General features: G+C 35.5%; 3 protein-coding genes across 3 annotated transcripts in view; 1 reads left to right on the top strand and 2 right to left on the bottom strand.

Annotated features, from left to right (window-relative positions):
• LOC125177752 (putative GPI-anchored protein pfl2) overlaps positions 1 to 9,822 on the bottom strand; it is an 18,853-nt gene extending 9,031 nt beyond the window's left edge. The window contains exons 1-2 of the mRNA XM_047880093.1: positions 9,605 to 9,822; positions 1,245 to 1,374 (exon numbers count right to left, since the gene is read on the bottom strand). Of these exons, the coding sequence (XP_047736049.1) occupies positions 1,245 to 1,374; positions 9,605 to 9,662 (188 nt within the window). The 5' untranslated portion in view covers positions 9,663 to 9,822. The remainder of the gene's footprint in view (positions 1 to 1,244; positions 1,375 to 9,604) is intronic.
• A 26,464-nt stretch (positions 9,823 to 36,286) lies between these two features.
• LOC125177750 lies at positions 36,287 to 39,154 on the bottom strand. The gene is made up of 2 exons (XM_047880091.1): positions 39,020 to 39,154; positions 36,287 to 36,957 (listed from the first exon to the last, which is right to left on the bottom strand). Exons 1-2 carry the CDS (start codon positions 39,084 to 39,086, stop codon positions 36,287 to 36,289), a joined length of 738 nt encoding a protein of 245 aa, XP_047736047.1. The 5' UTR covers positions 39,087 to 39,154.
• Positions 39,155 to 63,497: 24,343 nt separating this feature from the next.
• On the top strand, positions 63,498 to 67,060 carry LOC125177749. The gene is made up of 2 exons (XM_047880090.1): positions 63,498 to 63,616; positions 66,555 to 67,060. The coding sequence occupies exons 1-2, from the start codon at positions 63,550 to 63,552 to the stop codon at positions 67,058 to 67,060; spliced, it is 573 nt and encodes a 190-aa protein (XP_047736046.1). The 5' UTR covers positions 63,498 to 63,549.
• The last annotated feature ends 5,029 nt before the right edge of the window (positions 67,061 to 72,089 follow it).

Below are 72,089 nucleotides of genomic sequence, written 5' to 3'. Positions count from 1 at the left end.
AAATAATAATAAAAAAATTGAAATGTACATGAAAAGAGCTATAAAAATTCAATCCAAATCTATTAAAACTCAATTTACTAGTCAGTGTAGACTTGAAATAAGTAAAAGTAACATTCGTAATAATGTAATAGATATATATGAATGAAATTGTAAAAATTAACAGTAAAATGCACCGATAAAGCGTGCATATGACAAGGCCTTCCCTTAATTTCGAGGAGTGTCGAAAAAATGATTTAAAAATGACATGTATATGAAGGAGTTATAAAAATTCAATCCAAATTTATTATATGACAATTTACTATACTCAATGTACCTTGTAATCTTGAAATAAATCAAAGAAGTAGAAGAAAAAATAATTAATAATGTAATAGATAAATATGCGTGAAATTATAAAAAGTAACGGTTAATGCACCGATGAAGCGTGCGTGACATGGCCCGAGAATATACTGTACAGGGTGAACCAGAATTAACTGACCCTTTTTATTTGTTAATAAATAAAAAACTAAGAACGTTATGAAGTTTAAACTTGTTTTATTTAAAAGAAGAACATTTTTATGGAAATATTGTATCCTAGTTTTTAGGATACAATAACTAACTAGGATACAATATTACATACAATATTTTAACTAATACAATAATAAAATATTGTAATAGGATACAATATTTTAACTAGGATACAATATTACTATAAAAATGTTCTTCTTTTAAATGAAACAAGTTTCAATTTCATAACGTTCTTAGTTTTCTATTTATTAACAAATTAAAAGGGTCAGTTAATTCCCGTTCACCCTGTATAACCGATGCATATACTAATCGAGGTACTACGTAGGCTTGAAATAAGTAAAAGAAACGTTAGTAACAATGTAACAGATATATATGAATGAAATGGTAGTAATGGTAAAATGAATGAAAAGTAACGGTAAAATGCACCGATGAAGCGTGCGTGACATATAACCGAGCGTGCAATTTATAACCGACGCATATACTAATCGAGGTACTACGTAGGCTTGAAATAAGTAAAAGAAACGTTAGTAACAATGTAATGTATAATTAGTAACAATGCAATCAAGTCACGAAAAATTCAAGAATCGGCAACAGGCCATGGGCCTATTTCTTCAGTGCCGACATTTCTATTCTATTCTATTCTATTCTATTCTATAATATGAATGAAATTGTAGTAATGGTAAAATGAATGAGAAGTAACTGTAAAATGCACCGATAAAGCGTGCATGATGAAGCCTCACCCTCGTGTAAGTTTGTCGAAGCGTCGTGCGCGCATCGCACGGTAGCGCAGCGCGCAAATCACGATCAGAACCACGATCGGAAAGACGATGATGCACGACACGATCGGGATCACCACGATCTGTGGAGAGACTGAACAGCGAGACACGATCTTAGTCTGTATGAACTTTTTATTACAACATATCTCTTTAACTTCACTTCTTGTTGTTTGTTTGTCTGCTACAAACCTTATAATCGATATTTAACACACTTCTACCTGTTAAATCGATCTGAAATTCGCACTTGCGTAAATTTGGGGGACAATGCATGTATCAATTGACAGAATAATTAACTTTAAAAATGTATTTTTTTAATATTAAAAAATTAAAAAAAATTTGTCGGCTACAAATCTTATAATCGATATTTAACACACGTCTACCTGTCCCGATCGATATGAAATTTTGCACACTTGGGTAAATTCGGAGACAATGCATGTATCAATCGACAGAATAAATAATTTTGAAAAGTTTTTTTTTCGATATTAAAAAATTAAAAAAAAATTGTCTGCGGCAAATCTTGTAATCGATATTTAACATACTTCTACCTGTCAAATCGATCTGAAATTTTCCACACTTGCGTAAATTCGGAAACAATGCATCTATTAATTGACAGAATAAATAATTTTGAAAAATTTAATTTTTTTAATTTAGAATAAAATTTAAAAATTAATTTTTTCATATTTGATAATAAAACTAGAAATTCATTATACATGTGTGACATCGGAGACACTGGATTCTTTAGGCGTGTTGTCTTTAAAAGTAATTTTTAAACGCATTTTATTATTTCTGAAATCACCTAAAGTTAAGCAAAAGCTCTAATTGAGTAACGAGTGGGAAGAACTCAAAATAAACAAGTCAAGCACAACTAAATCAGAACAAAGTCGCTAAAGGCAGACACGCGTATATCGAACACGCTTGGAACACGCATATCATACACCACTAACACACCTATGAAGCCCATGTACCTAACACACGCATATCATACACCATTAACACACCTATGAAGCCCATGCTCCTGACACACGCATATCATACACCATTAACACACCTATGAAGCCCATGACACGCATATCATACACCATTAACACACCTATGAAGCCCATGCTCCTGACACACGCATATCATACACCATTAACACACCTATGAAGCCCGTGTACCTGACACACGCATATCATACATCATTAACACACCTATGAAGCCCGTGTACCTGACACACGCATATCATACACCATTAACACACCTATGAGGCCCATGTACCTAAGACACTCCTGAACTTCATGCTTCAAGATTACACAAGTTTAGCATAATAATATATAGTTGAAAATAACTGTATTTTGATATATAATGAAGACTGCATAATTTTTGGCATTGATGACCGTTGATAACCTCGTAGAAGATCGTGAAAGATTTCAGCATTTAGGTTGCGATAGAAAATAATTGAAATAACTTGTTGTAGCTGAGCTAGACCGATTGTTTTGATTAAAACATTGCTTCTAATTAAAACAGTGTTTGTTTTAAAATAAAATGTGTGTAATCATGATGTAGGTTTTAGGGTATATTATATTGGTCTACGAACATTGGTTAGGTGAAAAAAGCACATATTCTCCCAAAAATTAATGTATCAATTATAAATAATCCCAAAAATAATTATAATTAATTAATCATTGGTTGTCACACATAAGAGGAAAAAAGTTCCTCTTAATGTTCAGGAATCTCTATGATCGCTTATATATGTTACATAAAGTCTTATATTAATGTATAAATTAGGATATGTTTAGAATATTTATTGCTGTGATGTTGCAATATTGCTGACGTCAGACGCCATAGCTCGTCGGTCAGTGTCAGTTTTAGCGCCCGTTACTCTGTCGTTCCTCAGGGTGCAGGACGGCCGGAATGCTGATGAAAGACGCGACCTTTACACGACGGAGCGTAATAATTAACGATAGTTGATGATCAAGGAGACTTGCAGAGCAAACTTAGCGGGTAACAAAGACATTTTTTTATTTACTTTAATCTAGTTCAATAATAGGGAATTTCTAGCTGCAAAATTATTATTTTCTCATGCGATAATTGATATGAGAAATAACTGCCGAGTGCTAAGCGGGAAATTATGAATGAGAGCTTTGGTGCACAGAACAATGATACGCAGAACAATGATACGCTGAGCAGTGATACGCTGAGCAGTGATACGCTGAGCAATGATACGCTGAGCAGTGATACGCTGAGCAGTGATACGCCTGTCTCTTATACACATCTAGATGTGTATAAGAGACAGAATCATACCTCAGCAACGATTTTGTTTTAAGAAATCATTGCTCAGTAACGATTTTTAAGAAATCATACCTCAGGAACGATTTTGTTTCAAGAAATCATGCCTCAGGAACGATTTTGTTTTAAGAAATCATACCTCAGTAACGATTTTTAAGAAATGATACCTCAGTAACGATTTTGTTTCAAGAAATCATGCCTCAGTAACGATTTTGTTTCAAGAATTCATACCTCAGTAACGATTTTGTTTTAAGAAATCATGACTCAGTAACGATTTTGTTTTAAGAAATCATACCTCAGTGACGATTTCTTACGCTTGCAAAGCTCACGCCTTGAATGCGTGAGCTTCTTCACACTGACGGGGTGACCTGCCTATAGCGACGACTCGGAGACGGAGGACGACGAAGGCGGTGCATCAGCGTGACCGGGGACTAGAAAGTCCCGAACTCATCACAAGGTCACTGAATTCGCGCTCCACGTCCAAGTTAGCTAATGGGTTAATTATGGTACCTAATTTAAACGTACTTCAGAGACCAGCAGCCATGCGCATATGCGTGTGTTTTTTTACGCTGAATTTGCACCAATAACTCGCAAGTTAGCTATATTGGGTTAATTATGGTACATAATTTAAGCGTATTTCATGGACCAGTAGCCATGCATGCTGCATTTTCTACACGCTATATTTGCGCCAATAACACGCAAATAAATTATTGGGTTAATTATGGTACCTAATTGAAGCGTACTTCATGGACCAGTAGCCATGCATGCTGCATTTTCTACACGCTGTATTTGCGCCAATAGCACGCAAATAAATTGTTGGGCTAATTATAGTATCCAGATTACTTGATGATTACTTGATACTTGATTATGGTATCCAGATTACTTGATGATTACGTCTCCTTCGTTCGTTTGGACATCCACTTTGTGGGCGGAAATCCGAGCTGGTAAAGTATTTTTTCTGTTCTATTGATAACCTGTTATAGAATATTCTCATTCTATATAGGCTTCTTTTACACAATTACTGACAGAGTGTCAGTTCGAGGCTGCGGAAAATTTTTCTTGCTGATAAAAACCAAAATCTTGCTTGCGCAAAGTTTTAGTAATATCATTTTGCATACTCATTACGTTGTCAATTGACATGTTTTCTTTTCGCTTTTTGATTTTTAGCGCATTTTCTCATTTATGAGAAAAATGCACTATTGTGCTCGCCAAGTCCGTCTGTCCGTCCGTCCGTCTGTCTGTCCGTCCGTGACAAGTTCACTGTAACGGCAGTCTAACAGTTCGTTATTATCAGGTTCCAATAATACTAAAATAGTGGGTTCAATTAACGTATTAATCACACATAAAAGATAAACGAATTCACATTGCCAATAAAGTTATCGTCACACTTTGTGTTTTGATATACAAAGCGCAAAAAGCACTGAGAGAAGTTGTAGCGGGAGAAGACAGAATTTTGATTTCTTGTCAGATTTTTCTTCCACAAAATGTATAACACCATAAAGATAATAAACCACTGAGATTTCACAACAGAAAGAGTCTCCTCAAAATGTTACAAAATTGTGAATAGATGAAACTCATCATTTTCTGCCTTTTCATCCAAAAAACGCAACATTTTTCTTCTAAATTTACGGGAACAGGAATAATGTTTTGAAAATGATAAAATTTTTAGAAAATTTAAACTCTCCAATTTCATATGCTATAATCACATGACTCAAATTAAAATTTGAGATGTTAGTTCAGGGAAAACTTTTTGATGTAGATATAGGTCAATGCCAACTTTATTCGAAATTCTAATTTCATTTTCAATATGAGGGAACTGTTCAAACCTCCAAGATCGCAACATAATTTTCTAACATGCTGACTTTAGACATTCAGTGAGACCTTGAAAGGTTTTCGATCATAATCTAGATTAAACCGAAACTCAAATAAAAAGATGAAACTTTGACTCGAAAATCGACCTGGGACGAAATGTCTGGAATAAAGATGAAATATTGTTATCACAATTATATTCAATATCAATAATATGATAACAGTGAATACTGTGGACATATTCTTTATTATTTATATATTCATAAAATTTTGCAATGTTATCATGTCAAGATAATCTTCGTTGATTGCTTGAGGTCATCACGGGCCACATTGCAGATCATTTGCCAATATTGAAAGTTGGCGCAAGGATCATTTCGCGATCTCCTAGCTGATCGATCGAGCCATAAAGTTCCGGTTTACGGTTACGCCAGACGCATGCGGTTTACGGTTACGGTATATGGTTACGGTTTACGGTTACGGTTTACGGTTACGGTTTACGGTTACGGTTTACGGTTACGGTTTACGGTTACGGTTACGGTTACGGTTTACGGTTACGGTTACGTTTACGGTTTACGGTTACGGTTACGGGTTACGGTTACGGTTTACGGTTACGGTTTACGGTTACGATTTACGGTATACGGTATACGGTTTACGGTTACGGTTTGCGGTTACGGTTTACGGTTACGGTTTACGGTTACGGTTTACGGTCACGCCAGACGCATGCAATTCGCTCTCCGGAACGCCGCGTCTCTCGATTATTCGGCACACGGAAAACATGGAGCTGGATTATGCTGAATTTTTTTTGGAAAAATGTCAGACTATGTTTCACGATGAAGCGGATTTCCTAATACTATTGATATTACTTTGATACTATATAATATTTTGATATAATATCGATATTATTGATATTATATCCATTACCCATCGAGGTCTGACTAGCATTTTTTAAGGCACTCTTTTACTTATAGAAGATTAATATACTACATTTTATTGAACATTTATGAGATCCTTGCCTATTGTAAACAAATATTTTTTTACACTTGATGCGTTTCGATTGTGCGATCAATATAAGAGGAACAACATTAATATTATTTTGTATTTTAAAGGGAACATCAAAATGTCCTCTCGGTTCATTGCATCCTCTTAAAAATATTGCATTTCTAGAAACGGGCGCGCGTCTTCCGCCTTTTATTGCAAGCCCTCATTGCACGAAAGCTTCCCCGATGTCAGGGGATGTGTTGGGGAGGAGTAATTGTGCAGTGGATGTGTTGGGGAGGAGTAATTGTGCAGGGGATGTGCTGGGGCTGTCTCTTATACACATCTAGATGTGTATAAGAGACCAATGATACGCTGAGCAGTGATACGCTGAGCAGTGATACGCTGAACAATGATACGCTGAGCAATGGTATGCTGAACAATGATACGTAGAACAATGATAAACTGAACAATGATACGCTGAACAATGATACGCTGAGCAATGATACGCTGGAACAATGATACGCAGAAGAGCTGTGGTGCGCTTAGCAATGATACGCTGAACAATGATACGCTGGGCAATGATACGCTGAACGATGATACGCTGAACAATGATACGCTGGAACAATGATGCGCTGAACAATGATACGCTGGAACAATGATACGCTGAACAATGATACACTGAGCAATGATACGCTGAACAATGATACGCGGAGTATCATTGTCTCATGCTCCCACATTATCAACAAGCCATCAACGCTTCATCGACTTGAGCTCTCGCCGCCGGCCTTATGAGGCCACTTGAGCTTGGTACATTTTCGGGACGTTCTTATAGCGATTGAGATTAATTAAGTTTCCCCTCAACGAGTTTCTAACGATAATTACGGGAAATATTATTATTATTAAAATATTAAATATATTCTAACGATAATAACGATATAGCGATTGAGATTAATTAAGTTTCCCTTCAACGAGTTTCTAACGGTAATAACGGGAAATATTATTATTATTATTATTAAAATATTAAATATATTCTAACGATAATAACGATATAGCGATTGAGATTAATTAAGTTTCCCTTCAACGAGTTTCTAACGATAATTACGGAACTTCGGACATTCCTGAGACTTTTCTTCCTCCTGAGTGCGACAAAATTACTTCATGAGCTGCAGACAAATTAAAGACCTTACGGCAATGAAGTCTTGAGTATAATTTTTCTACATTAAAGCTAAATGAAACTAGTTGATATAAAGGGCATGATGATGATAATTCTTGATTGTGCTGTCTGCACTCGTATATGATTTCATGATTTTAGATAAGCCTTCAACCTTTTCTATTGAATGGGTGTAATGAAGTCTACGGGTTCATTTTCGTCATTGTTTCCAGAATCAACTAAGGGTCATTCTACATTTATTCTGCTCGTAGGTTATCAGAATACATATCAGACGTAGTTTTATTGAAGGAGTTCAGAAGCATGAACAGAGCGACAGAGGAGGGAAGTACTTCAGACTTCTTACACCTAAAAATTATCACATGCTTAAATTAGCAGCAATAGGAACAAGATAAAAATCGATAGACAATTATAACGCAACTATTAAAATTATTAACTTGAAGTATACAACTTTTCTATTATTCAATAGAAAACTAAGCTCTTACCCATAGACAAGGGGTCGACTGCCCAAGTTATGACGAATAAAGAAAACTTTAAAACCAATACCTTTCGATAGTTAAGGTGATTTTGCCACAACATCGGCTTCTAAATAATCTAAGCTAAATCATTACAATGGGTACGAGGAGGCACTAACAATTGTATACATGGAACACACTCGAACGGAGTTGAATTCAATTGTTTGTGTTCGAAATTTTCTAAGAATCAACGCAAATTCCAATACGAAAAAAACAAATTCTGCCTTTTTTGATAGGTTGAATATGATCGATTTTCTCGGAATTCAACTGTTACAGTCAACCTTGGTCGTCCTGATGCTAATCTTTATAAATTATTCATCTGTATTTCCAACATTTAGAATGTCTGATGTGATCACCTAGAGAAATATAGATCAAGCTCTCGATCTGCTTGATCGTATATAAATAAATTGAACTATGCACCGTTTTTATCATCTTATGTCGTTCAATTTATGTCATGAAGACTGTTGCGTATTTTTATAAATGTGCACCATTTATAGACTGTCGACTGTTGCTGTGTTGTTGCGAATACTGTTGTATATAAATATTCAAGGGACTAAAATAAAAAATTAGTATACATAACATATCATTATTAATGTATTAGGCTGTGCGTGGTCTCATTTTTTCACTTTTAATTTCAAATGTCTTTTGAAGCGACCTCGACTAGTCGTGCAATTTAATCATTGTTGTGTTCGGTGCTCATGCTATCAATAAATTTAGGAACATTAAAAATTTTTGCAAGGCATTTAACCCCGAACCTCGAATCGCAACTGCACTTGATTCTGATACTAAAAAGAATATTGAAATGCAAACGCAGGTAAACGCAAAATTTCTTGATCAATTTTCTCATGTATATTACTTTGAATTTCGTATTTACGCAAACCCTTCAATAACTCCGGTTAGAAGTGGGAATTGAAGAACGACCTCGATCTTCTAAACAATTAGTGGGACCATTAATTAACGGGGAAGTCTCTATCAAGATTAACTATTGATTAATATTTAGCGATATCACGATGGGTTTCCGATAACACTATAGTTATCATTATCAATAGTTTTCATCAGTACATGGTGATCAGAAATTACTGCAATGGAGGGGTGCGAGCGACTGTGGTGACGAATATATGCGAGTTATAAATGCAAGTATATATATCCCATCACCTTCATTGTGGTGATGCGAGTTAAGAGTGAAAACCAAAAAAGCTTTTTATAGTATATTTGCCATTAAAAGAAATATTAATATGACTAAAATAATCGTAATATGAACGTATGTAAGTACCCGAGATATGAATCAACATTCTTAAATCATAACAATCTATAAATCAAATAACATAAATGACTAAACTGGTTAACAAGCTATGTATCAACCAACCAACGTGTTAATAACCTATCCATCAAATAAGTGTCTGACACAACCTATTTAACTATAAGGTTTGTTATAACACTACTATTTTGAAAATTTCCAGCATCAAAGTAACTATGTTATGTATGTTATGTATGTTGTTATGTACAATACATAACTATTGTTATGATCTAACATACATAACATAACCAGCATCAAAGTAACTATGTGATGTAGTTACTGAACTTACTTGTAGGGAAGACGTAGATGACGTTAGAGGCGCCCAAAGCTCGAGCGCCATCAGACATGTTATAGGTTCGAGTGTCAGCCGACGTGTGGATGTGATGCTGACACCCTTATGGCTGATGGATGTGTGCTGACAGCAGCCATGACAGTCACGCGAGCGAGGCGGTCCGTGGCTGCAGTGCTGAATTTTTTAAGAATTCATACCTCATGTAACGATTTTGTTTTAATAAATCATACCTCAGTAACGATTTTGTTTTAATAAATCATGCCTCAGTAACGATTTTTAAGAAATCATGCCTCAGTAACGATTTTTAAGAAATCATACCTCAGTAACGATTTTTAAGAAATGATACCTCAGTAACGATTTTGTTTCAAGAAATCATACCTCAGGAACGATTTTGTTTTAAGAAATCATACCTCAGTAACGATTTTGTTTCAAGAAATCATACCTCAGTATCGATTTTATTTTAAGAAATCATGACTCAGGAACGATTTTGTTTCAAGAAATCATACCTCGGTAACGATTTTGTTTTGAGAAATCGTACCTCAGTAACGATTTTGTTTTAAGAAATCATACCTCAGTAACGATTTTGTTTCAAGAAATCATACCTCAGTATCGATTTTGTTTTAAGAAATCATGTAGCAATAAATGTGTGATCTTGAATAATGTGTGACTGGAATAATATTGAATGTGTGATGAACTGTAAAATTTTTTGAACGTTAAACGTCGTGTTGAATGGTTTGAATGCGAATGCCAACGCTGAATAGAATATCGGTGTCGATCTAGATAAAAAGTTGAAAGCATCCATTCAATGTTTGTTGATGATGGTTAATTATGATAATGTTGTAAATACTTCAAGTTTGCATAATATATTAATGCATTTAGGACAAATAATGTAAAAATCCGAATACTTTCCTCGATGTAGACCGCATATACTTGAATATTTTACTTTATATTTACTTGAATATTATTTTACTTGAATTTAAATGCATCAAATACTGATGGCATCTCATTTAGACCATAAGATTCCTTCAGGCAATTGGGATCAAAAACTCAAATTAGGGTAATTAGATATTAATTCAGGGTAAATTTGAGAGTTTCTCGATGGCGTCAAGTTCAACATTGGAATTTTTATGGCTACAACATTGGAATTTTTATGGCTACAACATTGTACTTAATTGGAATTTTTATGGCTTTTAGTACAACATAGGAATTTCTATGGCTTCATTGGAATTTTTATGGCTACAACATTGTGCTTCATCTGAATTTTTATGGCTTTTAGTACAACATTGAAATTTCTATAGCTTCCCACTATATAGATGCGCTTGATTAGCCTGTTAGTTGGTGCGGGCAACATCTTGTCATTGTCTGCACTTACTGCCGCTTTCCCCACACAAATGATGTTGAAAAACGTTGATTAAGAGTTGATTACGTTGAAATAACGTATAACTAACGTTATTTCAACGCCAAATGTCTGGTGTGTGGCTCAGCTGCCAACACTAATTAACGCAGCAACAAAAACGATGATCGATAAATGAGGAGCGAGAAGATACGAATAATTCGACACAAACAAGATAATTCGAAAAATTTTAACACAAACAAGTTAATACGAATAATTCAACACAAACAAGATAATACGAATAATTCAACACAAAAAAGATGATACGATTAATTCAACACAAATAATATAACACGAATAATTTAACACATACAAGATATACGAATAATATAACACAAACAAGATAATACGAATAATTCAACACAAAGAAGATGATACGAATAATTCAACACAAACAAGACAATACGAATTACTCAACATAAACAATATAATAGGAATAATTCAACACAGACAATACGAATAATTAAACACAAATATATTGAGAAGTGGCCTGTTTGCGAGTCGCCATAATACATATAATATAATATTGATATTATATAATAATTGCGAGTCGCCACACCTCATAATTTATCAATAAAAGCAAAGTCCACAGAGCTTTATATTATAAATAATTCCTTCTTTTTACGTGAAACAGACTCATACTAGAAAAATTTGCCTAGGATATTAACTCATCGATCTTTCTTCTGCATAGTTTCAATACATTGTAATTCTTTACAATTTTTTACGGAGCTGTAATTTTAGACTAAAAAATTTCAATTTTTTTTATTCATCACTAGTTTTTTCCAATATTACTTCATTATCGAGAGGCCAATGAAAGTAATTCTGATGGCCCAAGAATGCACCCTTGTGACTGACGACATTTCTTTACAATACTTCTTTGCGAAGCTGCAATTTTAAATTTTAGAATAAAAATTTTCAAATAGTTTTTATTCTTCACTAGTTTCTTCGAAGGTTACTTCATGATCGAAAGGCCAATGAAAGTAATTCTAAAGTCCCAAGTTTGCACCCCTGTGACTGGCGACATGACAGCTCAGGTCGACATGACACCACCATCACCTCACCAGCCGAGCGCTGGCGTCAGACTGGCCATTCACGACCCTGGGCTCTGTGTATCAATGGACCGGCCATTGTGATGCTCTTATATGAATGGAACGATAGTATCGAGAAAAAGAGATATCGTTTAACGTATATGAATGGAATTGTGACGCTCTTATATGAATGGAATGATAGTATCGAGAAAAAGAGATANGCATCCCAATGATGATATGCGACGCCTGCAGAGGCCACCCACGCATACCAATGATGTTATGCGAGGCCTGCAGAGGCCACCCAAGCATCCCAATGATATGAGAGGCCTACAGAGGCCACCCATGCATCCCAATGATGATAACGAGGCCTGCAGAGGCCACCCATGCATCCCAATGATGATATGCGACGCCTGCAGAGGCCACCCATGCATCCCAATGATGATATGCGAGGCCTGCAGAGGCCACCCATGCATCCCAATGATGATAACGAGGCCTGCAGAGGCCACCCATGCATCCCAATGATGATATGCGAGGCCTGCAGAGGCCACCCATGCATCCCAATGATGATATGCGAGGCCTGCAGAGGCCAACCATGCATCCCAATGATATGCGAGCTTGACCGGCAGGCACAGCAAGCACAGCATGACCAGCATGCACAGCTTGACCAGCAGGCACAGCATGACCAGCATGCAAAACTTGACCAGCAGTCACAGCAAGCACAGCATGCAAAACTTGACCAGAAGGCACAGCAAGCACAGCATGACCAGCATGCAAAACTTGACCAGCAGGCACAGCAAGCACAGCATGACCAGCAGGCACAGTATGCACAGCATGACCAGCATGCCCAGCATAACCGTTAGGCACAGCAAGCACAGTATGCACAAAATGCAAAGCATGCACAGCATGACGAGCAGGCACAGTATGACCAGCAGGCACAGCATGAGCAGCATGCAAAGCATGACCAGCAGGCACAGCATGCACGGCAAGCACAGCATGACCAGCATGCAACGTTGTACAGCATGCAAAGCAAGCTCGATACGCAAAAAATAATATTTATTTAACTGAAGTTTTACAAGCTTATTCAAAGACAAAACTCGATTGTTTCGAGAGGACAAATAAAGTATATTAAAATCCATCAATTTCTATTCCAATTTATCTTTTGGTCAGATAATAAATAAGAGATGATAATAATATAATAAACAATAATAATAATATCGGTCTGTAATAATCAATATATCAAATTCCTATCACATTTCAGTTAGGTTTATGATGAAGTTCTGTACGATTTACGTCACATTTATACCAGATATTTTCAGATTCATGTCAGAAATCGCTATATATTTTTAAATGTTAACCATGTCGTAGTAAATCTCATAGTTCTTATTCGCTTGGAACTGTTAACCGACATAATACGTAGCACTACGCACGGATACGGAGAGTTACGTGTAGAATACGTAGCGCTACGTGCGGATAGGGAACGTTACGTATATAATACGGAGCGCTACGTACGGATACGGAACCTTACGTTTATAATACGGGGCGCTACGTACGGATATGGAGCGTTAAGTTTATAATACGGGGCGCTACGTACGGATATGGAGTGTTATGTGTATAATACGGAGCGCTACGTACGGATACGGAGCCTTACGTTTATAATACGGGGCGCTACGTTCCTTGACTTCATGGTCGTGAAATTTTCTTTCATAAATTATCTCGTGCCATATCAAAGCCATATATTTGTCTTATAAATTATCACGTGCCATGTTGGTATTTGTCAATACCCAAAGAATTGTATTAACAGAGACTAATTCTACATTTACTTCCTTCCTCTGAAAATTGGAGGTGATGCTGCGCTGAGACGGTTCAGTCCATTTCCACATGAGCTTCGTTATGTTCTAAGTTACTCATAGTATCTCACTGAAATATTTTCTGTGAAGTCAAATTCTTATCGAAGAAAACTAGCGTTCATAGGCATAACCTTTACAATATTCATCCAAATACCGTTTCTAAACAATATAGTTAGATATACACAGTAAAAGTTCCTGACTACAATAAAATACACTTAAATGCTAGAAAAAAAGTACAGTCAAAATGTAGTTTTTGATATGGTACAGTCCAAATTATCTGTTACATTCAGAACAAATCACTGACCTAAGGAAAAGAGTCCATTCGTAAATTTATCCTAGACGCCCGATAAACATTGGCAAAAAAAAAATCCGACACCAACAACAACTGTTTGCAAACTGAGCATATTAAGGTCATGCCTTGACTTCCAGATAAATCCATCATAGTCGTGAGACTTCCGTTTATTAAATTATCTCGTGCTGTAGCTGCGCTATTTGTCCGTCATTTAGTTACCAGGCTCACGCTGGTAAGCATGGTGAGTGGGGGTCGCCTGCCGAAGACCACAACTGCCCTGGATGTAATGGACCATCATGATTCCTGCCTTCCGGAACGTAGCCTTCAACACTTCAAGCCGTCCGTATCTAGGCCGTGGGTCGAACCAGCCCTCGGTCGAACGGCCACTTGTCGAGGGACGATAAATTTTGGAACAGAACTATGCTATCTGAAACCTAACCTCAGATGCGGTGAACGTAAAATTACGTAATTTAACGATGCCCGGAAGTCATATTCGATCCGCGGCCTGGAATGGCAGCGTGTAATGAGTGGGCTGCGTTGACTCCTGGCTTAATTTTATTGATCAGCGTTTGCGGTTGTAGCGCCGAGAATCCGTCTCTTGAATTTTGTAGGAATGTCGTTAATTTAATACATCAATTCCTGCTTTCATGTCTAGTAATAAGTTGTAAACAAGGTACCTCTCTCGATTTCTTTCTGAGAGGCGGGTAAGCGTAATGTCTGATAGTTTAGAATTTTGTCTTCCTATGTTATGCTGGTATAAAGTTCCGCGATAATAGTAGGCTAGGTATAAAGTGGCTCAACGTATTGCTTAACGTATTAGGATCAAATTCAAGTAGAAATAGGCTACTATAGTGTCAATAGTATGTCATGTAAGGCCAGCAAGCCTTTATCCTTCAGTTTTATACCAGATTCCACCAAATACAGTTCCACAAACCTATAGTATCGTCGTCCCAGTGGTTAAAGTTCAGAGTACCAACATTGACGCACTAGAGAGGCGCGGGTTCGATCCCAGCTCTGTGCGACAGTTTCAGGTCAGAATCGGCAAGGAGGCCGGGCGATTAAGCACAGCAGAATTGTAGCAGTGCGTTGCGAGTCCGAGACCTCAAAATGCTGTGAATGTTCTGCGATGTTGAGAATCGGCGACAGGCCTACGGCCTAATAAACGCTGAAACCGCTATTATTATTATATTATCTTCCTCCTTAGCTTAGACTTTGAAGTCATACGACTAGCAAACGTAACAGCTGGGATGTAAATTATTACAATTTATCTAGCTTTCCTCGTGTTCCTTGGAGTACTGTTGGCATATTCCCAAATTGAGTTGCTCTGTAAGTCTTGTTTCTGTTAAGATAGGGTAAAATTTTAATGTGTTTTCCCGTGCATCTGTTGGTTATATCAGGTGGATGTGGGCTCTGTATTTTAAGTCTACCTGCGTACCTGGTAATCATATGAATACGAAACAAAGGAGTCTAGTTTTTCCCCATTGGTCAAATGCAACAATAACTGACGCTGAATTTTTTAATAGGACACCGGCAACCCAAATTTCGTCAAGCCTCGACTGTGATGACAAGCCGATGCGCGGAGGTTGACTTCTTCGGTCGTCGAAACACTAGTCTCGACGGGCATGTTGCGAACTTTCATAGACTAAGAAGAGAATACGCTAGAGCGGCCAAGCTTGACTATTTTATTCGACTAGCAATTGATTATTTGTGTTTGGCTTGCGAATTAACTTGAATGGACCACCTAATGGACTTTATATTTAGCTACACAATTAAATCTCGCAAGTCGCAACTCTGGTCGAATCAGGTTTCAATTCATTTTCACTGACAAGTCAGAAATGGACCGCGATAGCCCATATACGTATGTTGCCCGCTCTCCCGCAACATGTATTATTTGGTGGCCAGTATGGGGTATATCATAATTTAATTGATGCATTTTGGAGTACCGTCTGTTATTTTTCGTCTTGTTATTGACGCCTTACATGGTTCGTGACTGATGGGCATGTGTAACTTAGTGAGGCGTAGACACGGTTATAGTCGCCTCTATTGTTCGTTCAACTTGTTCGTTGAAGCTGTGTTCCCTGATTTTTTTGTTGACCTTTTAGACCTGCAGATTTGCAAATAGTCACCTTAATATGATGTCGTGATTGCTGAGCTGTAAGTTAAATCTGAAAGCCGTCATTATTGAGCTGCAGCCTGAAAATAAGAAAATTTAACTTCAGACGTGCCTAAACGGGTGGAGCCAGAGTGACATGGTGGGCAACCGCGTCAATGCATCTGCAGCGGCCAAAGATATTCGAAAACTGGTCTTCACCAACTCCAACCAAAAATGGTGTAAAATATGTGGAGAAAGCGGCCACGTCTCGGGGAAGTGCGCGCAAGACAGGTGCTACCTTTGTCACCAACCCAGCGTTGAAAGATGGTATATTTCTATACCAGATTTCACAAATCTGGTATTTTCAGAGAGTGTCTAGTATGAATATTTTAGATTGGTATATTTGCCTAAATCTGACATTTTTCTGGTATTTTCTGACTTACTGCAAATTTACTGCATTAAGTTCCACCTCTTAATTTTGAATTTCTCCAGCGTAGGCGTGGATTATATAGATTACCTTCAGAGCGGCCCGACTAGAGGTTTCCTGTCATTTTTTGAACCACATGTTACCGACATGTGGTTCACGTCTGGCTGTTCACCCCATTTAACCCCAATCTAATTGTTAAATGTTAACAAAAGTGCTTAGTGCAATGTAAGCACGGGAGTGATGATCCTTTATTTTTTAGCGTATTTTCTCATTTATGGAAAAAATGCGCTATTGTGCTCGTCATATCCGTCTGTCTGTCCGTCTGCCTGTCGGTCTGTCTGTCCGTCATGTCCGTCCGTCTGTCCGTGACTTCACGTTTTCGTCGAAGAGAAAATGCGCTCTCTGTCACTCAATGCAGTGAGTACTGAGTTATATTATTATAACTGAGGACATCAAAAATACTGTACTCTTTGGAGGTCAAGTTTATAATTGCTGACCCTGCAATAGTTTATCCCCAGCCGCCGTGTTCCTGTACGTGGAGGCTGGCGAGAGCAACGGACGCCGCGTGATGCTCCGTCCTGCTATTAACATAACATAGCATAGTGATGTCGGCGCTGAAGCGTAGGCCTGATGTGGCCTGTCGCCGATTCTTTTCCTTTTCGTGCCTTGTTCATAGATCTAAACTCATGTCATTCGACCGGATCTTTTCATGACTGGCGATAGTTTGAAGTAGCTACTAGTCTTCCACCGGGTTCGATAAGGAGCTAGGCATTTCAAATCTGAACATATATTTTTCCATAGCTTTATCTAGTCTGTATTGTGTGGGGAACAACCTCCATGTTTTCTCTGCGGCATAAGTTTTAAAACAGAGAAACAGTACAGAATATGTGTATTGCTTTTAATTGAAACTGTTGGGATTTTGAAGGTACCCTTCAGTCTATTGTTCAATTTAGTATACAGCAAAGTGGATGAAAATCTACTGTATGGAATAATTTTAAGGCATTTACGCAGAACTAATGTTTATGGGATTAAAAAACCTAAATTTTTCATTAGAATACTCGTCGTTGATTTTTAAAATATAAGGATCATCTCATAGCTTACATAAATCATTTTACTTGGAATTTGCCCAATTTAGAAATAGAATTTGATATCAATATTTACATTTGAGTTTTATTTTAATTGCGGTTTCTTATATTAGGAACTTGTACCACATTTGAAACTCCTTTCATAACGATTCAACTTTCTATATAATAATTTTAGACTGTGTAGAACTTAAGTTTACCGTCACGGTCACTCCTCCTGAGGGGACATAAGGACGGGTCTTAGGGTCCCCCATAAACCATAAAACACCAATTTAGGACAACTCTACGGCACCTCAACTCACCCATGGTTGAACTAGTATATGGTTGACCCATCAGAAGCCCATTTTTGCGGATGTAGTTTGTTGTTCGCCTGTGACGTCACTGATCTCAGTGACGTCACAGGCATTAACCAATCACCGAAATGCGATCAAACCAGCCAACCAATCCGTCATGGGAATGACGGGTTTGTTTACGTTTCTCGATCTCAGTGACGTAACAAGAAAGCTGAACTGAAAGACGGAACTTCTTGTGGGTCAACCTTATATAGTTCAACCATGAACTCACCCCCCTCTGTAGTGGGGCTGCATTAAACAAGTCTTCGGAGGCTCCCGATAAACATTGCCAGATGAAGGAGAATCCGACAACAACAGTTCGCAAACTGAGCCTATTGAGGCTGTAGTGATTACTAGAGATATTATATGATTTAAAATTTATTTTAATACAATTGTCTTAATTGAGTACAAGCTGTCTGGAACTGGTCGTTGCAAGCGGAAGAGAGCAGAACAAAATTAAAATAAATGTAACCTACATTGTAAGCCAGTTAAACATGGCCAGTATTGATATCTACAAGATCTGATAATTTTGGAATAGTTTTAAGATTTTGTAATAGCCAATATTTAATTCTGCGATTTACGGATAGTTCTAGAAAAAAAAAACGGAAAATTCATCCTAAACCGCCCAGTAACATCGACACGCATTCATCACCCGATTTCGTTCCAACGCGCTGTTTGTTTCTTTCGCTCGTATTTTGTAATAATTGTCCACTGGATCTTAGTTCTGTTACATGAAGAAGGAACGCTTGACTTAATAAACCATAAACTACCTGCATCAATCTCCTGATTACCCTAAATCTCGGGACCCGTCTATCCAATTTACCTCGGTAGCGAAGATCCCCCACAAGGCCGTGTCTTGACTTCCAGCTAAATACTTATAATCGTGACAATTTTGTTGATTAAATTATCTCGTGCCATATGTATCTATTAATATTACTGCAAAGACTGGTATTGAAGTTGACAAATTTTGGATTTACTTCCTTCTTTTGACTGGAGGTGATGTTGCGTTCAGACGGCTCAGTCCTTTTTTGTCTAGAACCCCAAGTCCCAGGTAACGCGTAGTACCCCACTAAAATATTTTTTATGAAGTCAAATTTTCATCGAAGAAAACGACCGTTCATAGGCATAACCTTTGCATTATTCAGATACCATTTGCAAACAATATATATGGTTAGACATACGCGGTAAAAGTTCGTGGCTAAAATAAAATACAATGAATTACTAGAAGGAAATTACAGTCAAAATGTATGATATTGATATAGTACACTCCAGATTATCTGTTACATTCTAAACAAATCACTGATCTGAGGAAAACGCTTATACATTCTCAAGAAATAAAGCGTATAGTTTATGGAGGACGTTGGGTTATAAATGGTGTACATAATATTTGTACTGTTGTTAGGGATTACAATATGGTTCGTTAAATTTGTAATTTCCGTTTTGATTCACCACCGATGACTTCGCAAATGAATGTTTACTTATTTGTCATTGTTATGGGATCCAGCACGGAGCGGGGCTCTGAACCTAGGGTATGATTGAAAATTAATAGGCAAGAGCTAGAAAGACGCACGGTTTATAGTTTTGTAATTTGTTTTCTTGCATATATCGTTCATATATTATTATAGTTCTTAATTCATCAGTTTTTCTTCATCCTTTATTTGCGATCATTGGCCAAGTGTTATTGAATGCTTATGCTTAGTAAAGATATAAATATAAAAGAATGCTTATATTATATATAATTTATTTATATAAATATAAAGAATGCTTATTTATTTATTGACTAGTCCCCAACACTGTATTTGCCAATTTAAAATTGTGTCGATATTGTGCTCAAGTTCGGCCCGTCGTATTCGTAAGTCCGGCCACATAGACGCAGACCTTCGAACGACTGCCATCAGACGTGATGGTGACGGAGCTGGCCGAGTATTTCAAATACTTGGGGGCAAATCCGCAGAGTTTTATTTTCATAGGTAAGGGAGCCTATGTAATATTCATTAATTATCCTGAAATTTTAAAATACTTTTAGAATAACAGCCACTGATGAAAAGATTTTCCCATAATTAAGTAAAATTTTCAACATGTTTACCTCTCCAACAACTCTTTCAATGTGTAATTAATAAAATAAAATAAAACGGAAGATACGTACAGGTCTCATTATTGGTTTTTAATCTCGTGGAGGTGAAGCGATGGTACTGCGATGGTGCGGTAATAACGAACCTACAATAAACGGTACTGACACGCTGGTGTTACAAACTTTGGTATAGCGGTGCAGTGAAGGTAGCACTGTAAGGCAGCAGTTGTAAGGACAGCATACAGGCAGTAAGAATGTCCTTTTTGAATAAATTTGTTCTTGTCTAAGCGATATGTGATCCTGCTTCTGTGTTTAATTGTAGGAAAAGCTTTTTACTGCATTTACAAAATCAAATTTTGCAGCTCTTCTAGAACTTCCTTAAACCAGTTTAACATTTTTTTCATGAAATATTGCAGGCTAGCACGAAATGCGGGTAGATAATTGCACAATTTGTTCATTATTCGGGTATAAGGATGTTAATCAGGGCCTATACTTAGAAAAAAGTTAAGAGATCGTAAGTTCATCAGCCAATCATTGACGGCCTTTCGAGCAAAATCCACTAATCATAGACAAGAAAATAGAGCGTAACTACTTACGTTCACTTACCGAATTTTGAAAGTATGGCCCCTGGCTCGTATGCGCTAGAGTGTAGTGCGTATCAGCGTTCGCTGTAAAGACGTCGTGTAATTTTTATGCATCAGAGTCGCTGAACACAGCGGGAAGCGTTGCTGTTGTTGCGGAGCTCTGCTGGCCCACCTGTGTAAGGAATTTAAACATTCCAAAACGATTTAATAGTTATTTTTTTAATAATCAATTGAACAAGAAATTTTCGCCGGTAGATGTTTGAATTTAGGCGGAGCATCAGCTTGACCGTGGACTACGAAGTCCTAAACTCATCATAAGGTCAATTTATATAGAATGGTAAAATCTTAATGATTTTATTTATTCAAGTAAACTCTTGGTTAAAATAGCCCCTCCTCTTGTTGCAGCAGCAAAATTGGGTTTGAATGGTTGAAGATGGCAGCTCAGTCAGGGTTGGATCTGATTGATGCTACAGCTGACAGTATTGACGGTGGAATTTTTCCCCGGTAAATGCTTATTAGTGATCAGGATTCCCGAATGTATGACGTGAGCATGACATAAGATTCTTCATTCTTTCGCATAGGTGTATGTAAATACGTAACAAATTAGAAACATGCAAGATCATAGAAATGACAAAACTTCCTAGTGAATGCCCTAAAGCTATGTAAAAAGATTCGCGGGCGAAACATGGGACAGGCGAGAGAAGCGGTACATGATTTTATTGAATTAAATGTTAATGAGATATTGATAAGAAAAAAAATTACTAAGAACATCCTATGATATCGGCTACCCGTAAAACTTATAACAGTATATGTCACTACAAATAAAATTAAGAAAGGCAAAATCAACAGTACACTGTAAATCTGTAATGTTTAGTTAATACACCTAAAGAAGAGCATGTCTCCGCAATGAAAACCTATGTAATAACCAACATCGAATTAATATTCGCGGTAAATATATAATTACGAAATTTTTATTTCAAAAAGAATCTGAAAGAATCTTCTTTGAAATCGACCGGCAACTTTTGGAAATATCGAGGATTTAAGATATAATTTTCGAATTGAGAATTATCGAAATTAATTTCGAATATTAATTCGATTAATTATCGAATTGAGAATTCGAAAATTATCGCTTTTTTATGTATTCCTAAGCGAACCGACGGTCAGTTAGAGCGCACGCCTCTCGTATTATGTGAATGGCGAGGAACAATAAAAATTGCGAGAAACAATAGGGGGAAAGACGGAGTCATAAGACAGATTCAAGAATAACGAAGGCTGGTGTACAATGGAACTCTGCTGTGCTGTGCCGTTATGTGCTGGGTCTGGTGTAGGGCGGGACTGTGCTGTGTTATGCTGCGCTGTGCTGTCAAATTTTAAGGTCTGGTGTAGGGCGGGACTGTGCTGTGTTATGCTGTGCTGTGCAGTCAAGTTTTGGGGCTGGTGTAGGGCTGTGCTGTGCTGTCAAGTTTAAGGGCTGGTTTAGGGCGGGACTGTGCTGTGTTATGCTGCGCTGTGCTGTCAAGTTCTAAGGTCTGGTGTAGGGCGGGACTGTGCTGTGTTTCGCTGCGCTGTGCTGTCAAGTTTTAAAGGCTGGTGTAGGGCGGGACTGGGCTGTCAAGTTGCAGGTAATAGGGTTAGCCGTGATTGAGTTCAGCAATCACTTAGCAGCCAATTCTAACTCCTCGCAAAACAAATTACCCCGCAAATTGGACTACAGCATCCCATAGACTTGGCCAAGCGTTGCTGTCGGGGCTATTGCATCATAACGGAATAACAACCCTTCTCTGACGAACAAACAACAAGAAGCAGGTATTCACTCTCTGGAAAATAATTAGAATCTTATTGATGTACGAGTTCATGAACAACACTCCGATTCCTGATTCAATTCATAGCTTTGAAGACACAATCATTTCAATAAATACGTTAGGAAATTTATCTTACCGCTTGCGTGATGCAAACGACCAAGAATTCTAGTACGGAAGTTTACTCCCATAGAAATACATTTTTTTGTCATGAAGTGAGTTTTTTATTGATGCATTTTTTTTAAATTTTTGGTTTTTAAAGAAATTTTTACAGGTTAAACTTTCTTCCGTGCCTCTCTGCGACGGTTCTGACCCTGCGTCTCATATTCTTTTATCTGTTGTGAGAGACACTGAAGCGAATTCAGCCGTGAAATGTTCACAAGTTCTTCAAGAGCAAAAATAAGATCTGGCAGCGCTCGCAATGGCGGAAATCGTCGTCGGAAACCATAAACGGAAGCGGAAAATCCGACCCAGTGACGTTTGGGGTCAGGCCGACGAGGCGGAATGACAAGTTATGATCCCGAGCTCGACTTCTCTTTAAACGAACCGCTAAGTTTTTTATAGTTATGACCACATATTTATTGCTTCCGAGGCCAGCACATGGTTACATGGGGCTCTATGTTCGAGAAATGATCTTTGTTAAGTAATTTTACAGGACCATCATGCATGCAAAAAGCCGCTAAGTTCTTTATAGTTATGACCACATATTTATTGTTTCCGACGCCAGCACATGGTTACATGGGGCCCTATGTTGGGGGCCTATGTTACAATAACAATAACAATTTGTTATTGTTATTAAATAATAATAACATGTTTCAAAATGTTGAATGTTGAAAGGATGATTCATAAGATGTTAATCTTTTCGAATATCCAAATTGATTTGCTATGTAGCCTAGATCACATGGCTGGATTAAGATTATGCCATGTGAGTCTCGCCTTGCCTAAGCCTCCTGTAGCCATAATGATTAAGTCATGGCAAACACTTTGAAAATTGCAGATTAAATTATTTCTTTTTCAAACAAGTAATAGCAGACGTTCAAATATTAATTATTGTGTCTGCTCATCACCCAATGAGTTTTCGACTACTCTAAAAATCCTTGGGTTCCATGTTTCCCATAGCACATCTTCTGGAACGTTCAAATGAGAATGGAAGTTCTTGAATTTAACAACAATTATTTCTTTCTGCAAATCTATTCAGCAGCGCTTACTTGGAATTTCTAGGTTAGAGCATGTGTTCAATTTACATTTAAATTTATACATATCAGAAATCGTGGTATTGGCGAGATGCCATAATGGCGGCAACCACCATTCCTTTAAAAAAATTTATTGTTTTGAAATTTTTTCTTCTTATTTTTACAAGATTTCTTTTACAATATAAATTTTTACAAGATTTCTTCTTGTAACTTCCAGATAGTTTTCTAGCATTTGGGTGTAAATATCTACTACAAGTTTTGCTGCTGATGCAAAGTGCGTAAGTTCAAGAATGTTACGAGCGTTGTCAAGGAAGCGTTTCAAAGCTGACTGACGTTGGCAGGTTTTTTCGCTGACATCGATTGGCTGACACTTGCGTCCTCTAACTCACTGAAGTTAACTGATGACGCCGTGTTTCTGTCAACAACCTTTTATAAAAACCAAGAAATACCGGGACGCAAGCTCAGTTTTCCATGAGATTTTCTGAAACGCGAAAATCGGGCAGTGCCCGAGAAATTTCCCTTGCGTACGGAAAGGCAGATTCTAAATATTTCATTCCTATATGAATACATATTTATATATACATAAAAATATAGGAATTTCTTATAATATCCATTAGGTATAATACCTTTTCTGTACATGGGAAGTCGAAATCTGCTAGCAGAGATGAGATCTGAATCAATATTTCTTTTACTGACAGTATCTGTAGTTGCCAACCCATAAAAAATTATTAGCATTGATGGAAGTTGATGTATTCGTAAACAAACGAACAATAAATGAGCATCAAATGTGATCTGAAAGCTATCTTCTCGTGGGTTCATCACGATTTCAAAATAGATCGCGCAACTCGAGGCTTAACTGTCGCTGCAGGATAATGAGGATTGGAAGCAAATGCAAATCTAACGCAGTAGATAGATGACAATTCCCTGATAACAAATAAGAAACTACTAATAACAAAATGTGAGACAAATACAATGTATGAAATTATGTAAGTTTTATTTTCATTGCTATTTTAATAATCAATGTCAACCTCATGATCCACGCTCAGCTAAACTTGGTGTAAGTCTTAGGTATAACCTTCGTCACTATTATTTTAGCTTCATGTAATTGTAAATTGTAATGTTCTACGATGAATTAGAATAAAAATGGTTCTAAACTCTAACATCAATCACAAATGTTAGTTCCTGTGAATCTTATGGTCTAAGTTCAATTAAAATTCCAATAATTTTGAACAATATTTCTCGTCGCAATATTATTAGTTCATATTAAGCTCGTGGTCTACAATTTAAAATTAAAATGATTTTAAATTTTTACAACTTCGACGACGAGTTCATAGAAAGCGTTAAACTTAAGTTGGATCTAATATGAATAACTTGAATCTAAATACACATCAATATTATAATATCACAATTTTATAATATTATAACTCTTTATATAATATTATTAATATTATTATATTAAACAAACAAAGTTCGATGGCCGTGGTATTTCCTGTTCAAATGTCTACTCGTTAGACTGAACGAGTCTCATCTACGGCAATCACAGCTCAGCTGCTGGGTAATGATGGCAGCCATATTGATCACTTCCAATGATAGCATGATGCTTCCAATGATAGCGTGATACTTCCAATGATAGCATGATACTTCCAATGATAGCATGATACTTCCGATGATAGCATGATACTTCCAATGATAGCATGATACTTCCAATGATAGCATGATACTTCCAATGATAGCATGATATTTAAAACTGATAGCATGATACTTCCAATGATAGCATGATATTTCCAACTGATCCCGCGCGTCTTCCTACCATTACAGTGATATCATCCATCATCGGCAACTACCCTGTACGCAAGTGTGCTCTATTGATAATGCATCACAGTTATTCATACATTGTATCAATACTGAATTATTAATTGAATTAAATCAATAATTAGGACTACAGCAGAGCTGATCTCTAAGATGACATATTATATCCAGTCTAGTCTAACCTTCCAAAGGTTTTTAAATCTAGATTTCCCTAGATTTCAATGAGTCGCTTTAATTGGTCCATGTCTGCTAAATATTGTCAACAGATATTCATTTTTTATAATATTATATATACCAGATTTCTATTACTTTGTCCTAGATGAGGTTGAAGAGAGAAGTCAAAAACGAAGAGGTAAACGGCACATGAAGTTTGAAGATCCAGTCTGGAAGCGAGAGACCTGGGGCCATACTTTCAGAACTCGCTAAGTGAACGTAAGTACTTACGCTCTATTTCTTGTCTATGATTGGTGGATTTTTCTTAAAAGGCCGTCAATGATTGGCTGATGAACTTACGATCTCTTAACTTGAATTATTAACTTGATCTCTTAACTTGAAAGTGTCGGCCCTGCACGGTAAACAGGAGATTTTTGGCCGGGCATATTTGACTACCTTTTGTTAAAGCTCGGAGAGTAATACTCAATACTGCCTTTTTTATTGCGAAGGTCAATTTGGCGAATTAAACTTATTGTAGGATTTGACATTGCAAATATGAAGTTTTCGAGGAATGTTTTGTTACAATAGTATGACGTATCAAATATCCATTATTACCTTTCAAGTAAAGTTAAAAGTTTGCCAGTCTTGAAATTTATATTTTGAAATTACATCAGAACAAATTTAAACATGTGCAAGTAAGTGAAATTCGAAGTATGTGGAATGCACGTTTATACTTTCAAAATATGAAGTTACAGCTTTGTAAAAATTTTCACTTCGCTTGTTAACGCATAGTGTGTATTCAAAACGTCGTGATATTATAGTAAAATATCCACTGTAAAATTTTTACTCTAAATTTCCAACAAAAAATTATAATCCGATTTCCTTTGAATGTCACATCATCAAATTGAGAAGAACAAAGGGAAAATTCTAAATAACTGTTCGGCATCCATTGCAAACGAGTCAATATACATTACAGATAATACAGATATATTACCTACATTGTGGGATATATTTTTGACATTCCGGGAATATTAACATCAATACACTCGCTAAGCGTGATTAATGATTGAAGGGAAACGCTTCAAAATGTTTCACAATGTGTATCTCTCTCAGAGACAAGCATTAGGAATAGAAATGCAGCTTTGACATGAATACTGCCATCCAAAGCAGAACAGAACATTTAATTTTTAGACTTAATTTTACACAAGAAAAAATGTATAACATGTCTACTCAATCAGCTGGTCGCACACTTCAAAAAACTTACCGATCTTCTGAGTCAAAATTTGAAGAGTTTATAACTGATTAGTGATTCTACATAAATGACTACTGGTCTGTTACTGTTACTGAGCGCACACCAATAGCCATTTGTTTATTTCAATCGCATGAAATAAATGAAGGTACCGCAATTTTTCAACCACAGCTGCACTTCATCTTCTCTCAGTGTCAAGTTTAACTCGTACATCTAAATATAATATTTAATTACTTATTCTGAGTAGATGATGGCGTGAAAAGGTAAGCTGTTTGTTAACAGAGCTTAAGATGCTTGTACACGGGGAAAGTAGTGGCGGCAAGTATAACTTTCAAACGCTAAATGTGACTAATTAGTGCAGCGGTCAGTATAATTTTCAATCTCTAAATGTAACTATAAATATCATGCAATTGGTCTCGTATACAGGGTTACTGGGTCTATACGAAGCTAGTAGTGCATATATACGAGGCAAGTAACACGGTATATAGTGGCGGCTAGTCTTTGAAAGTGTGGGTCTTGCCAAGGCTAGTAGCTTCTATATACGAGACTAGTAACACGGCATAAAGCGGCGGATAGTCTTTACGGTATATAGTGGCGGTTAGCCTTAGAAAGTATTACTGGCCGCCACTACTTCCCCATGTACAAGCAGCTTTATAGGGTGAACAAATGAAGCGTGTTCCGGTCATTGAAGGAGGCGCCGCTCATGCTAACTACAGGGGTGTGTCGTGCAGGATTAATGGCGGCAAATTTACGAGCCTTAACGAGACTCACGGGATGAAGTGAGTTTACCAGGGCTGGTATGTTGGGAGGATGGATTTTGTTCATTGAACTACGTATAATGAACATTTATTCTGAATTGTGAAGCTTCGTTTAATTAAAAGAAAAACAATTCAATTATCTTATTTAAAGTGGAACCATAACTACAAACTTGAACTGTCTCACTACCAATCAGTATACGGTAGACAACACTTACATGTTCGTGGATCGCTTGAAAAATTTCTCTAATGTTCAGGACTTGACTATGGCTTCTTTTGATGTAGAAAATTTGTTTACCAATATACCCCTCCATGAAACTATCGATTCCGAAACGTTTTCCTTTTTAAGAAATGGTGAATTTTCTGGCTATTTTCTTTGCTTTTAAATTTTTGATAAACTTGCGATTTAAGCAGTCAAGTGATTTTAATACAAAATGAACATTTATTTTAAATTCGAAGCTTCGATTAAAATAAAAATGAATAAATTATGTTATTTAAAGTGGAACCATAACTACGTAATGAACATTTATTCTAAATTGTGAAGCTTCTCTTAAAAGAAAAACAATCCAATTATATTATATAAATTGGAACCATAACTACGTAATGAACATTTATTCTAAACGTGAAGCTTCGATTAAAATAAAAATAATTTAATTGTGTTATTTAAAAGAGGAACCATAACTACGTAATGAACATTTATTTTAAATTGTTAAGCTTCGATTATAAGAAAAATAATTTAATTATCTTTTTTAAAAGGGGAACCATAACTACGTAATGAACATTTATTCTAAATTTTTAAGCTTCGATTATAAGAAAAACAATTCAATTATCTTATGTAAAGTTGAACCATAGCTACGTAATGAACATTTATTCTAAATTGTGAAGCTACGAATATAACAAGAATAATTTGAATGTTATTAAAAAAGGAAGCTTAGATTGAGTGATTAAATTTCTTGTGAAGAGTTGGGATCGGTATTTGTTAGGAAATGCGTATTCGAACGGCGATGAGAATTGTTCGAAATATAACTTTAAGACCCATTAGTTAGCTAGAAGCATTTACATTTTAGTTTCTTTCATTGAGAAATGTTCATTTGAGATCAAAGTTTTCTGGAATAAACATTTGGAGCAGCATTTATTTTTCCTCCTGGGCACAGCCGAGCACACGTTCATAGGATCCATGTCCGACAGGGCTTAAAAAGTTCATGGTAAAACAACAATTTAAATAAACGATAAAAGTTATGAGGTTTATTTTCATAAAAATGTTTTATCCTTGTTAATACTTTTCTGTCATGAGGTTTATTTTCACACAAATGCTACAAATCTTGGGTAATACTTCTCTGTGAATGCTGACACCAGTCATTAAGTTTATCTGTGTAAAATTGAGAGTCATGCTATTTGTACCATGTTTGAAATCAGGACGACTTCGGAAAATAAAGTTGACCTTGACGTCTAATGATCAGGTTTGAATATATTTGTAATTAACAATTATGAAGGCGAAATAATATGCGTATGAGTGTAAATATTGAACTGATCAATTTTTAAAGATTGAGTTTTCTTTGAGTATCGATAGACAGTGACAAATTAATTCAATCCAATACTCAGTATCCATTAAAACTACTTCGACCGACTTCACTTGATCCCATTAGCAAACATCAAAGTTTGGCGAATATCCTTGCAGGAATGCTCTTTGTTACCGAATCAATTTTAATCCATTAATCTGATGCTCAATATAATAGAACTTTAATAGAGAAGTAATTCATGGACGACAAATTAGTATTTATAGTGCTAATCGTTAGGAAATTGTTAATTTATTATAATAAATCTTCTCCATATTAAGGGAAAGATACATATAGAGTGTGCATATATGTAGTAATTCGCTTGGGTTCTCTACATCAGCTTTGGCACATCACAGGAGATAGATCACGAGTTCCCACATAATCTTTATTACAGCAGCAGCAATCAGTATATACAAATGATATATGGATCAGAAGGAGACTTCTGATGAGGATGAGATCGTAAAGTCAACAACCTAAATATCTAAAATAACTCGTCTCTAGTAAGTTCCGGTCCGCAATAAACTTACATCCGTAATGACGGGATAACCGCTATTTTGTAGCATAAATGACTAAATTTTCACAATATATTACACTGCGCATAGAAAGAATGTTCGTCAAACATAGCAAAAGATGTCAAATAAATGAGAATGGCCTAATTTTATCAATACAGTGCTTTAATCGGAGTTTAAATAGAGTGATTTCATTTGGTTATGTTCGATTTTATTGGAGCACGGATACCTATTGTTAGAAATATTTAAGAAATATATATGATATAATAGAATTATTATATTATTATTGATTAAGGAACTGCACTTTGCTCTGATTCAGAGGCCGGTGGAGTAATAATTGTATTCGAAATACACTGCAGAGCTGTCTAAAGCCTGCGAAATTTTTATGTAATAGAGATGCTTACATCGTTAACCCCGTTAGCTATTCATCCAGCGTTATTCGATTTGAAAATACATACGTAACAGAGATGCTTACATCGTTAACCCCGTTAGCTATTCATCCAGCGTTATTCGATTTATATTAAATGAAAATACATGTAGTTTATCTCCTCAATCCACCTCCTCCCCTCAATCTTTGAACTGGTGAAATTTCATTTCTTGACACTGGGTTCCAATAAGACTGCCCCGTTTGACAAATTCTAAATGGTTTACCCCTCCATGGCAATTGTCTTATATACCTTCACGCATACACATGAAGCGGAAATTCATAGCTTTTAAAGCACAACCTATATTACAGCGCTTTTGCTTGGTCTTTCATTTGAACAGATTCATATGGGAGTTCTATAACCGTCTATCCGCCATATATATCATCAGGCCTCAATTTCCATCAAATAAATCTCCAAAAATGAACCCATGTTCACAAATGTGTTCCCTGATCCACCACTATACAGTTTTTCTGGCTTCTTCTTTGTTTACCTTAAAAAAACTACACTTATTGGAGACCCTGTGGTCATGGGCCAGAAATAATCATCTTAGAAACTCTTAGACATTTAAGACCATCCGGCGATGTGGGAACTAATTTGTACAATGCTCTTTCAGGAGGCTTTTAGACCACGACATAACGTATAGAGTGTAATGGAATGTTCCTAAAATACATAAATACATAAAATCTAATAATACTTAAAAATAATTCTAATAAAAATATTCATAATAATATTATAAATGAATAGATAATAATAATTATAGTAATAGATCTATTCATTTTATGAGTAGATCCAGTATTATTATTATAATAATACTGATCTAATGCACTTAGGAAATGATCCTGAGTAATGATGACTGTGGCTGTGGACCGAAGTCTAGTTCATTTCTGACTATTGGACTCTTAATTGGCCGGCAAGGGAGTTTCGTTTTCTTACCCATATTTAATTTTTATACATGGTTTAAATATGGAAATATATATCATATTTAATGTTTAATGGATGTTTATAAACTCACGTTAATATCATATATACGCTAATAAATAAATTCCATATTATTTTAGAATCAACGAAGGAAGAATGGAAGGCAAATTGGAACTGAAAAGAGAAAGGTCACACGTATCGTTTTTTTTCAAGGAGTGCACCGCCGATTGAGAGGTCGTTTCTGAGTCTGTCTTGTATACTCGTAAGGTTGGGAGTATAATTCTGTTATGTCGCGTCTGATTGTTTCACATTATACTCGATTCAGTTTTCAATGAGTTTTGTTTGAAAGTTAGGTAGACAAGCTGAAATCTGGTGAGCTGAAATCTGGTCTCCCGGTGGCCGCCGATAAGACGGCCAAAATTCGATTATATGTCTATACTGACTTGTTGCGAACTTTAGTCCAAACTTTTGTCCGTAGTTATTTGAGCTCATTACCAAAACTCAGGTAACATGCACTTTTTCTGTTTGTTTTTCTTGCGCAGAATTCTTCCACTAAATTGAATATTTTTGAATAAATTTAACATTTTCAATTTATTTGAAAATTTTAAAATAAATTTAATATTTTCAAATTTTTTCCTCTAAATTCGAAATGAAATTTAAAACAACTTTCTGGAAGGATGCTGTACAGACCACAGTAAGCAGTTTGCTTGTGTTTCAATCACTTTTTTCGAAACAATTTTATTTATGACGACGACTTAGCGGAACGTTAATCGCAGCTTTTTTCCTCGCTGGTTTCTAATATCTTGCTAAGCATTATTGAAGCGAAGTCATGAAGTTGAACTTCAAATCAAGCTTCATCCGTCTTGTTGATGCCGACAATATCGCTGATCAACAGATGGCTACACAATAAATATGTAGTCTTGAATGTTCATACTTATGGCAATCATAAATTCAAATTTATACGCTTACAATCAATAGGAGTGGACGTATACCCTTCTGGATTACAATAATAATTTCTGTATAATCAGCCGGTGGGCATAACTCGGTGAGTGTGTATTTCGTTGTCACTTGCTAATTGAGTGTGTAAGTTGTCAGAATAGCTGAGCAAGGTTGTCAGAATAACTGAGCAAGGTTATCAGAATAGCTGAGCAAGGTTGTCAGAATAGCTGAGCGAGGTTGTCAGAATAGCGAGGTTGTCACTGTCTCTTATACACATCTAGATGTGTATAAGAGACAGCAGCATTTCTGTACTCTATGTACTATGTTTGAAGCATTTCTGCACTAAATTTTTCGCAAATCTCCCCTCAAAAATTTAATTTTCAAACGACTCAAGGAAAATTCTTCTCGAAACAATTTGGTATTTGAAACATTTAGAACTTTTGGTCGTTTTCATTGCTCAGATTTGTGAAAGGACTATTTGTATCGTTTTTTTAGCAAGACAAGTTTTTATATTAGAAAGTTTAAATATTTTTGGATATATGCGTTTCAAATAGCTAGACAGCAATTGAATGTCCACAAGATATTTCTGCATCTCGCATCTTTGAGGCAGGTTATTCTAGTGAAGTATTTTTTAACCCTCTCAATAGTTCTCTAACTCTCGTTCGCAGAATTAGAGAAGACGTAGTGTACATATATTCTCATACGCGTACGAATGGATAATGTTCGTACGCGTATTTTCGTAATTTCCATGTGCATATGTATTCGCATACATATACACATGGAAAAGAGAATTATAATGAAAAATATAAATGATCACTATAATATAATATTGTCAGAATAGCTGAGCAAGGTTGTCAGAATAGCTGAGCAAGGTTGTCAGAATAGCTGAGCAAGGTTGTCAGAATAGCTGAGCAAGGATGTGAGAATAATACAAATAGCAATCAGAGTATGCAAACCATTCTGGATAAATAATCGTTATGTGCATTTTGCTCGTTACCGCCGAATATTGCGAAGTATTAAAGTGGCTACAATAACTTCTTATGATGATACTATTCATCATTATTTCTGATTCATTCATTATTTTTACCACACCACTATCAGAATTTAAGCGAGCGTCGAATAATTTCAACTTCAAAGAATAACTAATCTTTAATAACTTCTTATGATGATTATAATTATCTGTAGGACTGACGAACCATTATTCATTATTTCCGACCATCTTGCCCTTGCATAATACCGATAAACAAGCTACAGCCTCTCAGGGGGCCGGACGTCTCGGTTCCAAACAGAAGATACGTAAGAGTCTTGGACAGGTGAAGCAGGCAGCGCTAGTCACGCTGATTAAGAAAAAATATAACTCAGTACTCACTGCAGTGAGTGACATAGAGCGCATTACCTCTTCGACGAAAACGTGAAGTCACGGACGGACAGACAGACGGACAGACAGACGGACAGACGGACGGACAGACGGACATGGCGAGCACAATACTGCGTTTTTTTCATAAATGATAAAATGCGCTAAAAATTGGCTATAGAGTTAATTACCCAATTGTTTATAATTATGAACGCTGCAATGCTGAGGATCTGATCTTTTTCTCTGCCTACCAAAATGTTCATTACTTTTGTACGTATACATGTTCAATTTGGTGGTGGAGCTGCCGACGTTCGGTAGAACCTATTAAAACTCACCACAAACTGTTTGTTCTTCTTGCGCGGAATTCTTCCACTAAAATGTAAATATTTTCAAGTAAATGTAATATTATGTAATTTCTTTCCTTCTAAATTCAAAATTTCTTTCTTTTTCCTTCTAAATTCGAAACTCAAAACCAAGAACTACCACTCACATCCTCCAAATTACCACATTAAATTACCAAATTACCACCTATAATAATTTCTACCTCTTAAATATCACTCAATTTTTATGGACAAGCTTCTCTCGGACCTCTTACTATACATTCTAAAAACGATATTGTTGATATAAGTAGATTATCTATTTATTATAGAAATGCAATAAAGGTCATTATATTATATAATATTTTTGTTATAATTCACTTTTCCGCGTATTCGTATCATCCCCTAAATGAAAATACGAGAATCGTTGAGAGGATTGTAAAATTTAGTTCAAAACATATTTGATTCGCTGTTTATGATATCAATTTTCAAACTACCACTTTCAAATTTTCGTGTAACTCCCACTCATAATATATAATAATACCTATAATAACACCTATTTAATTTTGAAATATTTAACTAGAACGACTTGCCCTAATGATGGGAGGTGCACATATTTTTTGAATTCCTAAACAAAATTAGAGCCTAACTCATATTGACCTACGCTTTCGACTCATTTTTGCCAGTCTCTGAGAACGCATTCCGTTTGTCGACTAAAGTTCCCGCAGTAATTCAACTTTTAGGCATCACGTTGCTGTATCGATTTTTATATCACGTGTTTCCTAAAATATATTTTAACTATTATTAACTATTATTAGACAAATACAAATTTGTCTTGTCAAAAAGAAAATATTTGTCTTTGTCTTGTCACAAATATTAGCAATGCAATTGACGGAAAGTTCTAAATGTTCCAAATAGTATATTGTTTCGAGAAGGATTTTCCTATAGTTGTTCGCAAATTAAATATTCGACAGGGGGTTTGCGGAAGAGTAAAGAAATGCTTCACAGCGCTGCAGTGAGCGCGTAACTCGTTATGTATTCCAAGCAAACGAACGCGGACAACGAACCTGCGGCGCTGACGCCACCGTACAGCCTCACAGCAACAAATTCTGTACCTGGCATTGCCGGCGGTCTCGTCACGACGAAGAGACGAGATCACACGTCGCTGTATGCAGCGAGATTTGTTACCAGGCTAACACGAATATGCTGTCAATCTTCGCTAAATGATAAGATAACATATTTAATTTGCTGGTTCCGTACCATTATAAATTATTACAACGCATAAACCGACTGCGAAAACTCTTACGGTGATATTTTTTCCGATGCTCACATGGACTCACTAATCAATTTCGTTATTTTCTACTATATTGTCCTCGCATAATATCGATAAACAACCTTGAACGTCTCAGGTAGCTCTACGTCTTCGGGGGGTGCAATCAAAAAATGCGTTCTGGATCGCGTATCTCTGATGTGTGGTATTTCTTTGTATTTCCATATCGCAACTTGCGAAGTCTCGAACGTTCAGTAACGTCTCTATTCGTTTTCTCTTTCTTTCTGTAACGCTGACACAAAGTTGCGTGCGTTATGCAACATTTATAGGTAACGTCTCGTGAATTCTATAACGCTACTGTGCAACGTTACGTACGTTTTGTAACGCTACTATGCAACGTTACCTACGTTCCGTAACGCTACTCTGCATCTTTACGTGCGTTCTGTAACGCTACTATATATGCAACGTCGCGCGTGATATCTCAGTCAAATACGTTATGCCCGGTTCGTTTTAAAATGCTATTCGGTGACGAAAACACATGTGTGTTATAACACGTTAATGTGATGCAATCAAGTGTATTCAGTAACGCCACTCGAGTGCTCAATTTCAATCCTATTTTACTACGCAATTTCGTGTGTACGAAGAAACTACTTAGTGATGCGAACACGTACGTTCATAAATTCTTTTATTTTAGATGCACTCACGCGCCTACTGTAACGCTATTTTGTGATGCTATCGAATAAGTTCTGTGGAGCAACAATATGGCATTCTGTAACACTTTTTTGTTATGTAATCTAGTTCATTCTGCACAAGTACTCACTGATGTCACCTATGATCAACAAATCCTCTGTCACGCGCAAAGCTTCTTCGATATATAATTATGGAAAATATGTCACAATATATTGCTACTTAAATAGATGACATCTGTACATGTGTTTATGCTTCAAAACTTAACGCTGGTGATGATGAATTTAGAAATATATTGAGAGTTTACCAGCAGACAAATTGAAAATATTTCTTTGGTCGCAAAATTCAGATCCGACATGATTAAATTCTGTCAAAATTATTACAAGGAGTAATCAAGGAACACAAATTTCAAATTCAAATGAATTTTATTTCAACGAAAAAATCATCGAATGTCTTGGTCAGCGACGAAAAAAATCTTCGGACGCTTAAGATTGTTCATATTTGTAACGAGTCCTTATCAGCCCATCTGTATTTACCTCCCAATTTGTTGAAACTAAAACAAAATCATCTGAAATAGGTTAGAGTTGGCGGCTTTTGTTCATATTTGTAACGAGTCCTTATCAACCCATCTGTATTTACCTCCCAATTTGTGGAATTCGGCACGCGAGAGCCGATAAGCGAGATCCTGCACTTCATTGCTCGGTGCCGGTGCAGGCGTAGGAGTCTTGGGTCGCCTGAAGATTTTTGTGACGATAGACAATTTCTTGGCGTGGAGCTCACGCAGCTCGCTCAGTGTGAGGTCAAACAGCGAAGTTGGTTCCTTTTCGATGTTGAGGGCTGAGACTAGGTCGCTGAGGTCGGTTACATCATAGCACCTTTCATCAAATACTCTAGTTTCTCTAATAAATTGATCTAATATTTTAATTCGTGTGATGTATGACCTGACACGCTCATCCAGTTTTCTTCCATCAGGCTCTTCAAATAACGGCTTCACGGAGTAAGTCTTGCACGATTCATGTTTAGGGGACTTCGTAGCACCAATACGTCTCCGTAAACTACTGACGAGTTTCTCACGAGCTTCTGAAGCCTTCTTCTTGCTTAGCATTTCTCGCCAGCATTCATTACTTTTCCCAGTTATTTGTTTAAGTTTCATCGTCTGATATTGCAGCTCCCTCCAGCGGTCGCAATACTGGCACCTGCACATGCCATTCAATAGACCAGATAGCCTGCATCCTTCGCAGTAGATGACCGTTGAGTATATGTTTTCCGCTGCAAAAGATGAAGTCACGATGAGTATTGACTCATAATAAACAATATACACATATTCAAATTATCCAACATGGGTAGCTGCATGAAATACCTAAAAAATATAACTCAGTATAACCCACTGCAGTGAGTGACAGAGAGCGCATTTTCTCGTCGACGAAAATTTGAGGTCACGGACAGACGGACAGACAGACAGACTGACGGACGGACGGACATGGCGAGCACAATAGTGCATTTTTTCCATAAATGAGAAAATGCGCAAAAAACAACAGAATGTCTCACCAAAGAAAGTGAACCTATTCTAAATCAATCTGCTAAAATCAATATTATATATAACGAATTCGAATCTCCCTTCTACTAATTTCGAAGTTAACATCCTGTGTTGGCACTGTTACTATGAGTAAATCAAAGTTTAACGGTATAAATCTTATTTTTCACAGTTAATATAAAATCAGTGATGTATTATTTCACTTGCGGCGTAAATTTATCTAGTTTATAGTAGTTATAAACTACTCTAAATTGATAGTTTATAGTAGCGTTCATATCAGAAGGCCCAGTGGGCATCTGTCCAACTATATTGATATTTGCTGCGTACCATTAACACTAGTCTAGCCTACACGATTAATCTATAATAATCTAATAATTAATCTATATAATATGGTAAGTAGAGTGATTGAGTTGCTGTATAGTTATTGAAACAAATAACAGATGGAGAATTTAAAGCACTAAATTTCTTCACTAGGAAATACTGATCTATATAAACTCTCAGTATAACCGACAGAATTCTGGCTGCACGGCGTCAAGTCTAACAATGGCATCGTGCAATGCGAATATTTTTCAACTTGGAAGCATCAAGATGTAGAAATGATTAAAAAGAATTACTTTTAGTTTTGATTGCATCTTAATGTATTTTAATCTTTTTTATTCCAATTTAAATTAATTAATTAATGACAGATGACATAATGACAGATGACATAATGATAGATGAGATATTTTTTGTAACATGTATACATACACCATGTGTAACTGAGGCATTTATAAACCTATGGAGAAAGTTTTATATTGGCTAGACTGAGGCTCAGTCAAAGGTTGCATGCGATGAAAAACATCGAGTCATCGAGAAGAGAAATATGATTAGTGGGGATAACAATTAATTATATCAGTTTAAGTGAACTTCAACTCAATTTTGCTGAAAAAATCTGAAAAATAATTATTTTGAAAACACTTTAGAAACGCATGAGACCTTAATAGCTTAAGAACCCTTGGCGAACCATTCTTAAATTATCAATCGTGACATTCTTAAAATTAATCAATCCTGACATATAATGAGAGATATTTTATAGTTATTTATATTTTATATTTATATATATTTTATATTTTATATAGATATTTTATTTTTTATATCAGTTAGACTGAAGCTCTTTCATAGATTGCAGGCAATGAGAAACATCGAGAGGTTAAATAAGATTGGTGGCGATGAGAATAAATTATACCATTTTAAGTGAACTTCAACTGAATTTTGCTAAAAAATTTCAAAAATAATTGTGAAAACACTTGTGAAAAGCATGGGACCTCAATAGCTTGAGAACTCTTGCTAACCATTTTTAAAATATCCCACTTTGTATGAAGGAAAAATCTTTAAAGATTTAAGGACTTAGGAATTTTTTGATTACACATTATGTATGATTGTGAAATGAACACAACACTTGAATATAATATCATATGTTTGAATTGAACTCGTTTTAAGCTTAATGACAGGACACGAGTCAGCTGACTCGGTAATTGCAATTAATAATTCTATCAATATAAGTGCATGACTGAAATTGAATGCTGGTTCAATAATTCAGTCTTAAAATAATAAAACAATGCATAAATTGAAAAAATCATAGTTATTTTTGTTAGAATCTACAGAATCTACGAACCAAGAAGTTTGCACAACACTAGTTATTCAGAGTTAAAATTTGCAAAATGCAGAGCATAAATTTCTAGGATATAAATCACTATAAATAATTGTTATGTTCACAATACACTTGCAGCAAAAGTTCAACTGCATAACTGAACTCACCTTCAAGAGGCGATCCAGAAAAAGCATCTACTAGACGAAACATTGCCTGCTGGCTGCTGCTAGCCATTTTTTCAAGCGTACAAACAAATTATTTTCTTTAAGCTGCGAATTTTTGTGCTGCACTCACGAGCGCGTCAAGCGTCGGACTGACCGTAGGCAGGGTGCCCACAGTGACCTAAGCTAATGATATTTCCAGCAGCCTCAGGCCTAAACAATTCTGCTAAGGGGCGTGACTTTATTTCTTTGTACGTTACTGTCTTTGTGTCGAGTGAATGTTAAGGAAACTTCTAGGCTGAGCATAAAGAAAGCATAGCTGAAGAGATGGATGAGATAACCAACTTGTCGGACGATCTCACAGTTTAGATTCGATTTGTATAAATGATATCGCTATCAGATAGATGCATATATTATTGTATTTTCTTCACAAATGTGAGAAAATTCATGATATTAGTAACATAATCATTTTCTTAATCATTTAAATATTCATTTACATAATCATTTAAATGATCATTTATATAATTATTCATAATCCGTATAATCAATTCCAATCTTAATAGAAACAGTCCAATCATTCGTGTGAACAGTTCCAATAAATAGTTACATCATTAGTGCAAACATTTTCGCTATTACCAATCTTTACCAATCATTTGATCATTTTCATTATCTCTATTGACATTAATGTTTGATATGCATCCCTGATTGTTCTTCCTTCATTCAAATAAGAAAATTCATAATATCAGTATCATCATCTGTATAATCAGCATGATCATTACCAACTGCCATATCAACAGTCTCAGCATTCATATAATCAGTTTCAACAGTTTCCTCATCAGTGCAGACATTTTAATCATTGCCGACATTAGAATAAACAGAGTCTACATTTCTAATTTATATTCATTTTTATTTATACATTTATATATAATATCATATATAAATATATATCATTTATATTTTTTTATATTTATTATTATATTATTGATTTATATTTATTATTTACACCACCATTCAGCCTCAACGTTTTCTTACTAGAAAAACTTTTCTTCTTCTTACATATCAAACGTTTTTCTTCGTACTTACTACATTTTTAGTTCCATTTCCAACATTTATGGATAAAGAGGCAATATATTTTCCTAAAAATTTTAATTGGCTATCAATTTCTAGCGCATATTCTCATTTATGAAAAAAGGCGCTATTGTGCTCGTCATGTCCGTCCGTCCTTCCGTCCGTCCATCCGTCTGTCTGTCCGTCTGTCCGTGACTTCACGTTTTCGTCGACGAGAAAATGCGCTCTCTGTCACTCACTGCAGTGAGTACTGAGTTATATTTTTTTATAATAGGCTGTGGTGAGCCGAAATCGGAGGTAACTGTTTGTGGTGATTTGTAAGTTGGTGACGTTGAGTGGTGACTTGGAAGCATGAAATGGTGGTGGTGCAGTCAAGTCAAGCGTGACGATGTTTTCTGGTCTACATGGCCGATTACTGTGGTTGTTTTGTGCTAATTTTAATTACAAATGCAAGTATGGCTTCATTAATTTGTTGTTATTTTCTTTCAAGGTTTGTTCTACTCTCCAAAGGTAGAGGAAAATATTTCATATAAAACATGTATCAGTATGCATGAATTTTTGAACACAAAGAAAGGTTGCACTCTTCATCAGCGGAGCTGTCAGAATTTTAAATAATAGGATATTTCACAGATCTATTAATCAGCGTGACGAATACTTTGTACGTGACCAGCCCAGGCCTTTTTTTAAGCATATATCCTTTTTGGACCCGAGACTTCCAGCTACCCTAGAGGTTTGATCTTGTTTGTCGGTATTATGAACGGACAAGATAGTCGGAAGTAATGAAAATTGATTGGTGCGTTTTACTGAACTCCAAAAAAAGGAACACCATAAGAAATCGCGAATTAAATTCATATAGCACAGAATTCGGTTAAGGGTAAAAGGACCTGCTTATTTTTAATATTATTTTGATCTTTATAATAAACTTGCTATCAGGTTCTTGTTCGTTTAATTACTGACAAAAAATGTTAATGAAGATAATGAGTTTTGGAAAATCGGAACGCTGGTCCTTGCAAACTTGGTAAAGGTATTTTAAAAGGGAAAATTATTTCATAATTAATGGTCAGGCTTCATGGAGGTGAAAATTTTTCATTTCTTTGTCTTAGGGCCGCGGTTCATATTCTCAAGTTCGTAAATTTTACCAAAAAGTCATAAAAATCAGAGAACAAAATTACCGAGAATATCACCATAAAGCTTACATTCCCACACACCCCACATGAAAAAAAACGCTATAGTCTGTGTGAACGCTAGGAAAAAAACGCTAGAAAAAAAGTCTTAAAATTAGCATTTCTGAAGCATTTCTGTACTCTATGTGAGAATATCACCATGAAGCTTACATTCCCACACACAACACATGAAAAAAAACGCTAACTATACTTCGGAAATCTTAAACGCCTCAACTCTCCGATCCCAGTGGATTTGCCGGGACAAGGGCATTAACCGATTTTTTATGCACCTGTTTTTAAAATGTTTTTTTAAGGACTGACCTGTCGCATGCTCATTTTTTAAAAGCATAGAAAAGCTTTTTAAAAACTTTAGTTTTTTTTGTTAAAAAATTGGACGAAAATACCGATGTATATTCTATAAAATAAATGAACAGAACACGAATCTAAAAAAAATGGCGATACGTCGTCGGTAAATTGGTATACACTTTAATTATAACAATTTACAATTACTGCAGGAAGTGGAGTTATAAATCTGGTATATAAGACGATGCATGAAACACGATAAATTTGAAGTACATTGTGTCTGTGTTAGCTTTTTAATCGTAATGTCAATATTTTTCTACTTCATATATAGACAACAAAATTTCGGAATTGCACAAACGAAGCAATATCACGTCATTAAATATTACATTTTTTTTATTAAACTTGAACATGCAGACGAAGGGGAGAAATTCTTCAATTCACCTGCAATTAATTTATTAAATGACGTAATCGATTGTGAGATAAAAAATTAAACTAATAAATAGCCATTAAAAATTTGAGAACCATGCAGTTGCCTAAGATTTTGTAATAAAAATACAAATATTTTCGCAAAGTTTTTTAACCTGATTAAAATTGTGCATTATCCTAACAGTATGCTCAAGTTGAAACTTATTTAATATTTAAATTAAGGATATATCGAACTCCTGCATGTTTCATTAATTACATTATTGATTTCACTGCACTTATTTTTGCTTGTCATCATTAGACCAAAATCGCACGTTTTGGGGCTGAAATAATTCGAAAAATAAAAAATGAAAATAAAATCAAAACAATGAAAAATATAGACACTACGGCACGAATGAAACATTATTAAAATAACTGCAGTAAAATTTATTTTACTGTAAGTAATTCAGACAAAATTAAAAATGAAATAAAAGCAAAGAAAAATATAGACAACACGGCAATAATGAAACATTAAAGTAGATGCATTGAAATTAGTTTTATTGTATGTAATTTAGACCTTATGCACATGTAAATATCTTCACATTGGTCCCTCAACCGTCGCAAGACAATTAAACTGTAAAATTTTATAGCCGGAAGGAGGTTAACATTTATTGATGCCGACATTTATTGGTGTGTAAATGAGAGGCGTCGCTTATTATTGACAGAATTAATCATCAAAAACAAGGTTCATTGATGGCTCGGCTTTAAATTTTCAATTATGAGATAATAATGTATATTTCAATAATAGAACCTTATATACTAATGCTTTAACAAACGTCCGTTTATTTTCCAAAGAGCTTCAATTAGATGAGTTTGTCAAAAGCAATAAAATGTTTATGCAAAATTGATTATTGATAAATCATACCAGGAATTTCGAAGAATATTTAGAAATTCAAACATATCTCAAGAATAGTTCTTACTTTAACCGGCTTGCGATAATGATCTTGAAAATTCAAGTAGAAAAATATTGCTGGCGCTTATTATACAGGAGTTGGAAACTTAATCACAATTATTGTACAGTCGGAGTTGAAAAGATTGTTAATAATATACAGTCCGATCTGATTACATTAATATTTTTAATGGAGAGGAAGAAATTGCTGATACTAGTTAGAAGAACGTTGGGCTTATTTTAGCAGAAAAATATAGACTCTGCTGATGCTAATGATGGTAATAATGAAAATGTTTAGTCTGACGGGATAGATTTTAGAATTGTTGATTTGAACATTAAAATGTAATGTGCTGATTATATAAGTGATGATATTTGAATATTATAATTATTATAAATTATTATCATAAATATTCTCTCATACTAAAAGCGTTCTTGCACATATTGAACTACAATAATCATATTATTTGTGATCGACGCATAAGTTGAGATTATTAACAAAACATCGTCGTGGGAATTTCATTTGCTGTTATGTTAAACATCACTATATTTATTTATTCCCTTATGATAATACTGAATATATTCACTGCCGTGCATATAAGTTCACGCAGCTTCTGTTAACGCGTTCAGCGATGCACATATAGACGCTTCGTTGTCACTATGAGATCTCGTCTCTTCGTCGTGACGAGACCGCCGGTAACAAATCTCGCTGCATACAGCGACGTGTGATCTCGTCTCTTCGTCGTGACGAGACCGCCGGTAACAAATCTCGCTACATACAGCGACGTGTGATCTCGTCTCTTCGTCGTGACGAGACCGCCGGTAACAAATCTCGCTGCATACAGCGACGTGTGATCTCGTCTCTTCGTCGTGACGAGACCGCCGGTAACAAATCTCGCTACATACAGCGACGTGTGATCTCGTCTCTTCGTCGTGACGAGACCGCCGGTAACAAATCTCGCTGCATACAGCGACGTGTGATCTCGTCTCTTCGTCGTGACGAGACCGCCGGTAACAAATCTCGCTACATACAGCGACGTGTGATCTCGTCTCTTCGTCGTGACGAGACCGCCGGTAACAAATCTCGCTGCATACAGCGACGTGTGATCTCGTCTCTTCGTCGTGACGAGACCGCCGGTAACAAATCTCGCTACATACAGCGACGTGTGATCTCGTCTCTTCGTCGTGACGAGACCGCCGGTAACAAATCTCGCTGCATACAGCGACGTGTGATCTCGTCNGAAGTAATAGCCCCATGACCTTTTGCCGATTCTTCTGTTTTTCGTGACTTGATTCACAAGGGATCCAGCCTTTTCCATCTAATCAAACCCGATCTTTCCATAACTCGTCTCTTGAACAAATAAATAATCAATTTGTATAATTATATTTTTTCAGCATAAATAAAACGAGGTCCTAGCTAAGCATGACCAAAAAACTTGAGCAATATTGCTAGGTAAAAAGATTTATAGGAGGGCTTCGTTTGTAATATAACTGAATATCTGTCTGAATAAGATGAAGCCGAGTAGACATTTCAAACGGGTAGAGTAAGTGTAGTTTTTGGATGATTGAGAATTTTATGATTGTCAGAGTGAATTTTGAGACGGTGAGTAGCAACTGCGTGAATGTTAGTATAAATAAGATCTTTGTGTTGGGTATTTGAGAGATTAGCAGCGGTAGTTTTGTTATGGCGACTGAGAATTGGGTGGCAACGAGTGGTAATTGGGTGGCGGTGAGTGGTAAATGGGTGGCTAAGAGTGGTCATTGAGTGGGAGTGAGTGTTAATTCGGTTACTAAAAGTGGTAATTGGCAGAGTGTCTTAGTTGGGTAGCGAATAGTGGTTTTTGGTTGGCAGAAAGTGGTAATTGGGTAGCGAATAGTGGTAATTGGGCGGCTATAAGCGGTAATTGTTTGTGATGAATTGTAATTGGTAGACGTTAAGAGTGACTTGGTAGAGTGAAATAGTGGCTTTGTCTTCACAACGTTGTAGGTGTGAGCTGCCCAGCTTCGGTATCAAAAATCAAATGTGACGATATTATTAATTTTGGTCTGCATGGCCGATTACTGTAGTTATTTTGTGCTAATTGGAATTTCAAATGCGACTGAGCCTGTTCGCCTCATCTTTAATTGTTGTTCTATTATTTCAAGGTTAGTTTTACCCTGTGAAGTTACACGAAAAATTCGCAGAATAAACATGTATACGAAAGACTTTTGTATTTTTTGTAGGCAAAGAAAGGTTGCTCCCTTCATCAGCGCAGCTGTCAGAATTGTAAATAATAGGATAATTCACAGGCCTATTAATCAGCGTGACGAATACTATGTACGTGACCTGCCCACGCATTTTTTAAAGCATATCTTGTTTGGACCCGAGACTTCCAGCTACCCTAGAGGCTTGATCTTGTTTGTCGGTATTATGAACGGACAAGATAGTCGGAAGTAATAAAAATAGATTTGTTATTCATACATAACATCAGTGTAAATATCTTCGCTAGAAGTTTTAAAAGCCACTTAATGCATCACATTGTTCGACGTCTATATATGAACAAATGCTGATAGTGATCTTTTAGGCAGACTGATCTGTTGAGTCTGAATGCGACTTTTGATTAATTGAAAGAAAGTTGTAAACAAGAAAATTTATTTATAATAAATTATATATTATAATTTATTTATATTTTATTTATTATATTTATTTATTTTTTATTTATAAGTTGTAAACAAGAAAATTTTAATTTGCAAAATTAGATATGGAAGATTGGAGTGTGGGTTCCTCGTATAAATTGATGAAGTTTTAAAAGCCACTTAATGCATCACATTGTTCGAAGTCTATATAAGAACAAATGCTGATAGTGAACATTTAGGCAATCTGATCTACTCTAGGCAAATGTTATTATTCTGACAACCTTGTTAAGTGCTTCTTGGATTGATTAATTGAAGAAAATTGTAAACAAGAAAATCAGATAAGGAAGATCGGAGTGTGGGCTCCTCGCATAACTTGATGAAAACACTTTAAAATCTGAAATAATTTATCAACGGATTACACTGCTCCAGACATGGACACTTTTTCCGGCCATATTCTTATGCCTGAAATTTATATTCTCATCATTATGAATTTTATATTCTATTATAAAATAAAATTTAAAATATTATTTTATATTATATTTTTTTATATTCATTGTCTATTTCATATTCTAATCAGACATTTGGTAAAGTGTGTACCAGATCTCTTATCAAATAACTAACGTTGACGAGTGATGAGGTACATGGAAAAAAATGGTAACGCTCGTTCAGTTTAAGAGATCGTTTGACTTGAGCTACGATCTCTCAGCCCATCCCTGCGGACACGCCTGAACAATAGCCTTAAGAGTTTTTTATGTACGTGCTTTTCAAAGACATATGACCTCTCGCATGCCTATTTATTTGTCGTATGCCTATTGTCAACAAAAAAAACTTTTTTGTGCACGTGCATTTCAAAATTTATTTGTTATATGCCTGTTGTTAACATAAAAATCTTTTTTTTGTGCACGTGCATTTCAAAGACACATGACCTCGCGCATGCCTATTTATTTGTCGTATGCCTATTGTTAACAAAAAAAAACAGAGACGTTTCTCAAAAATTCGACTGCATCTGGATATGCACATGTGATTTATTGCTAGACACAAATAACGATAAATATTCAATGAAACGCATTAACAAAAGACAAATGGAAATAGCGATACTGCAACGATAGATAGCAAGTGTCTCGATTGTTATGAAAATGTAAGAGTCGAATTTTTAAAAAATCTGGTAAACTACATTGATGTTAATATCGTATTCTGTTTCAGTTTTGGCCATTGGACTAAAATGTTAGTGTCATTCATGTCATGTCTCATAATGGAGATAATATATTTCCAAAATAACACAGAGGGAATGAAAGAAATATATTTCTTTTGAAGCTTAAATGTGGGATGTGAATTTGAAAAAAATTTACCGAAGAAGAACAGGACTAATCAGTGAAAATTCAATTGATATGAATCTTAGATACACAATAAAATTTTCTCGATGGTATATCTTGGAAACAAAATCAATCATCACTCAATATAATTAGGAATATTTTCAAAGTAATTGACTAATGCTTTAACAAACGCCCGTTCATTTTCCAAGCAGCTTCAAGGAGATAAATTTTTAATCTAATGAGAGCTTGCGCGTGATTAATGAACGATTAAACAAGCGTCGAATTACCAAACATTTATGCTATTCCTATAACATTTCAGGCAAATCTCTTACCCGGCATCGACAACCTCTTCATAGCTTTTGGCTTACGATCGTGAGAATCTTAACTGTAGGGAACAACGCTGACGTTTGTTATACAGGGTGAACTAGAATAAACTGACCCTTTTAATTTGTTAATAAATAAAAAACTAAGAACGTTATAAAGTTGAAACTTGTTTTGTTTAAAAGAAGAACATTTTTATGGTATTATTGTATCCTAGTTTTTAGGATACAATAACTAACTAGGATACAATATTACATACAATATTTTAACTAATACATATTATTAATACATAATAAATATTTTAACTAATACAATAATAAAATATTGTAATAGGATACAATATTTCAACTAGGATACAATATTACCATAAAAATGTTCTTCTTTTAAATAAAACAAGTTTCAACTTCATAATGTTGTTAGTTTTTTTATTTATTAACAAATTAAAAGGGTCAGTTAATTCTGGTTCACCCTGTATATAAAAGAGTTGGTGATGAAAACGTTATATTATTATTAAACGTTAACTATTTTACAGTCGGCACTAATAAAATTAATGTATGTAATGGAGCGACAACTGCTGATACTAATTAGAATAACTTTGGTTATTAATAGAAAAATATATTCTCTGCTTATGCAAATGCTGGTAATGATGAAAATATTTGGAATGTTGAGATAACTGTTGGAACTGTTAACTTTTGTTAACTTTGGGACTTTTGAAATGAAGAATGGTAATGATTATGTTGATTATTTAAATGATGATACTGAAATTATACATTTTCTCATTTGAACGAAAGAAGAACTATTACGAATGCATTCATCTGACACTAACTGACAAAGACGATGGAAATTATGGAATGATTGGTAATGGTTGAAAATGATTGCACTAATGAGATAACAATTGGAACTGTTTACATGATGATTGGACTGTTTCTTTCGAAATTGGAATTAATTATACGGATTATGCATGATAATGCAACTGAATATGTAAATGTATATGTAAATGATTATGTAAATCAATACGTAAATGATTAGGTAAATGATTATGTTTATGAAATAGTGAATTTTCTCACTTGTGTAAAGAAAAAACAATCAGGAATGCGTCTATCTGACAGCGATATCATTTATACGACTTGAATCTAAACTGTGATATCGTCCGACAAGTTGGTTATCTCTTCCATATCTTCAGCTATGCTTTCTTTATGCTCCGCCTGTACGTTTCCTTAACATTCACTGAACACAAAGACAGTAACGTACAAAGAAATAAAGTCACGCCCCTTAGCAGAATTGTTTAGGCCTGAGGCTGCTGGAAATATCATTAGCTTAGGTCACTGTGGGCACCCTGCCTACGGTCAGTCCGACGCTTGACGCGCTCGTGAGTGCAGCACAAAAATTCGCAGCTTAAAGAAAATAATTTGTTTGTACGCTTGAAAAAATGGCTAGCAGCAGCCAGCAGGCAATGGATTACGAAGATGTTTCATCTTGTACAACGACTCTTGATGGTGAGTTCAGTTATGCAGTTAAACCTTGTGAACATAGTTACAGTAATTTAGACCCTAAATATTTATACTGTGCATTTCGCAATTTAACTTTGAATTGGTTTCAAGTGATGAGTAAACTTTTTGTTCGTAGTGATGAATAAACTTCACGTTTTGTCTATTCTGTACATTCTAAAAAAAATTAACTTTGAGTTTTCTTGATTTATGCATTGTTTTACTTATTTAAGGCTGAATTATTGAACCAGCATTCAATTTCAACCACTGGCTGATATTGATAGGAGTATTAATTGCCTAGTCAGCTCACACGTGTCTTGTCATCAAGGTCAAAACGTGTTCAATTCGTAACAGTTGCTTTTAATATTAAAGTGCCGTGTTAATCTCACGATCATGCAAAATGTGCTAAAAAGTACTAAAAATTTTAGATTTTTAAATCTCTGCTGCCTAAGCGCTTTTAGCGCATTTTTGCATCTATGGAAAAAAGCGCTATTGTGCTCGTCATGTCCGTCCGTGACGTCCGTCCGTGACTTCACGTCACGGATGGACGAGAAAATGCGCTCTCTGTCACTCACTGCAATAAGTAATGAGTTATATTGTTGACCTTCATACAACGTGTGACAATTTAATAATTGATCGCTAAAAGAGTATCCTGGTACTGAGGTTAATGCGTTTCAGACGAGATTTCAAACGTGTTTTTTTTTGTGAATTACTTATCAAAATTTGAGTTCAAGCTCATTTCAATTGATATAATGAGCTCTTACCCCACGAATATTTTATCGTGGAAATACAAATTATAACCTAGAACTTACAAATTTTAATTATAAGATTCTAAAGTTATTTAAACGACATTCACTTCAGTTTATTCCTTTACGGTTGAATTGTCACCGCAGCCAATAAATCTTAAAAATCTCATTTTAAAGGTGTAATTTTGCAAATTAATCATCACAATTTCGGTTCAAGTTTATTTTAATATGTAAAATTGATACTAATCCGCTTCTGAGTTTTTCCATCGCCTGCATTCTCTTGCTTATTCTGACAGAGATCAGGCTGGTGGAGACAGAGATCATCAAAAAATCAATACATTAACTAATTGTTTATTTAAATTAATTAATTAAAATTAATCAATCATTTTTATAATGTAATGCATAACATATTGAAGAATATCAATGTTGAATGCTGTCAGTGATAGCGATGAAGGCCCATAGCATAAAATTCAGTAAGCATGTATTGGAAAGTTCTTATATGATTATTCACTTGTATAAAAATGCAATGATAATTTTGATATATGTAACCTCAGCTTAGTAGAGAAGAAATAGTTAGAACTTAGAGTTAGAATAAATTAGGAGACGAGAACTGGCCAGCATTAAGTCATGCTGTTCAGTATCTTGCATTAATCCTCTGTTATTTGATTTATTTCGTATGCAGCTGCTCAGTCACTTAATTAATCAGTCCAATTATGGCTCCTACAATTAGAAAATGGATGTGGACGTTAATTCGTACGTAGGAAATGATAATATCGCTGCACTCACGACCAAATAGCCATGTAAACGTTTGTACAAACTTGAAAGTACTTTATGCGTATAACTCAAATGATGTTAAATCATCATTGTTCCGATCCTTTTGGCATTAAAATGCGGTTGTCAAAATTTATAGATTAGAAATGCGTAAAATGTTTTCCTCTTCGAATTGAATACAGGGTGAACGCAAAATTTTAGCTACTGAATTTCGAACAATCATATTTTCCATTATTTGCAAATAATTTTAGCAAATTTATTAATCGTTGGTATTATTTCTTTGTATTTTCATGACATAGTTTTTAATAGATTTCTTATAAACGCATGTTGTTTAATTTGTGTACGAGTAACTCATGTATTTTGATTTCATACTAATCGTGATATTTTCCATTACATGCAAATAATTTCAGCAAATTTATTAATCGTTGGTATTATTTCTTTGTATTTTCATGACATAGTTTTTAATAGATTTCTTATAAACGCATGTTGTTTAATTTGTGTACGAGTCACTCATGTATTTTGATTTCTTACTAATAGTGACTTGATCTTTTGCAGCGGAAAACATATATTCAACGGTGCCCATGTTGTATAAATGATTTAATAATGTGTATTTTTTTATTATGAGTCAATACTAATAGTGACTTCGTCTTTTGCAGCGGAAAACATATATTCAACGGTGATCTACTGTGAAGGATGCAGGCTATCTGGTCTATTGAATGGCATGTGCAGATGCCAGTATTGCGACCGGTGGAGGGAGCTACAATATCAGACGATGAAACTTAAACAAATAACTGGGAAAAGTAACGAGTGCTGGCGAGAAATGCTAAGCAAGAAGAAGGTTTCAGAAGCTCGTGAGAAACTCGCCAGTAGTTTGCACAGACGAGTCGTCGAGAATAAGTCCTCTAAACGCAAGATTTACTCCGAGAAGTCAGCATTTAAAGAATCTGGCGGGAAAAAGATGGAAAAGCGTATGAAGTCATATATCACTCGAATTAGAATATTAGATCAATGTATTAATGAAATTAAGGTTAACGATGAAAGCCGCTACAACGTAACCGACCTCAGCGACCTGGTCTCAGCCCTCAACATCGAAAAGGAACCAACTTCGCTGTTTGACCTCACACTGAGCGAGCTGCGTGAGCTCCACGCCAATTTTGCAAAACTTACATGCATCTTCAACTACGCACTTCGATCTCCTGTTCGATTTTTTCGGTGCATCTTGTTTCGAAGAACCGCATTCCTTCTTAACAATCTTGTTTACTTTCCTCCCAGCCATCGAAATGTCTGTCATCTTTCTTAATTGTTTAATGATTTCCAGGTTCCTTCACTGAGATTTAGCTAGGGTCTCTCACAGCAATAAATCACCGGAAACAATAAATCACTGGAAACAAGCCTGATGAACACAACCGCCCTATGGTAGTAAAGTTCCGGAAGTACAGCACAGCCGCTCGACGGTAATAAAGTTCCGGAAGTACAGCACAACTGCCCGACGGTACCGGAAGTACAGCACAATCGCCCGACGGTAATAAAGTTCCGGAAGTCCAGCACCACCGCACGACGGTAATAAAGTTCCGGAAGCAATTCAAGGAGGAAACAAGTCTGTCAGGCTCGTGGAGCGACTACACAACACGTCTGATCTCCCCACGTCTCAATCTGAACTCATGAACTCAATCTGAACTTTATGCACCTGTTTTTAAATTTTTTTTAAGAAGGACTGCCCAGTCGCATGCCCATTTTTAAAAAGCATAGAAAAGCTTCTTAAAAACTATAGTTTTTTGTTAATTGAGAAAGATAGAGAAGCTTCTTAAAAACTGTGGATGTTTTTTTAAACAAAAATTTGGGAAAAATAACGATGAATTTCTTATGAAATAAAGTAAACAGAACACGAATCTAAATGGCGATACGTCGTCGGTAAAGTACCTACACTTGAATTATAACAATTTACAATTACTGGAGGAAATTGAGTTATAAATTTGGTATATAACACGATACATGAGAAGTACATTGTGTCTGTGTTAGCTCTTTAATCGTAATGTCAATATTATTCCTACTTCTGATATAGACAACAAAATTTTGGAATTGCACAAACGAAGCAATATCATGTCATTAAATATTACATTTTTTTGGAAACTTGAACATGCAGACGAAGGTATAAACTTCTTCAAACCTGCACGAGTCCGTGAAAATTAATTGAATAAATTACGTAATCGTTTTTACGTAATTTAATTGATTTATTATTATGTTATTTACGCAATTGATTTTTTAATTTAAAAATTCCATTAAAGATTTTTCAGAAAAACCATTAAAGATTTCAAGATTTTGGACTAAAATTACAAATATTTTCTCAAAGTTTTTGAATCTGATTAAAATGGTGCATTATCCTAGCCGTATGCTAAAGTTGAAACTAATTCAATATTTTAATGAAGGATATATCGAACTCCTGCATGTTGCATCAATTAAATTGTTATCACACTGCACATATTTTTGCTTGTTATCATTAGTCCAAAATCGCACGTTTGGGGCTGAAATAATTCGAAAAATAAAAATTGAAAAATAAAATAAAAACAAAAACAATTATAGACGATACGGCATTAATGAAACATTAAAGTAGCTGCATTAAAATTAGTTTTATTGTAGGTAATTTAGACCTTATGCACATGTATATATCTCCACATTGGTCTCTCAAACGTCGCAAGACAATTAAACTGTTAAATTTTACAACCGGAAGGAGGTTAACATTTATTGGTGTGTAAATGAGAGGCGTCGATTATTATTGACAGAATTATTCATCAAAAACAAGGTTCATTGCTCGGCTTTAAATTTTCAATAATGAGATACTAATGTATATTTCAATAATAGAACCTTATATACTAATGCTTTCACAAACTTCCGTTTATTTTCCAAAGAGCTTCAATTAGATGAGTTTGTCATATGTAATGAACGCTTTTGCAAATATTATGATTTATTAATCAAATCAAGAATTTCGAAGTATATTTAGAAATTCAATAATATCTCAAAAATAGTTCTTACTTGAACCTGCTTGCGATAACTATCGTGAAAATCAAACTGCAGGAACAACGATGCGCGTATTGTACAGAAATTTAAAACTTTGTTATGTAACAATTATTGTGCAGTCGGTACTGATTACATTATTATTTTTAATGGAGTGGAAAAACTGCTGATAATAGTTAGAAGAACTTGGATTTTAGCAGAAACTTATATAGACTCTGCTGATGCTAATGATGGTAACAATGAAAATGTTTAGACTGACGGGATGGATTTTAGGATTGTTGATTTGAACTATAGAATTGAGTATGCTGATTATATAAGTGATGATACTGATATCATTATTATTCTCTCATACTAGAAGCGTTCTCTCAAATATTGAAAATCATATCTTTCGTGATCGACGGAAAAGTTGAGATTATTAACAAAACACCGTCGTGGAAACTTCACAAGCAGTCTTCAAACATCACTCTATTTATTTATTTCCGTTATGATAATAGTGGATATATTCACTGCCGGGCTTCTAAGTTCACTAGCTTCTGACAACGCGTTCAGCGATGCGCATATAGACGCTTCGTTGTCACTGTGTGATCTCGTCTCTTCGTCGTGACGAGACCGCCGGTAACAAATCTCGCTACATACAGCGACGTGTGATCTCGTCTCTTCGTCGTGACGAGACCGCCGGTAACAAATCTCGCTACATACAGCGACGTGTGATCTCGTCTCTTCGTCGTGACGAGACCGCCGGTAACAAATCTCGCTGCATACAGCGACGTGTGATCTCGTCTCTTCGTCGTGACGAGACCGCCGGTAACAAATCTCGCTGCATACAGCGACGTGTGATCTCGTCTCTTCGTCGTGACGAGACCGCCGGTAACAAATCTCGCTGCATACAGCGACGTGTGATCTCGTCTCTTCGTCGTGACGAGACCGCCGGTAACAAATCTCGCTGCATACAGCGACGTGTGATCTCGTCTCTTCGTCGTGACGAGACCGCCGGTAACAAATCTCGCTGCATACAGCGACGTGTGATCTCGTCTCTTCGTCGTGACGAGACCGCCGGTAACAAANAACCGACCTCAGCGACCTGGTCTCAGCCCTCAACATCGAAAAGGAACCAACTTCGCTGTTTGACCTCACACTGAGCGAGCTGCGTGAGCTCCACGCCAAGAAATTGTCTATCGTCACAAAAATCTTCAGGCGACCCAAGACTCCTACGCCTGCACCGGCACCGAGCAATGCAGTGCAGGCGCTCGCTTATCGGCTCTCGCGTGCCGAATTCCACAAATTGGGAGGTAAATACAGATGGGCTGATAAGGACCAGCAACAAATGAGGAACAGCCGCCAACTCTAACCTATCTCAGACGATTTTGTTTTAGTTTCGACAAATTACAAATTGGGAGGTAAATACAGATGGGCCGATAAGGACCAGCAACAAATGAGGAACAGCCGCCAACTCTAACCTATTTCAGATGATTTTGTTTTAGTTTCGACAAATTGGGAGGTAAATACAGATGGGCCGATAAGGACTTGTTACAAATATGAACAGCCGCCAAGTCTAACCTATTTCATATGATTTTGTTTTAGTTTCGACAAATTGGGAGGTAAATACAGATGGGCTGATGAGGACTCGAAACAGATTTTGAACACCCGCCAAGTCTAGCCTGTGTCAGACGATTTTGTTTTAGTTATCAACTAATGATACATAAATGTACATAAAATGAATTGATGGCTGTGAATTTAAATTCCTACAAATAAAATTTCTCGAAACTTGAAATTTATGCTATTTTTATAATCCTTTGAAAAAAGTTTTGACAGAATTAGCTCTTGTTTGAATTGACTCCAAGGATTTAATTAGAATTTGCAATTTATTCGGTTTGAAAACTGTAAATATCTTTTTATTAGATTTATCAATCAATACAAACGGACGATTTTAAAATATCAATACGCGAATACTTCAGAGTTGCATTGAAGTAGCAATGTTTTATATTGTCCGCCACGTGAATGTGTTGGTTATGAAGATACTTTTATGAGTGTTCGAGATCACGTCACAAATTAGCATCCCAAATAGCGAGTGATAGTGTCACAAAGTGACGTTACAGATGCACTATATTACAGATGCACTATATTACAGATGCACTATATTACAGATGCACTATATTACAAATGCATTATATTACAAATGCAATATGTTAATAAGAAAGTAGCTTTACGAAACGCACGAGCTTGCGTCGCAAACTATCATAACAGAAGATTTACTTATTTACCCTATAAACGTATGAGACTTCGAATAATAACGAAAAAAAACAGGGTAGCGTAACCGAGTGCACTGGACATAGCATACAAGCGTTACGGTACAGCCGAGACGTCAATAAATAACGTTACTGAGTACAAAAAAATGTAGCATATCATGAGTTGTCGTGTATTAGCGTTACAGGACGCTCGTGTAATAACATTACAGGACATTGTATGATTGGATGTAACATTACGTTACAGGACAAGAAGTAATTACATTTTCGTTCGTACGTATAGTAACATATTAGCGTTATACAACACTCTACAGACGTCACTTCTAAGCGTTACAAAACTTACAGTTCGTTAAATATTAGCATTACATAGCACAGCCAACAGCGTTACATGACCCTCTAAGACGTCACATATTAGAGTTACAAAACGCACGATACGTCACATATTAGCGTTCCAAAACGCACGATACGTCACATATTAGCGTTACAGAACGCACGATACGTCACATATTAGCGTTACAGAACGCAAGATATGTCACATATTAGCGTTACAGAACGCAAGACACGTCACATAACAGCGTTACAGAACGCACGATACGTCACATAACAGCGTTACAGAACCCACGACACGTCACATAACAGCGTTACAGAACACACGATACGTCACATATTAGCGTTACAGAACGCGCGATACGTCACATAACAGCGTTACAGAACGCACGATACGTCACATANCTCGTTGTGGTGGGCCTGCTCCTCGTTGTGGTGGGCCCGCTGCTCGTTGTGGTGGGCCCGCTGCTCGTTGTGGTGGGCTTAAAAATTAGAGAACAAAACTACCGAGAATATCACCATAAAGCTTACATTCCCACACACAACACATGAAAAAAAACGCTAACTTTATTTCGGAAATCGTTTGACTGGAACTCCTCATCCCTGTAGATATGCCGGGACAAGGGCATTAACAGATTTTTCATGTTCCTGTTTTTAAAATTTTTTTTTAAAAGGACTGACCTGGCGCATGCTCATTTTTTTGAAAAAAGGAAAAGCTTCTCAAAAACTTCAGATTTTTTTGTTAAATTTTTTTTACAAAAATGACGAAGATATGCAAAATTTTCAAAATGTTTTTTTAATGAATGACCTGTCGCATGCTCATTTTCAAAAAAAGATAGAAAAGCAACTAAAAAACTTTAGATGTTTTGTTAAACAAAAATTTGGGCAAAAATACCGATGTATATTCTATAAAATAAAATTAACAGAACACGAATCTAAATTGCGATACATCGTCGGTAGATTGGAATACACTTTTATTATAACAATTTACAATTACTGGAAGAAATAGAGTTATAAATATGGTATATAACACTCGTATATGAAATCAGAGACGTACATTGTGTCTGTGTTAGCTCTTTAATCGTAATGTCAATATTATTCCTATTTCTGATATAGACAACAAAATTTCAGAATTGCACAAACGAAGCAATATCACGTCATTAAACATTACATTTTTTTGAAACTTGAACATGCAGACGAAGGGGATAACTTCTTCAAACCTGCACGAGTTCCTGAAAATTAATTGATTAAATTACGTAATTGATCACGAGATTAAAAATTGAACTGATAAATAACCACTAAATATTTGAGAATCATGCAGTTGCCTAAGATTTTGTATTAAAAATACAAATACTTTCGCAAAGTTTTTAACCTGATTAAAATGGTGCATTATCCTAGCAGTATGCTTGAGTTGAAACCTATTCAATATTTAAATTAGGATATATCGAACTCCTGCATGTTGCATTAAATTGTTGATTACACTGCACTTATTTTTGCCCGCCATCATTACGTAGTCCAAAATTGCACGTTCTGAGGCTGAAATAATTTGAAAAATTGAATATGAAATAAAAGCAAAGAAAATTACAGACGATACGGCATTAATGAAACATTAAAATAGATGCATTGAAATTAGTTTTATTGTAAGTAATTTAGACCTTATGTAAATGTATATATCTTCACATTGGTCCCTCAATCGTCGCAAGACAAATTAAACTGTAAAATTTTACAGCCGGAAGGAGGTTAACATTTATTGGTGTGTAAATGAGAGGCGTCGCTTATTATTGACAGAATTAATCATCAAAAACAAGGTTCATTGAAGGTTCAGTTTTGAATTTTCAATAATGAGATAATAATGTATACTTTAATCGTAGAACCTTAATAATGCTTTCACAAACGTCCGTTTATTTTCCAAAGAGCTTCAATTAGATGAGTTTGTCAAAAGTAATAAATGCTTATGCAAAATCGATTATTGATAAATCATACCAGGAATTTCGAAGAATATTTAGAAATTCAAACTTATCAAAAGAATAGTTTTTACTTTAACCGGCTTGCGAAAACGATCGTGAAAATGCAAAGGCAGGAACAGTGCTGGCGCTTATTATGCAGAAATTGAAAACTTTTTTAACAATTATTGTACAGTCGGTACATAAATTCAATAATAATTGAATGTATGAGGCAATGACGTCATACATTAATGTTTTTAATGGAGAGGGAAAAATTGCTGATACTGGCTATATGAACGTTGGTTTTTAGCAGAAAAATACTGCATAGACTCTGCTGATGCTAATGATGATAATAATGAAAATGTTTAGACTGACGGGATGAACTTTAGAATTGTTGATTTGAACTATAAAATTGAGTATGCTGATTTTATAGGTGATGATACTGATATCACAAATATTCTCTCATACTAGAAGCGTTCTCTCAACTAGTGAACTATAATAATTTATATTCGTGATCGACGCAAAAGTTGAGATTATTAACGAAACATCGTCGTGGAAATTTCATTTGCAGTTTTCTAACATCACTCTATTTATTTATTCCCTTATGATAATAGTGAATTTATTCACTACCGTGCATCTAAGTTCACCAGCTTCTGTGCACGCTTTCAGCGATGCGCATATACGCTTCGTTGTCACTGTGTGATCTCGTCTCTTCGTCGTGACGAGACCGCCGGTAACAAATCTCGCTTATTTCTGTACTCTATGTACTATGTTTGAAGCATTTCTGTACTCTATGTACTATGTGTGAAGCATTTCTGTACTCTATGTACTACGTTTGAAGCATTTCTGCACTCTATGTATTATGTTTGAAGCATTTCTGTACTCTATGTACTAAGTTTGAAGCATTTCTGCACTCTATGTACTATGTTTGTAGCATTTCTGTACTCTATGTACTATGTTTGAAGCATTTCTGCACTCTATGTACTATGTGTGAAGCATTTCTGCACTCTATGTTCTATGTTTGAAACATTTCTGTACTCTATTTTGCACAAACCTCCCCTCAAAAATTTAATTTACAAACGACTCGAGGAAAGTCTTCCTCGAAACAATTTACTATTTGAAACATTTAGAACTTTTGGTCGTTTGCATTGCTTAGATTTGTGAAAGGACTATTTGTATCGTTTTTTATTGCAAGATATTTTTTATGATAAAGTTTAAATATTTTTGGAAACATGTGTTTCATATAGCTAGACAGCAATTCAATGTCCACAATATATTTCTGCATCTCACATCTTTGAGGCAGGTTATTCTAGTGAAGTATTTTTATATCTTCTCAATAGTTCTCATACTCTCATTCGCAGAGTTAGAGAAGACGTAGTGTACATGCATGCTCATACGCGTACGAATAGATAATATTCGTACGCGTATTTTCGTAATTTCCATGTGTATATGTATTCTCATACATATACAGTACACATGAAAAAGAGAATAATAATGAAAATATAAATGATCACTAGCGTGTGTCTTGAACAAATAAATAATCAATTTGTATCAATTATTTTTTTAGTATGTATATAAATACGAGGTCCGAGCGAAGCACAGCCCCAAAACTTGAGCAATATTGCTAGGTAAGAAGATTTAAAGGAGGACTTAGGTTTGTAATGTAACAACATTTTATATCTGAATAAGATGAAGCCGAGTAGATATTTCAAACGGGTAGAGTAAGTGTAGTTTTTGGATGACTGAGAATTGAATGATTGTTACAGTGAATTTTGTGACGGTGAGTAGCAACTGATTGGATGTTAGTACAAACAAGATCTTTGTGTTGGGTATTTGAAAAGTTAGCAGCTGGAATTTTGTAATGGTGACAGAGAATTGGTGGCAATGATTGGTAAGTGAGTGATAGTGAGTGATAAATGGGTTGGCCAAGAGTGGTCATTGAGTGGGAGTGAGTGGAAATTGGGCGCTGGTGAGTGTTAATTGGGTGACGAAAAGTGGTAATTGAGTGGCAGTGAGCGGTAACTGGGTGTTGATGAGTGTTAATGGGGCGGCAACAAGTGGTAATTTAGTGGCAGTGAGTGTTACTTTGGTGGCGAAGAGTGGTAATTGAATAAAGAAAACAGTGGTAGTTGGGCAGCGATGAAAGGTAATTGTTTGTGGTGAGTTGATATTGATTGACGTTAAGAGTAACTTGGTAGAGTGAGATTGTGGCTTTGCCTTCACAACGTTGTAGGTATATTAGCTGATGAGCGTCAGGATCAAAAATCAAGCGGGACGATATTATTTGATCTGCATGTCCGATTACTGTAGTTTTTTTTTGTGCTGACTTGAATTTCAAACGCGAGTGTGCGTGTCCGCCTCTTCTTTAAATGTTGTTCTATTTCAAGGTTAGTTTTGCCCTGTGAAGTTACACGAAAAATCCGCAGAATAAACATGTATACGAATGACTTGGGAATTTTTTTACTCAAAGAAAGGTTGCGCTCTTCATCAGCGCAGCTTTCAGAATTGTAAATTATAGGATAATTCACAGGTCTGTTAATCAGCGTGACTAATACTTATCAGCGTGACGTCCAGCTACCTAAGAGGCTTGATCTTGTTTGTCGGTGTTATGAACGGACAAGATAGTCTGAAGTAATAAAAATAGATTTGTTATTCTTACATCACATCAGTGTAAATATCTTCGCTAGAAGTTTTAAAAGCCACTTAATGTATCACATTGTTCGACGTCTATATATGAACAAATGCTGATAATGATCTTTTAGGCAGACTGATCTGTTGAGTCTGAATGCGACTTTTATTATTCTGACAACCTTGTTAAGTGCTTCTTGGAGTGATTAATTGAAGAAAATTGTAAACAGGAAAATCAGGTATGGGAGACTGGAGTGTGGGCTCTTCGCATTACATGATGAAAACACTTTAAAATCTAAAATAATTTAATAACTGATTACATTACTGCAGAGATGGACACTTTTTCCTGTCATGTTCTTATGATTGGAATTTATATTCTCATCATCATTTATATTATCTTATATTATATTATTTTATATTCATTGTGAATTTCATATTCTCATCAGACATTTGGAAAATGTGTGTACCAGATCTCTCATTCAATTACTAACGTTAATGACTGATGAGGTACATGGAAAAAAATTGTAACACTCAATCAGTTTAGGAGATCGTTTGACTTGAGCTACGTCCTCAGCCCATCCCTGCGGACGCGTCTGGACAATAGCCTTAACAGATTTTTTATGCACGTGAATTTCAAAAACAGAAGACCGGCAAATGCCTATTTATTTGTCGTATGCCTATTGTCAACAGAGACGTTTCTAAAAAAAAAACAGAAAAAAACAGAAAAAAACGTCTCTGTTTTTTTTCTCCGAGACGTAAAAAAACAGGGACGTTTCTCAAAAATTCGACTGCATCTGGATATGCACATGTGATTTATTGCTAGACGCAAATAACGATATATATTCAATGAAGCGCACTTAGCAAAACACGAACGGAAATAGCGATACGGCAACGATAGATAGCAAGTGTGTCTCGATTCTTATGAAAATGTAGGAGTCAAATTCGAAAAAAATCTGGTAAACAACACTGGTGTTAATATTAGAGTCGTATTTGATTTCAGTTTTGGCCGTCGAACTAAAATGATAGTGTCATTTAAGTCATGTCTCATAATGGAGATAATATAGTTACAAAAGAACGCAGAGGAAATGAAAGAAATACATTTCTTTTGAAGCTTAAATGTGGGATGTGAACTTGAAAAGAATTTACCAAAGAAGAGCAGGACTAATCAATGAAAATTAAATTTAAATGAATCTTAGATACACAATAAATTTTTCACGATGGTACATATATCTTGGAAACAAAATCAATCATCCCTCAATATAATTACAAATATTTTCAAAGTAATTGACTAATGTTTTAACAAACGCCCGTTCATTTCCCAACCAGCTTCAACGCGATGAATTTGTTTCAATTAATTGAAAGCTTGCGCGTGATTTAAAAACGATTAAACAGGCGTCGAATTACCAAACATTTATTATATTCCTGCAATATTTCAGGCAAATCACTTGCCCGGCATCGACTTGTTCTTGCATCCAAGTTCTTACCCGTCTTTAATCACTGTTATATTGATATTACTTTGTTACACTTGATTTTAGTGACATCCCGTTATCAGTTTTCTTGAGGCTTTTTTCCTTGCATGTGTTTAATTTAGAAACTTTCTGTTGCTCTTAACTTCTTTGCCTTATCATTGGAATAGAGTTTTGAATCACCTATGTTGCCTGCGAAGCTTATCTGCTTATGGGCATTCACTTAAATTGGATGTCTCTATTATTTTATAAATGTTTTTCTTTTGAATTGTAACTAGAGCTCCTTTGTGAATAAAATCAATCAATCAATCAACCACCGCTTCATAGCTTTTGGCTAACGATCGTGAGAATCTTAACTGCAGGGAACAACGCTGACGTTTGTTATACAGGAGTTGGTGATGAAAACGTTATATTATTAATAAACGTTAACTATTTTACTGTCGGTACTAATAACATTAATGTATGTAATGGAGTGAAAACTGCTGATACTAATTAGAATAACTTTGGTTATTAATAGAAAAATATATGCTCTGCTTATGCAAATGCTGGTAATGATGAAAATGTTTGTACTGTTGAGATAACTGTTGGAACTGTTAACTTTTGTAAATGTTGGGAATTTTGATATGAAGGATATTAATGATTAAGCTTATTATATAAATGATAATACTGATATTATGAATTTTCTTATTTGAATGATGAACAATCGCGAATACATTTACCTGACACCGATGTAAATAAAGACGATGAAAATGATGAAAAGATTATTACTTATTGGTAATGTGAAAATGTTTGCACTAATGAGGTAACTATTGGAACTGTTCACATGAATGATTGGACTGTATTATCAGTATTGGAAATAATTATAGAGATTATGTATAATTATGTAAATTATTCGATAAATTATTATATAAAAGATTATGTAAATTATTAGGTAAATGATTAGGTAAAGAATTGTGTTACTAATATCATGAATTTTCTTACATGTGTGAAGAAAAAACAGGAATGCGTCTATCTCACAGAGATATCATTTATACAAATCGAATCTAAACTGTGAGATCGTCGGACAAGTTGGTTATCTCATCCATCTCTTCAGCTATGCTTTCTTTATGCTCCGCCTAGAAGTTTCCTTAACATTCACTCGACACAAAGACAGTAACGTACAAAGAAATAAAGTCACGCCCCTTAGCAGAATTGTTTAGGCCTGAGGCTGCTGGAAATATCATTAGCTTAGGTCACTGTGGGCACCCTGCCTACGGTCAGTCCGACGCTTGACGCTCTCGTGAGTGCAGCACAAAAATTCGCAGCTTACAGAAAATAATTTGTTTGTACGCTTGAAAAATGGCTAGCAGCAGCCAGCAGGCAATGGATTACGAAGATGTTACATCTCGTACGACATCTACTGAGGGTGAGTTCAGTTATGCAGTTGAACCCTGGCTACAAATGTTTTGTGAACATAGTTACAGTAATTTAGATCCAAGAAATTTTTACTGTGCATTTTTGCAAATTTTAACTTTGCATTGGTTGCAAGTGATGAGTAAACTTGATGTTTCGTAGTGATGAATAAACTTCATGTTTCGTTGACTCGGTAGATTCTAAAAATAAATAACTTTTACTTTTCTTTATTTATGCATTGTTCTTATTTATTTTGGCTGCTGGAAATATCATTAGCTTAGGTCACTGTGGGCACCCTGCCTACGGTCAGTCCGACGCTTGACGCGCTCGTGAGTGCAGCACAAAAATTCACAGCTTAAAGAAAATAATTTGTTTGTACGCTTGAAAAAATGGCTAGCAGCAGCCAGCAGGCAATGGATTACGAAGATGTTTCAACTCGTACAACGTCTGTTGATGGTGAGTTCAGTTATGCAGTTGAACCTTGGCTACAAGTGTGTTGTGAACATAATAGTTACAGTAATTTATTTTCTAGAAATTTATACTCTGCATTTTTGCAAATGTTGTGAAAATAGTTACAGTAATTTAGATCCTAAATATTTAAATTGGGCATCTTTGCAAATTTTAACTTTGCATTGATTTCAAGTGATTAGTAAACTTGATTGTTCTTAGTGATGAATAAACTTCATGTTTCGTTGACTCTGTAGATTCTAAAAAAATTAACTTTGAGTTTTCTCGATTTATGCATTGTTTTATGACTTATAGGCTTAATTATTGAACCAGCAATCAATTTCAACCACTGGATGATACTGAAAGAAGTATTAATTACCGAGTCAGCTGACACGTGTTCTGTCATTAATTTAAAACGTGTTCAATTCGCAACATTTGCTATTAATACTAAAGTGCCGTGTTAATCACGATCATGCATAATGTGCTAAAAAGTACAAAATATTTAAAGTTTTTAAATCTCTGATGCCTAAGCGCTTTTTTATATATCCAACGTGTGATAATTTAAGAATATTTTGCTAAAGGAGTATCCTAGTACTGAGGTCTATGCGTTCCAGAAGTGGTTTCAAACGTGTTATTTGTGAATTACATAATGTACTAAAAAGTACTAAATATTTGAGGTTTTTAAATCTCTGATGCCTAAGCGCTTGTTGACATTCATACAACGTGTGATAACTTAAGAATTGTTCGTTTAGGGAGTATCATGGTACTGAGGTTAATGCGTTTCAGAAGAGATTTCACACGTGTTTTTTATGTGAATTACTTATCAAAATTTGAGTTCAAGCTCATTTCAATTGATATCATGGGCTCTTATCCCCACGAATATTTTAACATGGAAATACATATTATAACCTAGAACCTACAAATTTAAATTCTGAGATACTAAAGTTATTTAAACAAGATTCACTTCAGTTTATTAGTTTACGGTTGAATTGTCACCGCAGCCAGCAAATCTTAAAACTCTCATTTTAAAGGTGTTATTTTGCAAATTAATCATCAAAATTTTGCTTCAGGTTAATTTTAATATGTAAAATTGATACTTATCCGCTTCTGATTAAGTTTTTCCGTCGCCTGCATTCTCTTGTTTATTCTGACAGAGATCAGGCTGGTGGAGACAGAGATCATCAAAAATCAATACATTAACTAATTGTTTATTTAAATTAATTATTTAAAATTAATCAATCTTTTTTATAACGTAATGCATAACATATTGAAGAATATCAATGTTGGATGATGTCAGTGATAACGATGAAGGCCCATAGCCAGAAATTCTGCAGGCCTATCAAAGAGTTCTTATATGATTATTCTATGATATAAAAATGCAATGAAAATTTTGATATATATGTGTAACCTCGGCTTAATAGAGATGAAATAGTTAGAACTTAAAGTTAGAGTAAATAAGGATACGAGAAATGGCATTAAGTCATGCTGTTCAGTATCTTGCATTAATCCTCTGTTATTTGATTCATTTCGGATGCAGCTGCTCAGTCACTTAATTAATCAGTCCAATTATGGCTCCTATAATTAGAAAATAGATGTGGACGTTAATTCGTTCGTAGGAAATGATAATATCGCTGCACTCACGACCAAATAGCCATGTAAACGTTTGTACAAACTTGAAAGTACTTTATAACTCGAATAATATTATATCATCACAGTCCCTATCCTTTATTATAACACTTCTCTTTCACTTCACTTCTTGTTTGTCTGTCTGTCTGTCAGTCTGTCTGTCTGCTACTAATCTTATAATCGATATTTAACACACTTCTACCTGTCCAATCGATCTGAAATTTGGCACACTTGCATAAAATTGGAAACAATGGATGAATCAGTTGACAGAATAAATGATTTTAAATTAATTTTTTTTTTCAATATTAAAAAATTAAAATAATTTTGTCTGCTACAAATCTTATTATCGATATTTGACACACTTCTACCTGTCCAATGGATCTGAAATGTTGCACACTTGCGTAAATTTGGAGAAAATGCATGAATCAATAGACAGAATAAATAATTTTATAAATAAAAAAGTTTTCATTATTAAAAAACTATAAATAATTTCGTCTGCTACAAATTTTATAATCCATATATGACACAATTTGACCTGTCTAATCGATCTGAAATTTTGCACAATTGCATAAAGTCAGAGACAATGCATGAATCAGTAGACAATAAATAATTTTGAAAATTTACAAAATTTTGAAATCTTAAAAATTTTTTGAAAAATAATTTCTTTAATATATGAAAATAAAATTAGAAATTCATTGTACATGTGTAACGTCCAAGACACTGGATTCTTCAGAAGTGTTGTCTTTAAAAAGCAATTTTTAAACGCATATTATCTTTTTAGCATTGAAATGCGGTTGTCAAAATTGATAGATTAGAAATACGTAAAATGTTTCCTTCTTCGAATTGAATACAGGGTCAACACAAAATTTTAGCTACTGAATTACGAACAATCATATTTTCCACTACCTGCAAATAATTTCAGCAAATTGATTAATCGTTGGTACAATTTCTTTGTATTTTCATGACATAGTTTCTACTAGATTTTTTATCTGAGCATTTTGTTTATTTGGGTACCCGTCACTCATGTATTTTGATTTCATACTAATCGTGATATTTGCCATTACATGCAAATAATTTCAGCAAATTGATTAATCGTTGATTTCTTTGCATTTTCATGACATAGTTTCTACTAGATTTTTTATCTGAGCATGTTGTTTAATTTGGGTACGAGTCACTCATGTATTTTGATTTCATACTAATAGTGACTCCATCTTTTGCAGCGGAAAACATATATTCAACGGTGCCCATGTTGTATAAATGATTTAATAATGTGTATTTTTTTATTATGAGTCAATACTAATCGTGACTTCATCTTTTGCAGCGGAAAACATATACTCAACGGTCATCTACTGTGAAGGATGCAGGCTATCTGGTCTATTGAATGGCATGTGCAGGTGCCAGTATTGCGACCGCTGGAGGGAGCTGCAATATCAGACGATGAAACTTAAACAAATAACTGGGAAAAGTAATGAGAGCTGGCGAGAAATGCTAAGCAAGAAGAAGGCTTCAGAAGCTCGTGGGAAACTCGTCAGTAGTTTGCACCGACGAGTCGTCGAGAATAAGTCCTCTAAACGCAAGATTTACTCCGAGAAGTCAGCATTTAAAGAGTCTGGTGGGAAAAAGATGGAAAAGCGAATGAAGTCATATATCACGCGAATTAGAATATTAGATCAATGTATCAATGAAATTAAAGTTAATGATGAAAGCCGGTACGACGTAACTGACCTCAGCGACCTGGTCTCAGCCCTCAACATCGAAAAGGAACCAACTTCGCTGTTTGACCTCACACTGAGCGAGCTGCGTGAGCTCCACGCCAATCAACTCTAACCTATTTCAGATGATTTTGTTTTAGTTTCGACAAATTGGGAGGTCAATACAGATGGGCCGATAAGAACTCGTTACAAATGAGGAACACCCGCCAACTCTAACCTATCCCAGATGATTTTTTGTTAGTTATCAACTAATGATACATAAATGTACATAAAATGAATTTGAATTCCTACAAATAAAATTTCTCGAAACTTGGAATTTAAGCTTTTTTATAATCCTTTGAAAAAGTTTTGACACAATTAGTTCTAGTTTGAAATGATTTTAAGAATTGAATTAGTATTTGCAATTTATTCGGTTTGAAAACGAAATATCTTTTTATTAGATTTATCAATCAATACAAACAAACCATTTTAAAACATCAATTTGCGAATACTTTAGATCTGCATTGAATTAGTAATGTTTTATGTTGTTCGCCACGTGAATGTGTTGGTTATGAAGGTACTTTTATGAGTGTTCGAGATCACGTCACAAATTAGCATCCCAAATAGCGATGATAGCGTCACTAATTGACGTTACAGATGCACTATATTACAGATGCACTAAGTTACCGATGCATTATATTACAGATGTACTACTGTATATTACAGATGCACTTCATTACAAATGCACTATGCTAGAGATGTACTATATTACAGATGCACTATATTACAAATGCACTATGTTAACACGAAAGTGGCGTTACGAAACGCAGGTGCTTGCGTCGCAAACTATCATAACAGAAAATTTACTTATTTACCCTAAAAAAACGTATTAGACTTCGAATAATAATGAGACAGAACAGAGGAGCGTAACTGAGTGCTCGAGAAGTACATAACGGAAGAGAAATCAATTAATAACGTCACTGAGTGCATAAAATGGCAGCATATCAAGAATTGTCGTGTATTAGCGTTACAGGACACTCGTGACCGCAAGTATTAACCTTTTTGATCGTACGTTACGTGACATATTAGCGTTACACAGCGCTCTATATACGTCACGCATTATCGTTACAGAACTCACTATCCGTAACATGTTAGCATTACATATCACAGTATACCTCACATAACAGCGTTACATGACACTCTAAGATGCCACATATTAGTGTTACAGAACGATCGATCCGTCACATTTCAGCGTTCAATAACACTTTATCAACGTTATATCACATCAGCGTTACATGGTTACACGACACTCTAAAGGCGCCACATAAAAGCGTTTAAATAACACCCTAAAGACGCTCGCCAGCACTCAGGGGCTCGCCACCACAGCAGCGGCTCTCAGAGGCTCGCCCGGCCGCCCCTCGTGCGGCTCTCAGAGGCTCGCCACCACAGCAGCGGCTCAGAGGCTCGCCCGGCCGCCCCTCGTGTGGCTATCAGGGGCTCGCCACCACAGCAGCGGCTCTCAGTGGCTCGGCCGCCCCTGGTGTGGCTCTCTCTCTGATTGCCGCGGCGTGGGTGTGGCGGACGACGCTAATGAGGGTCGACGGTGTAGGAATATTACGAGTGAATTGTTCGAAGATAGACAAAAGTTTTGAGAGTTTGTAAATTTTTCCTCAAAAAATGTGAACGAATATTGTTGAATCTATAATTTAGAACTTGAAAGCGAATGTTATCGAAATTTAATTCGGAATTTTATAGCATATATAATGGGTTGTAACTGAGATATCGTAATATGAACGTCGGCGTTAACAGTAAGATCCCAACTTACCTCTATTTTGAAGTTTCACTTGAAATTTCATATCATGAGATATAAAATTAAATAAAAATTAGATTGAATGTATAAGTTTGAAAGAAGAAGGCATATATTTCACTCGAAAAATGAAATAAATAAGTTTTTCGAAAATATTTCGCTTTAATCATATAGGATATTTTGAATTACTCAAAATTAGTGCACGGTGAATCAATTTGTTCATGGATTTATTTGGAAGCAACCAGTTCGGAAACTAGCGGAAAAATTTAAGTAATATTTCTGCTATGATGAATTAATTATTTTTTTTTACGATTCATCTGTACCTCATGCTTTGATTAAAAATGTCCAACTTTAGGCCATAGGTGATGGGTTTTAATGAACGATCGTTCATAACCAGTGCATGGTTACGGGAGAGACAGAACTCAAAGTACCGCAAGGAATCAATGATCATTTTACGGCAAATTTCACTATCAGCCCGTTTTTCATAACCTTCATCCAGTCATCTGTTTTACTTGCTGGAAAAAATGTCCAGCATGAATGATTAGGCAAAATTTTATTTTGCCTAATCATTCATACCACAAGAATCATAATTAAATTACGAAATTGAAAAAAAAATTTGAAAAATTGAAAATCCTATATAAAACTAAATCTTATATATAAACTAAAAATTTAATATCTTATACACCAAACGACCGTTAAATCGTCTAAAAATTACAATGGGGAGCCTACAAGAGTTCATGTTAGATGCATTATTAGAGTCTTCGACTGCAATTCTGTGCCACTGAATACAACGCTCGGCAAAGTGAGTTACAGTGTTACCTTATCTCGTAGCTATGACATTCGTGAGTTGAATTGAGGATACGAACCTGTTACTTTTGTTACTGTTTAATGTCCTGTTACTTTTTTAGTGTTGATTATTGTGGATATTGATTGAAAATTATTTTACAAATATTTTGGAAACTATGACTAGATAGAAAAAACTCGGACTGTCGTCTGTTACTTTTTTAGTGCAGATTATTTTGGAAATTGATTGAAGTTCGTAGAATAGATATTTTAGGAAAATATGATAAGATAATCACTATAAATATTCATATGAGCTTGAGAAGAATTAACCCTTCCCCTATCGGGTGAATAATACCCTTCGCAAGCGTCAGGTCTCCAAGTTCTGTTTGTCAATTTACTAACGTTTGCTCCTTCTCTCAGTTCAATGTGGCTTTAGGTTGAAGAATCAATAATAAGAATATGGAATTCTTGGTGACAGCGGCTCAGCACGGTCTGTGCAATTGATAACATTTAATGAAAGTAACACTCTGCTCAGTGAAAATTTACAGACGCGGCAGCTTCTGATTTGGATTACCAGAAGCTGGGGCGACTCTAAATTTTGTCAGGGTCCATACCCAGTGAAAATTTACAGACGCGGCAGCTTCTGATTTGGATTACCAGAAGCTGCATGGGGCGACTCTAAATTTTGTTAGGGTGCATGTCATTCGAGGTGTGCAGTGGTGCTGTAGATGCGTCGTATATACCATCTTGTAAGATAATAGTCAATAATAATTATTGTCTATCCATTCGCCTCTTCAGCAGCACAATTTCACAAATCACTACTCGCTTGAAATTATAATCTATAGAGAATTCCACAATTCTCTAGATACGCGGTTGAAATTGTAATCTTTTGTAAGTTGCCACGCTTGAACATTTTAGATACGACTGATGAATTTTTCATTATTCTAGTTTGTTCTTAATTCAAAGAGTTTGCTGTTTGATACAGGGTTTGATATGAAATTTATGTATTGAAATATGATCAATGTTCAAGTCAAATGGAAGTTTTTTAATCACTCTTCATGGTTTGAGGGATAAACTTTACCAAAACTTGAAATGGTAGCGAGCTGTAAACATGCAATGTGATCAGAGTCTAGTCAGGGCAACGTTGATTAAACAAATGAGAGGCTAATCGAGTATGCATAGAGCTTACCCGGAATCGATTAGGACCATTAAGTTTGGTATAAACTCATACTGATGAGGACATGTTTGAATTTAAATCCGATAATTTTAGCTTCAATGCAGAAGCTGTCGATTATTGTGGAAATTAAGTGAAGATTATAGAATAGATATTAATTGAAACTATGACAAGATAATCACTATAAATATTTATATGTTTAATTGCACTGTAAATCTATGTCATGGAAGAGACATTTTCTCTAGATTTGCTCTGAGAAATAATGCAGAATGCCTGTTAGAAGACTTGCATTTGGTACGTTTTTATTTTCTCTTTAACAGTTCCCTCTTACCATTATCCTATCTCCCCGCTCTTCCCGAGGGGCTTGTCGTTCATTAGGTCAGGACCATTGCTATTCATTAGGCGTCCGAAGGCCTTATCTGTCGCGCCTTAGCCGCCGCTAGCGGGCCTATTCGCGGCCAAAAGCGTCACTTACTGGCCTTAAACGCCACCAAATGATTTCCAGTTACCGTCAATCCCGTAATAATTTTATGGTGAAGAAGATCGTGGCCGTAAATCTGTCACGCTGAAATGAACCAAAGTGGCCGTGAGCAAAGCAACGGAAGTTTAAACGTTTGTGAAACGCACGAAGATATTATTGAAAGGCGGAAACAGTCTACCGTTATGCTGATGCCTGTAGTACAGAGAATATTGCACTGCATTTAATATGAAGTGCAAAGCATGAATGTTATTTTGTGATAATTTAGGAGCCATCGTGCAAATAGTTCTCTACCAGCAGCTATTATTTATAGAAAACGTGATCGCACCGGGAATAATCTTCGACATTTCGAGGAGGCTTTCGGCTCACAGTAAATTGAAATGATTGAAATGATTGTACATGATTTTAAAATTATTCAAATGATTGTAAATGATTTTGAAATTACTCATATGATTGTAAATGATTATACTTCGACGACGACACACGTTAAATAAAAAAGTTGTAAGCCTTCAATACTAGGAATGATTCTTTGAATTCACCCCATTGTACGATCAGATAACAGCCGCATGTGCCATACAAACATTTTACGGAGTAAAATATCAAGGGATTAAATAATCCCTTTAATCCCTAATCTCTTTGATACCTCTAATCCCTAAAACAAAACATCAATTCCGGGATTAAAAAAAATATAATTTTCACTCGCAATTAAGGCTTCAAAAGAAGTGATTACGAACTGGGTTTGTTCAGCTCCCAGACTTCAATTATAACTCGGGGGCGGCAATCCCCAGGACTTGACTCAACTTTGTGAGGCTTTCCCTCACCTCGCCGAGTTATTCAATTGTTTGTGCGCGTCTGCCTTGGATGGACGAACGAAAATGCGCACGGACCGACACGGCTGACCTCAGCCTATACTGGGCTGGCTA

The sequence above is a fragment of the Hyalella azteca genome, unplaced genomic scaffold (assembly GCF_000764305.2).
Source record: "Hyalella azteca isolate HAZT.00-mixed unplaced genomic scaffold, Hazt_2.0.2 contig4627, whole genome shotgun sequence".
In the NCBI taxonomy this organism is placed as follows: domain Eukaryota; kingdom Metazoa; phylum Arthropoda; class Malacostraca; order Amphipoda; family Hyalellidae; genus Hyalella; species Hyalella azteca.
This window is presented reverse-complemented; position numbering and strand designations above follow the sequence as displayed.

Bases quoted from the DNA above. Each gene is read 5' to 3' on its own strand.
- LOC125177750 (XM_047880091.1), bottom strand. From the start codon at position 39,086: ATGGCTAGCAGCAGCCAGCAGGCAATGTTTCGTCTAGTAGATGCTTTT. The intron at 36,958-39,019 runs GTGAGTTCAGTT...CATCTTTTGCAG, and splicing joins TTCTGGATCGCCTCTTGAAG to CGGAAAACATATACTCAACG.
- LOC125177749 (XM_047880090.1), top strand. From the start codon at position 63,550: ATGGCTAGCAGCAGCCAGCAGGCAATGGATTACGAAGATGTTTCAACT. The intron at 63,617-66,554 runs GTGAGTTCAGTT...CATCTTTTGCAG, and splicing joins TCGTACAACGTCTGTTGATG to CGGAAAACATATACTCAACG.